At 40.2% G+C, this 68,031-nt stretch overlaps 4 protein-coding genes across 6 annotated transcripts; 3 read left to right on the top strand and 1 right to left on the bottom strand.

The window, feature by feature from the left end:
- The first annotated feature begins 29,782 nt into the window (after window positions 1-29,782).
- LOC117532713 (nucleolin) lies at window positions 29,783-33,077 on the top strand. Of its 3 annotated transcripts, none has more exons than XM_034196149.1 (7): window positions 29,783-29,899; window positions 30,477-30,577; window positions 31,839-31,867; window positions 31,962-32,037; window positions 32,140-32,274; window positions 32,353-32,453; window positions 32,555-33,077. In XM_034196149.1, the coding sequence occupies exons 1-7, from the start codon at window positions 29,892-29,894 to the stop codon at window positions 32,915-32,917; spliced, it is 813 nt and encodes a 270-aa protein (XP_034052040.1). In that variant the 5' UTR covers window positions 29,783-29,891; the 3' UTR covers window positions 32,918-33,077. The 3 variants fall into 3 exon arrangements, with proteins under 3 accessions (XP_034052040.1, XP_034052041.1, XP_034052042.1); XM_034196150.1 differs by having other exon boundaries at window positions 29,804-29,903; XM_034196151.1 differs by having other exon boundaries at window positions 29,887-29,903; window positions 31,793-31,867.
- A 3,430-nt stretch (window positions 33,078-36,507) lies between these two features.
- Window positions 36,508-39,773, bottom strand: sf3a2 (splicing factor 3a, subunit 2). The gene is made up of 8 exons (XM_034195986.1): window positions 39,650-39,773; window positions 38,596-38,885; window positions 38,432-38,478; window positions 38,199-38,308; window positions 38,030-38,079; window positions 37,228-37,368; window positions 37,081-37,149; window positions 36,508-36,985 (listed from the first exon to the last, which is right to left on the bottom strand). Exons 2-8 carry the CDS (start codon window positions 38,791-38,793, stop codon window positions 36,725-36,727), a joined length of 876 nt encoding a protein of 291 aa, XP_034051877.1. The 5' UTR covers window positions 38,794-38,885; window positions 39,650-39,773; the 3' UTR covers window positions 36,508-36,724.
- An 832-nt stretch (window positions 39,774-40,605) lies between these two features.
- plekhj1 (pleckstrin homology domain containing, family J member 1) lies at window positions 40,606-44,760 on the top strand. Its single transcript, XM_034195987.1, has 6 exons — window positions 40,606-40,997; window positions 41,168-41,235; window positions 41,321-41,387; window positions 42,082-42,172; window positions 42,665-42,728; window positions 43,486-44,760. Exons 1-6 carry the CDS (start codon window positions 40,904-40,906, stop codon window positions 43,576-43,578), a joined length of 477 nt encoding a protein of 158 aa, XP_034051878.1. The 5' UTR covers window positions 40,606-40,903; the 3' UTR covers window positions 43,579-44,760.
- A 458-nt stretch (window positions 44,761-45,218) lies between these two features.
- LOC117532621 (fizzy-related protein homolog) lies at window positions 45,219-58,684 on the top strand. The gene is made up of 14 exons (XM_034195985.1): window positions 45,219-45,401; window positions 46,601-46,674; window positions 49,510-49,638; window positions 49,826-49,889; window positions 51,044-51,174; window positions 51,257-51,342; window positions 51,429-51,612; window positions 54,206-54,271; window positions 55,374-55,476; window positions 55,612-55,796; window positions 55,906-56,139; window positions 56,534-56,638; window positions 57,023-57,115; window positions 57,224-58,684. Exons 2-14 carry the CDS (start codon window positions 46,606-46,608, stop codon window positions 57,263-57,265), a joined length of 1,491 nt encoding a protein of 496 aa, XP_034051876.1. The 5' UTR covers window positions 45,219-45,401; window positions 46,601-46,605; the 3' UTR covers window positions 57,266-58,684.
- The last annotated feature ends 9,347 nt before the right edge of the window (window positions 58,685-68,031 follow it).

Below are 68,031 nucleotides of genomic sequence, written 5' to 3'. Positions count from 1 at the left end.
CACAATAAGTAGACAAATGGACATTCACACTCACATTCCACAGGTACAGTCATACTATGATTATAAACAAAGGATGGCAATGCCTATCTCTGGGTCCACCTCTTTTGTCCATACTTAAATATCATTGCAAATACTGGATGGATTGCCATGGCATTTGGGGCAGACACTAATGTCTCCACCATAACCATGTCCAATACTTAAATGTAAACCCCAATAGTTGTTAAACACTAACATTATGCCTGGTTATTATCAGCATGTTTGCATTGTCACTGTGAGCATGTTAGCATACAGATGTTAGCCTTAAAGCATCACTGTTTCTAAGTACAGCTTCAGCTTATAGCATAAATGTGCAGTCTTGTTCATGGATTTCAATAACTTTATATATAAATAATCATGGTTTACTGTAACAATAAATGTACTCAAAATGTGTTTAGTTGCATAAAATAAAACCTACACAAAGATAGGATAAAACAGCTCTTTAATTAGCTGCCAAAAATGTAATCAGAGAAGAACTTATCGGAAAAGTTCATTTTAACTTATCCTGTGTCATTAGAATAGAATTATTACACAATTGCGGTTGTCACTAATTTCACAATAGGTTTGAATATACTATGCGGGGGCCCAGTGCATTGCTTCTTTTGTGTCTGGTGCTGAATTGTTTTTATGGCCATATTGTCATACTGGAAAGACAATGGAGCGCTGGTAAAATAGTCGTCCTCTTGTTTTATAAGATGTAGTCTTTATTTCATGATACTAACTTAATGTAAAAGCCTTGTCCACACTGAACATTTTAAACTTCATTTTTCTTTTCTTAAAAAGGCACACATGCACAATCGTTCATGCAAATATTTATCTTCATAGCTTCCATTTTTCCATTCGTCATAATGTCTCCAATAGACGGGAACAGAGCCTGGAGATGAGGCCTTGTGCACGCTGACTAGAGATGAAATGAAAGAAAGATGAGTCAATTAATGGGAAGCAACAAAAATAATGTCTTTCGACGTGTGGAACGAAGTGTGAGGATCACATATTGTCACTGCAGATGCGCAAATACAAGAACACAATAATTGTGGACCTGCTTCTCTACTGTGTGTGTGATAGTTTGTACCTTGTATCTAATGATCTCTGAAAATTGTTTCTGACATGTGTTGGGCCAGGGGACACAGCACTGAATCATATTGGTTGCTCCTCATATTAGATTCTCTTGTTTTATTTTCTTCACGTGACAAAGGCTGCTCTCACTTTTCTGTTAATGTGTAGTTTCATTTTCTCACAGCATCGATCTGCTTTGGACTGCAGATGTGGCGAAGAAAGAAGAAGAAAGAGAAGGAGAGAAAGAATAAGAGAGTGGTAAAGCTGTTGAGGCATTATCTGCTTTTAAGAGGGTGCTGTTGTTCAGAAGCAGCCGGCTGGAGAGCCCTGCCTGCTGTACCTAATCGGAACCGAGAGTGTGACGCCCTGATTAAAAACCCAATAAAGGCGTGAGCTACACACACACACACACACACACACACACACACACACACACACACACACACACACACACACACACACATACACACACACACACACACACACACACACACACACACACACACACAGCAACAGCTCTCTCCAAAAATCTTTCTTTGGTTCATTCTCTCACTTATATGGAAGCACATTACTTTGGATGTGAACTGAACAAGACACTTGTTTATGACAATGAGATTTAGGAGAAGTAAATTGTGTTTTTCTAGGTGAATAACGAATTTTCTGCAACGTATCAGGAGCCATTACCAACTGTGTAAAATCCATGTAAAATCCAATCTTCGACTGTGAAGGGTAACACAGGCACACATTAAAATAGGATGTGGCTAATTGGTATGATCAGAGAAAAGATAATGCTTACAATAATAGACACTTGATCAAGGTTCAGGAACAAAATAAGGAACAACAAACATAGATTTTGGGGAAAATATCTGTCTGTACTATTTATTAAACCTTTAAAAGTAAAAATAAATTAACCTGCTCCATGTTGTCCAATCTAGTTGCTAACACGCTAGCCAGACATGAACCATCTATTCAGAACTATTTATGAACTTGTGAAAAAAAGTTATTTGTGACTCATCTTTAATTCTGCAGTTGATATCACCAAAAACAAAGCCTGGAGGTTGAGAGCAGTGTAAAGATGAAGGAGAATTCATTTTCAAGCCCAGTAAGCCTTCCCTGGAAGAATAAAGGTTTAACAAATGCCAACACACATGACATACTGATGGCTGCGGATATAACTATCTATATATATATAACCCGTTAGTGAAAGATAAGGTGGTTATTAATCGTTCACCTTCCCCACTCTGCTACCTCTCTCTGCCTTTCTCAGTTTCAGCCCCCCCCCCCCCCCCCCCCCCCCCCCCCCCCCCCCCCCCCCCCCCCCCCCCCCGCTAACCTTTCATTCACCGCCCTCCTCCCAGCTTTGCAGCTTTCAACCCTGAAGTCACAGGCAGTGAGTGGTTATGTATGCATAAATATAGAAGGGGAAGAGGGAGAATTTTAATTAATTTCCATGTCTATATCTTCCTCCATCCACCTGCTCTATAGTCCTAGCAGAATGTAACCTGGAGTCAAGCCCAAGCCTCCATGACGGGAGAATTGCAATTATTTCTTCAACATCCTTATCACACCTCATAACCACGTTCATCCACCCGAGTTCTCTCTCATAAAGCATTCGTCCAGAAGTTGAGGGCTGAGAACAGATACTATTTTCCAACAGCGCTTAAAGTAAATACCTTCACACCTCAGGGTTACAAGTATGCCAACATTCTCAATCTACTATACCTCACAGCTCTGATGGTTTGGGCATTGAAATACGTGTTGTTGCAGATTAAACAAATTGAGACCTTTTGAAATTGCAGGCTACACTGCCTCCCTACACTAAAGTCCATTTCCGAAGGTATGTGACACAGAGAACAGTGTCTCTGCCATCTGGCAGGAAACTCAAGGTCTCACTAGCCAGGGAAATTATGGGTACAACAACTCATTTGTGCCCTTTGCTGTGGCCGTCCCAAACAGTGAAATAGTATTATAACCCCCCTCCAACAGTCCATGAGCACTGCGGCTGTTGAAAATGTATTTGTGTGTTTTAGTTGCCCTTAACTGTCTGTTTATAAACTGTGTTCATAGAAGGCCATAGGTGAATGTGGATTTCATATGATCTACAGTAATGTTTTTCTTTTATAATATTTGTATTTTAGGGCAAAATAAGGATACACAAATGTTATGAAAAAAAGGCAAGAATAAATATGTAGTTTTGTGCATTTAAAATTATTTAAAAAAATGTAATATCAAGGGACAATCTCAGCTGTTTTTTAATCAGCTTCGTGGTTGTTTGTATGTGCAAATAAATACATAATGTTAAACCTACCTCCATGTGACTTGCAGTTCCCCAAGCATCCAGCAAAAATATGCAGCATGACAATAATGAAATGGAGTTTCTGGCATAATGGAAAGATGCTTAATATTGATTATTTCCATGTATCAAGCCAGTTAAAAAATGACAAAGTTTCACTTCCTGTCCTGTTTTAACATACGTTTCTAGTATCCCTAGCAATTGCGTCTTTATTGTACAAATGTGCACGATTTGGAGTCATCATAGATCAACAATAATGCTTGTTTCTATATAGTGTTTGACCTCAATCTCAAACAGTTGATTTTCATACAGTTGATACATGAGTGGAATCCAGCAGCTGTTTGAAAGGACGGAAAGATACTTGACAGTTAAAACAGGCAAAATAACTGACCTTCAAAAACTTCCTCAAGGGTGTTAGATATAATGTATTTTCTTTACTCAACTCTGCCTCCCACACAGTGCATTGATTATTTCTGCTTTACACCTCCACTGCTTCCCTGCATTAACTCTAAACATCAACTTCCACATGAACTGAATGTTAATAGGCTGTGTTCTATGCAACATGGTCACATTCCTCCACTGAAATCAGTGGAAGATATTTCCTTCATTAATTGACTTCCTCTTTCCTTCTGCCCCACTTCCTGTCCTTGTGCCGCCTTTCACCTCCCAGGATGTCCGATCTGCATGAGAAGAGAAAAGACAGTGCATTAATCACCACTGCATCCAACCCTCCTGACAGTCACAACACACACACACACACACACACACACACACACACCACACACACACACACACAACACACACACACACACACACACACACACATACACACACACACACCACACACACACACACACACACACACACACACACCACACACACACACACACACACACACACACATGAAAGATAGTAAACCTCACAACTAACCCCAGAGCTCTCCGATCCTTTAGAGGAGCGGTTCAGTTCCACGCTGTCTAAGCACTCGGGGCGTCTCACAGGGTTTAGAGCAGGAAGGCTTAGAGCCAGGTTGGAAGAGGCCAGGAAGAAGGGCACAGAGAGACAGAGCACGTAAAAAGGAAAAGATCCAGAAAAGAGGAAATAATAAGATTGGGAGCTAGCAGCAGAGGAAGAGATTAACCGGTGTTGTAGTTGATATACTGTATATATATTGAGTTATGGTATATATATCTTGGTACGCTCAGTATGAACTTTACTTCAGTCACGTACACCATTGTGTAGTTTTCCGACATCTGAAATTCTATTATATATCTATATTTTCATTTTTGGGGATGTTTGGGGGTTTAATGACCACCAAGGGAAATGAGGTGACATTCCAGAAAGCACGTCCCCCTCATGTCTAAAGGACATGGACATGGTAACATAACAGGTAATCATGTTATGTTATGTAATGTCTCTGACTATATGTATGTACTAGGCTGTATGTATTTCTATGCTTTGCGACAGTAAAGATCATCAACATCTTTTGTTTTGAGGCTTTTTCTTAAGATTTCCAGAAATGTAGACAAGTATATTATCACGATTTAGGGGCCACTACAGCATGAAAGAGTGAGGTCTAAAAGAGAATATATAGAGCTTCAAGTAGAGGAGGATTGACAAGTGAGTGGGTAAAAGTGAGGGGAAAATGGAGAATTAGAGTGTATTTCAAACACGATGATGGAGAGGCCAGAAAATGAAAGGATTGTGCAAAGAGGATAAGGGAGGGAGAGGGAAGGTGGGAGACTGTTGCAGCTTTTGATAGTTACCTCTATTCACCTCAGACTGAAACATGTATCCTTCGCTATAGGCAAGACAACACACCCACGTGCATGCTCTCTCTCTTCCTCTTACACACACTAAAGACACACTCGCATCAGGTAGAATGGTGATCCCTGGAGCCTTGATTTCAACATTGAGCACCTGCGACCACACTTTGTCTTTCTCTCTCTCTTCACCATCGCTGAATGGCTGGAGTAAAATCAGACCTTTAACAAAGAGATTATTCCAGCACACTGCAGTTTATTACACCAGAACCACGCTCTGCTGCAGATGCAACCTGTGAAGAGCTTGGCAAAGACACAGCGCAGACTCTCACCGTTTGACTCATGGTTGTATTCCCTTTGGTAATGCTTTTACATGAATATTTTAGAGTAGAAGATATTCCGAGATGGGTCCCTCAGACAGGTCTGTGTCTGTTAGCATAGGGCTTGAAAACCTGTCCGTAATAGAGACAGGTAACAGCTGGCACACGCATTTAACTGCACTATGTACTCACTGATGTGATGTAATGCATTATAGTTGCCATGTACTTTAAGTAGCCTGCTCCAGCCTTGCAGGATACAGCATGGTTTACGGCTCCATATCATGTATGGTAAAAATAAAACTCAACGCCTTAAACAGGCTTTCCAGCAATTTAATATTGCACATCTGTAAACTCATGAGAGATAGACCAATTCAAATGAAAGCATCAGAGGCCTACATAACCTGACTTTAGGGTCTTTATTCATGTTAAGCTTCAAAGACATTGGATCCTACAGTTATCATAACGCAACTCAATATCATCTTTTGTCAGACCCTCCCCACCAAGTCTATAAGTTCTGCGTCTATAATTAGTAATGCAGCCTTTCTATTTTAAATCTGAATATGAACCTGAATTCACAAGATAAGCAAAGCAGACTTCATAAGACCGCTTTAACACGATGGTTAACATCCCGGTAACTTATGCCACTATGATTAGGTTTACATGCACACTTATATTCTTCTCTTAAAGGGGACCTATCATGCAAAATGCACTTTTTGATATCTTTTAACATAAATATTTGTCCCCGGTGTGTCAGGGAACTCACAAAGTGTCAGAAAACAAAACCCTCTCTCTTTTCCTCCGTACCCAAATCTCTAAAAACGTGGGTACAACGGAGCTGATCCAGATTTGCGTCCGATATGACGCAATATCGGAAATGTGAAACCACGGCAAATCAGAAACGTTGCTATCACTCAGAAACAATGCCTGACTGTTTTGGACGTAATATGGTCTTTGTTTACATTAGCAAGCATCGCTAACACTCAGAGCTAACCTGTACTGGAGAGAGTATGTGTAAAAAAGCAGGAAATAAAAAATGGAACTCACTTTGTTGTATATGTCGTTTAATCACGGCAGCATTTAGCTCTATCTCCGGTAGAATTCTGAGCAGGCATTAGCTCCCCATCCTCTTTTTTTTCTTTTCAAGCTAAGGACCCCAAACCTGCAGTTCTCTAACAGGCCTGAAATAGAGGGATACGAGGGATGTTTAAAATGCATGATCTGTTTGGTATTTTGAGCAAAACACATCATAGACATGTTTTTATATATTTTTATATATCTGAGACCCATAATATATGCCTAAAAATAGCATAATAGGAGACCTTTAAGGCCTTTACTCTCAGAGTTTTTTCTTCCAGCAGTTAACCCTCAAACAAAAAAATGAACTCATATTTTCTGTAACAAGGTTTTTCTTTCTGGATTTTAGCACCGCAAATAAACAACCAATCATGTTTTGTAGAATGGAGTTGCGCCTATGTTTATGAGGATTATAAAACAACAGTGAGGCTCTGCAGTCCAAACCACGACAGCAACATTTATAACTCCACATTTTTTCTATACTTTTGCAATAAAAGCCACAGACGTATAATATTTGCCGGTGAGCATTTGCATATTTCGACCATTTAATCTTCACGCGTGTTGCCCATATTGTTCTAGTTTTAGAAGCCTTCTTTGTACACTTGTACAATACATCTCAATTGGTAGTTTTACTGCAGTCTGCTAGAAACAGCTTGTTGCCTGTTGACAGCTAGCTCTTTGCGTTGTATAGCCCACATTTGTGGTTCGGAAGGAGAATACATCTATTTGAAAACATTATGGAGGACTTGGATATCAACAGGTATTTGAATTAATTAGCTGTAGCCTCAGGACATTCCCCATGAGAGAGAGGGTTAGGGTTAACGTTAATCGGAGTATATCCTGCTGCAGGCAGTACTCGAGTTGAGGGGGGATGAGGGGGGATGGCATCCCCCCTGAAATAAAAACGGTCAAAATCATCCCCCTTCTAAAACTGCCATTCCCCCTTTCCATCCCTTGTGTAATTTTATCAATGAACGTGGCACTGGTATTACTGCTATTTCAACATTAATTTTGCGCATTTTGAGTAAAATACTGTGGGCGAGGGAGCACGCACACACGCAATGACATTTTTACCAAGTCACTGACGCTATACTATGCGAGTGCCCTAGAGGGCGCCAGAGCGCCGTGATGCGCCTATTTGATCGATGCCAGAAGCGCAGGTAACGGTCATCACAATGGCCAAGCGACCAGGAGGACAACGCGATCTGAGGGACTTCATATTTAAAAATACTAAAAATAACATTTCAGGTAAGTTAAGAGTCAGTAATCTTAGTCATTACTCACTACTTTAGTCACCAAAGGTGGAATCTATGGACATAAGCAGCAATAACAACTTAGTTTGGAGTTTAGCTACGTTTTTCTCTCGTGTTAGCTAGCTGGTAAGACTCAAAACTGTTGATGAAATGATACCACCAGCACCAGAAGAGCTGAAACCCCTCCTTCAAGCAGTGAACACTCTGGTCATCTCCACAGCTCAGTGTGAACGTGGGTTTAGTCAGATGAACATTTGAACCACAACTAGAAGCTCCCTAGAGGTAAAAAGCATGTCAGCCTTGCTTTTCATCAAGTGTGTTGGCCCTTCACTGAACAAGTTCAGACCAGAGGTATATGTCAAGACTTGGCTTCAAAGCCATTGCTTAGCTAACAATCCGAAAGCAAGAGCCAGAAAAATTGAGACCAAAAAGCATGATTATGAAAATCTTTGGAAACTTCTATGAGATGGGGGAGAGTGGAGTAGGCAGCCATTGACAACATTGGTCCTATTTTGTATTATCTGTATAATCTTTTAATATATTTTCATATTTTGTAAACAATTTCAATTTGCACTTAATGCCCTGTTAAAAAAAGTAACATTGGGAATGTTAACATAAAATATTTGTATTTGAAATGCAATAAAATGATGACGGATCAATATTTTTCTAATTTGTTTCTTCAAATGTTTCATGAAGTGTTTAATTTACATAATGATTTAATTAATTACGATAAAAATGTAACCCTTTAGATACCAGTTTTGATCGTATACCAGTAACTGCTTTTTTGATACACTATAATTCAATATTCTAAAAACAAATTTGACTTTATTATTAGTATAATCAGTTGATCCATCTGAATAATAAATGAGGGACTGTTAACCTACAAGATCTGTACCATAGACTTCCATTATAACCACATTTTTGTATCCCCTCCCCCCCTTTAAATTAAAGTGAAAAAAAGATTTTGCACTAATTGTCCTCTGCATTTGACCCTAAATGTTAGTGGTGCCATGGCAGCCCGGGGACCGACTCTAATTCTGAGGTGCCTTGGTCAAGAGCAATGAAAGGAGTATCTGAACATCCATAACATGCATGTTGTTTTAGGAGTATAATAATTATCTTTATGCTGGTTGGTCTCCCACCCTCTGCGGGTTATCAGCACAAATTATGTCCCCATATGATCAAATCCACCATCCCACCTGATTTTTTTTTACAACTTGAGTACTGGCTGCAGGTAAATGTGAATATTGAATACTCATTTTCTATAGATATGTCAACTGTTTAGCAGAAACTGAACATGTTGTGCAGGTAAACGTGTTTTACAAGCAGGTTTTGTAATGCAGCATTGTCCTCTGAGATGCTTACATTTCTTCTTCCCTGATGTGTTCGCATCAGTGAGTATTCACATTCAAGTGTTTGTAATGCTTGTGTCTCTCCAGGAAATGGCAACTGACAATGACAAAACAGGTGTGTTATCCTTTTAGATTCCATGATGATTGTGTGTATTCAGTGTGTGTCTGTGTACGGGGTTCGCAAGTCTTGTATAGTGCGTGCAGCGATGCATGGCCCACTCGTCATCCGTGCAGGACATCTGATAATAAGCCAATCACCGGGGCTGATGGAGAGGAGTGAGTGATGAGAACTCTATCTTCCAGCGGTGAATGAGACTGCGGGGGATAGATGGTGTGCTCGGATGCAGGCAGGGCTGCTTTCTGTCTGGTATGATCACCAAATACCTGAGACCAGGGCCACGGCAACACAGCAAGCCACAGTGGATACAAGTATCTTTGTTATAGAGAGACATCCATAGTGAGTTATTGTCTCAGCAAAGTCTTTCCAAAGCAACTGCTCTAAAAAACGGAGTTTGTTTTATAATGAATCAAATATGCAAGGTTGATTCTGGCACAAGTCTGGGCTCTGTTTACTTTCATAGTGGACACCAATTATTTAGTGATATATTAACACATTTGCAAGCACTTGGGCAAACCTCATGGCATTTCATGCATGCAGAAGAGAAAACGGTGATACACGAGGCTCAGTTTTGCATTAATCACTGCATTGTAACTGCACTGAGAAAATAAATGGTAATCTTATTGTATTTGGGCACCTGGTGTGGGACTCCTACGCACAGCTCAAATGGAAACGGTCTTGGACTAATATTGCAAGGCACACATTGATCGGCCTCTTATCTCCAGCTACAGGTCCACCGAAACAGAAACACACACAGAAATGCAGGAATCCATTCATTGTACAGTACACAGGCAGCCTGCCACATGGCTCCCTGCTGTATTGATCCTTTATTGATTGTTATTTTTTGCTGCAGTTTTATGTTGAACTAGGCCGTATATATCTGGCTCCCTGTGCCCAATGGATATAGATAAAAGCACAACACCATGAGCGCTGAAAAAAGACATTATTACACCAAATAATGATCACGAAGATTTCTAGATGATTTGTGACAACACTGCAGGGACACAATCATGCAAATGTCTCAGTGGGGATAAATCAAAGGAAGCGGCAGCAATTCCTTTTCATCTCTGTAACCATTCATTCATGCAAAAAATATACTTAGCTGGACAGGGGGTTAGAATCTGGCTGAAAGCATATTTTTTACCCGAATGTCCAAAAGGAATGGCTGGTTTCTGTGTTTTCCCCCGGAGAGAATACTCATCTTTGCAAGCAAAGAAGCAAAGGCATGAACAATGTGCCCGCACACTTAACAGACAGGCAATACGAAGCCTGCCATCAGGTGCCAGCAAACATTCAGTGGCCATAACAATCACATTATGTGAGCCTGCACAGGAAATCAGAGTGCCTGCAGTGGCGAGATAAACGAAAAGCAAGGCTTGCCCTTTTGTCTGTGTGTGTGTGTGTGTGCGTGTGTGTGTGGTGTGTGTGTGTGGTGTGTGTGTGTGTGTGTGTGTGTGTGTGTGTGTGTGTGTGTGTGTGTGTGTGTGTGTGTGTGTGTGTGTGTGTGTGTGTGTGTGTGTGTGTGTGTGTGTGTGTGTGTGTGTGTGTGTGTGTGTGTGTGTGTGTGAATATGCGAATATGCGAATATGCGTTCCACCTTCCAGGACAAAACAAGCCTGAAGCAGAGCAGGGCACAGTTCAGTTCAATAATCACATACTTACTGCCATCTTTCCCCCCCATAGTTCTTCTATCTTCTGCTTTTCCTCTGGCCGCCTCATTTCACAGCCCATAAATTACAAACAGAGACCAATGATAAAAAAGAGGAAATAAAACATCCTATCAGGGCACGCACTGAATTATCTATTTAGTATTTTCGTTAGCCTTAATGTGAGCTGTGTTGCTTTACAACTAAATACCAGGACTTGTTTTGGATTACATATATTTCTTGTTTTCTATAAGGTTAATACACAAATAAATATATTACAGTGTTGGTGAAAAAAAATCCTACAATTTCAACTTTTGGGATTTTTGTAACAATTCCCAAACGCTCATATGTAGTCTCTCCCTCCCTGCTGCCATGAAACTATGGATTTTTTCAGCCATCATTTGCAGAGGAGTTCCATTAGTAAGGGATCTCTTCACTACCAATACACACAGGAGGAATGACAGTAATAACTTGTTCAATGCTCAATTGCATGTGAGGATTGCAATACGATATGCTAAGCTCTTTTGTTTATTTTGGGAAGGGTGTACCAATTTTTGTTAATAGTATCTCTTGTGTAAAGACTTTAAAGAATTGGAATTGAAATCCTTTTGCTAGAGTCTGTTGTTGCAGTTTGCAGTGTTGACACACTACTGACAAAAGGTCCATAACAAGTTCTGCAACTCTTTTTGTTTTTGTAGTTCTTGTAGCCTACATCAGTCATGTGTGTAACCTACTACAGTAATGTAACAAGGAAGTTGATTGTGATGGGTTTGAAACCACCAATTCAGCATTTAAATGTTAATTAAAGGTACAGTGTGTAGTGATGGGAATTACGGCTCTTTGAAGGGAGCCGGATCTTATGGCTCCGTTCCTTTCCGAGAGCCGTTCAAAAGAGCCGTTCAAAAGAGCCGGTTCAAAAGGGGGCGGGGTTACTAACTACTAATCGGATCGTTCGCGAACGTAACATCACTAGTGTGGAGTTAGTGGCATCTATAGCAGTAAGTCTGCAGATTGAAACCATCCGAATACCCCGTGCTTGCCCTTCTCTCTCTTAGCATGTTGGAGAATACGGTGCCTTTGGGTGAAGTAAAAAAGGTGCAACATGGAGGACACACTGTGAAGAGGACCTGCTTTCTGTCGATAAAAAGAGTCACATTTTCAGCTAAGGAAAACACAAGGATTCTTAGTTTCAGGTGATAACACTAATGAAACATTATTTATGAATATTATCTTCCATTTCTGCTAATGAATTCCCCTAAATTCTCCACACCGGGCCTTTAAACTCAGACAAAGGTCTCGGGGGTCCTGTTAGTCGCTCCTTGAGTATCAGCAGACACGTCCTTATCTTCCATTTACTTCCAATTTATGTCATCTCTGCATCCCCTTTAATCATGGGGACAATTTCTGGCAGTCTTATAAATCTTTCACTGAGTATAGGCCTATCATAAAACATAAAAAACGATGTATTGCTTTGAACTTTTGGGTCCACTTTGAAAATAATGTTCCTCATGTGTCAAGTGAGAGTCAGAGCAAATTAGTGTGTGGGAGAGAGATGCACAAAGATGGAGATAGAGAAAGTGCCTTTGCCAGCATGTTATCTTTTGCTGCTTTGATCTCTCTTGCTAGCATCCACTTTTGCCTGCGGTCAAGTGTGCATCTGTCATTGCTCCCCATGAAACAAGGAGAAAGACAGAACAGGGGTTCCTGTTGAGTGAGGGCTGTGATGGGTCCTCAAGTCCCCGCTGTCACTGCACACCACACAGCTTATGTAAGAAGAAGGCGACGGAGGAGGGAGCGAGATAGAGCTGCGGAAAACAATGAGCAGAGAAAAGAAGGGGAAGGGAAAAATGTCAGGCAGGCAGTGAAAGAAATAGAGGGAGATATAGAAAGAGAGGAGAGCTGTCATCATAAAGAGTCTGACTCATTCCTACTGTTCTGGATATAGCTCTGAGCTGAGAGGCATGTACTACAGCTCGAGAACAATTACATTTCTTCAAACACAGATTAGACTCATAATATGTGAGAAAACGGGTCAGTCTCTACAAAACTACACAGAGAATGAACTCAATTTTCACTTTAACTGCCACCAAATTATGTTAAGTTGTATAAGTCCTCAGGAAAAAAATTAAAAAATACATTCTTGAGTCCAGATATGACATTTTGTAACATTTTTTCATAAAAAGTGCAAGTTATAATGTAAACTAAGGCACGCACATGTGAAGATTATAAAATAGATGTGTTATTTTAAACATGTCTCAGTTTAATCCCCTTTCATGTATAATGCCATGTCCTTCTTTGTTGTTAAACTAATGACTGTACGTTTTTGTGGAAACAAGTATTAGACCAGCTGAAAAAATGGACCACAATATTGTAACTAGCCTAGATTTGGGGGTGAAATGCTGCCCCCTATGGGTTTGGAGAATGCGGTAAGGCATAACATGCAGAACACATGCAACAGTAAGATATTTAGGTTTTTATAGAATTCAGGACAGTTTTATATATGAATACCTCAAAGCTCCAACATTGGTCGGATATATGATTCCTTTTCACTCTCCCATTGTGTCTGTAGTTATCCGCAGAGGCAGTTAAGGGCCTCTACTTGGCAGGTTCTCCCTCTGTAAGTGCCTGCAGAAAGGACTGGCTGTGAAAGCTGCAGTCAAATAGCTGTAATTATCTACAATCAGTTGACAACCAGGGGCCGGCTGAAAGGCTGCTCGCACACAAACACGTCGGAGGGAGAGAGGCATTGAGGGGGCGCAGAGGGTAAAATATCTCTTGAAAAGAAAAGAAAATGGTAGCAATGTTGGTTTCAAAATCAGACGGCAAGGCTGTGAAAAACGCGTTATAATTGAGATCACAAATGAAGCTCTAGCAGATGTGAATACTAATCAGGGTAGAAGACGACAACAGGACTGAATGATGTGTCTAAAGCCTTCTGTCTCCTACAAAACCCCATGTTTATATTAGAAAACACCATCTGTATCAGAAGTGGTTGTTGAAAGGAATAACACAACATGTTACACAACATACTTTTCACATTGACTTAAATACGTCTTTACCAACAGTAATGCAATCCTCGTTTAGTAAAACATATAATTAAAGTTCCCCTATTATACTGTTGTTCATCAATATATTATAGGTCTCAGATATATACAAAACATGTCCCTGAAGTGTTTGGATTGAAATACCAAACAGATCATTGAAGCATCCCATAATCCCCTCTGTTTCAGCCCTGTTTCAAAAGTGCTGATTCTCTGTCTGTTACTTTAGATGCAGTGTTGGGTGTAACGCGTTACAAAAGTAACAGAGTTACAGTAGTGTATTAGCCTACTTGTTGCTGTAACGAAGTAATGTGACGCATTACTAATGGGATTTGGTTAATATACTACCCGTTACAATTCTCAGTAACGCAGTTACAACACATTTTAACCCGGAATTAAATGGTGTTTTGTTTTTTAAGAATTCACTAATATCGCGAGACATTCCGACACCATTCCTGTTATTGTTTACTTCCTCTCTGCCTTCTTCTGGTGATGTATCGCTCCGTCTTTTAACCTCTTTTCCTTTCTCTTTCTTGATCCTATGAGGATCCGTAGTTTGTTATATGGCCGTGTAATAATCATTATAGTCCTTGACAGTGGTCTGTACTACTGTAATAATAACGTGTCACATGTTACAATCAGAATCGAGTAATACAAGTTGTTAGTAGCCTTAATGGACACAGTTGTTATGCTATACACATTGCCCTTCACTGGATGTATAATGAGCTGCACTAAACTACATTTTAGCATTTAAAATACCTAGCCATTCTTTTGCGGTTATTTTGGTAAAGTAACTCAAAAGTAATATAAAAGTATAACTCGTCACATTTCAGAGACAGTAATATTTGAATGTAACCTATTACTTAAAAAAGTATTAAGTTATATGTACGTATTACATTTTGGAAGTACACTGAACAAAAATATAAATGCAACACTTTTGTTTTGGGCAGAGAAGAGGCTGATGGATGAGTAAGAGGAGGGTTTGGGATGATTTCGTGCAGCCATCATATAAGAGCAAAGTAGAGGCAACTTTTGAATGAAGGAGCTTTAATTCTGGACAGAGATAATTCACTTTTGTTGGATGTCTAACTAAAAGTGTCTGTCTACTGAATGTCAGAGAGAACAACAAAGCAGTAAACAATAAAAAGAGAGGCTTGGGATAATCAGCCCTTTATGTTTTTTCATATTCAATACACACATCAAACCATGTACAGTGGGGCAACAAAGTATTTAGTCAGCCACCAATTGTGCAAGTTCTCCCACTTAAAAAGATGAGAGAGGCCTGTCATTTTCATCCTAGGTACACTTCAACTATGAGAGACAGAATGGGGGGAAAGAATCCAGGAAATCACATTGTAGGATATTTAATGAATTAATTGGTAAATTCCTCGGCAAAATAAGTATTTGGTCACCTACAAACAAACAAGATTTCTGGCTCTCACAGACCTGTAACTTCTTCTTTAAGAGCCTCCTCTGTCCTCCACTTGTTAACTGCATTAATGGCACTTGTTTGAACTCGTTATCAGTATAAAAGACACTTGTCCACAACCTCAAACAGTCACACTCCAAACTCCACTATGGCCAAGACCAAAGAGCTGTCAAAGGACACCAGAAACAAAACTGTAGACCTGCACCAGGCTGGGAAGACTGAATCTGCAATAGGTAAGCAGCTTGGTGTGAAGAAATCAACTGTGGGAGCAATTATTAGAAAATGGAAGACATACAAGACCACTGATAATCTCCCTCGATCTGGGGCTCCACGCAAGATCTCACCCCGTGGGGTCAAAATGATCACAAGAACGGTGTGCAAAAATCCCAGAACCACATGGGGGGACCTAGTCAATGACCTGCAGAGAGCTGGGACCAAAGTAACAAAGGCTACCATCAGTAACACACTACGCCGCCAGGGACTCAAATCCTGCAGTGCCAGACGTGTCCCCCTGCTTAAGCCAGTACATGTCCAAGCCCGTCTGAAGTTTGCTAGAGAGCATTTAGATGATCCAGAAGAGGATTGGGAGAATGTCATATGGTCAGATGAAACCAAAATAGAACTTTTTGGTAAAAACTCAACTAGACGTGTTTGGAGGAAAAAGAATGCTGAGTTGCATCCAAAGAACACCATACCTACTGTGAAACATGGGGGTGGAAACATCATGCTTTGGGGCTGTTTTTCTGCAAAGGGACCAGGACGACTGATCCGTGTAAAGGAAAGAATGAATGGGAGATCGTGAGATTTTGAGTGACAACCTCCTTCCATTAGCAAGGGCATTGAAGATGAAACGTGGCTGGGTCTTTCTGCATGACAATGATCCCAAACACACCGCCCGGGCAACGAAGGAGTGGCTTCATATGAAGCATTTTAAGGTCCTGGAGTGGCCTAGCCAGTCTCCAGATCTCAACCCCATAGAAAATCTTTGGAGAGAGTTGAAAGTCCGTGTTGCCCAGCGACAGCCCCAAAACATCACTGCTCTAGAGGAGATCTGCATGGAGGAATGGGCCAAAATACCAGCAGCAGTGTGTGAAAACCTTGTGAAGACTTGTGAGAACGTTTGACCTCTGTCATTGCCAACAAAGGGTATATAACAAAGTATTGAGATGAACTTTTGTTATTGACCAAATACTTATTTTCCACCATAATTTGCAAATACATTCTTTAAAAATCAGACAATGTGATTTTCTGGATTTTTTTTCTCATTTTGTCTCTCATAGTTGAGGTATACCTAGGATGAAAATTACAGGCCTCTCGTCTTTTTAAGTGGGAGAACTTGCACAATTGGTGGCTGACTAAATACTTTGTTACCCCACTGTAACTGACAGTATTGATGTTAGTGGAGAGGGAATCAGAGTGCAAATTGCTTCTTTGTACATTAAATAGTCTCCCAAAACAGAAATACGTCCTCCTCTCTTTCTTCTGTAGTCTCTCTCTATCTTCCTGTCTCACTCTGGGCGCAAATTAAAGCTTTATCTGAAAGTGATTAGCAGTTTCACAAATTCAGAATGATTTTAAGACACTGGAATGGGTTATTGATTATACAAGACTGCATGTAAAACTAACAAGCAAAAACATGCATCAGGCTCAAAAAGTGCACATTGTGCGGCCTCACGTGGTCATCACCGAGCAGCAGCAATATATCACACTCTTTCTCTGCGCATGGGGTTTCACATTACCCGTCTCCCATAGGCACACATGCTTCTGCCGGAGCATTAGGGCCGTGACAGAAGCTGTGAAGCATTGGCCTGGAACCACGGCTCTGAAGCACGCTGAAAGGCTGAACTGCCTCAGATGAATAGATGGTAATTAATACACATAGCACCCAGGAGACCGCAGTACAATCTCGGGGCAAATTACCCTATCAATAAAAAGACCCACAGACACAATGAGAGACAGAGAGGAAGGGAGGGAGAGGGGTATACAATTGTACAAATTAGGGCCGAGCAACTCAGGTGTTTGACTGAAAGTGAGGTGGTTAAATCTGTAATAAAGAGACACTCAGTCATACAGCCCCAGAAAAACAAACATAATAGTAGTGTTAAAGGTGAAAATTGGGGGGACAAGTTATGAAGGAGAAGACAAGATGGAAGAAAGGATAATATGTGGCGGGCTAAAAATATAATACCTTGGCATCAGTCTCCCTGCAGCAGGGAGATGAAAAGTTGAGCTTAATGCTCACAATCAAACACTATCAATATAGGATTTCCCTCGCGCTTTAAGAAATCCAATATCTCTTGCCAATTACTCTTTTCTCCTCTTTGCTTCTCATCTTCCCTCGATCTCCTAGCGCTCTTCCCATAATGACGAAACAAGGCTTCAAGATTTTTGGAGAAAAAGATCAATGGGGGGAAATGCATTGCCTGCACATGATGAAAATCTTTCGCCTAATAAGATCATCCTATCCCTTCTGCAAGAGTCATCCACCAAACAATGTCCCAGCCTTCCTCTGGGTCAGTGTCTCACTCCTTTCTCTCAGACAGATCTCCTCCGACGTTACACCTCTGCTTCCCCCTGCAGCGATGGGGAAATGAGGGACAGTTTATCACATTGTTTGGACATCTGAACATGTATCTGCCTGAGGGCACGGTCGGGATTACAGCAGAGCGCTCCCCCAGTGAACCCAGCAGGACCCGCACTCAAGAGCCGGTCAGTTACATGTTGTGGTCTCTGAAAGATCAAAGGCTGAGCGAAGCCATCTGAAGAGATGCAGAGAAACACACAAGTCCCACAGTGACTCAGAGAGAACATGAAAGCTTTGGTATGAGATTTAAAGTGAAAGGCGAGGAGCACAGAGACATAAGACTGAATCCTTGTGGATCCTGTGTCATTCCTCTTCAAATACAGGTTTTACACTGTCAGCACATCTGAGAGGGAGGATGTTTAACACAGGCAGATATCTGAGCTGGAAGGCGTGCAGGTCGTGCTGTGAGGATGTCTGGTAGACGAGGGGGGGCGAGATCAGTCCCACTGACTTACTGTCATGGTGGCAGCTGCTTGTTTAGGCCATAACATGTTGCAGGAAGACTTGAACCTGATGAATTGATTTGACTAAATGCATTTGAATCCAGAAGGATTTCATTATTGGCAGACTTCTTTAAGATGTATCTTTCTTTTAATTGAGAATGAAATATGAGATCCATTTATGCTTGATTATTTTTACATTTTTTGTCTCCTGTGTGTTTTTTTGTCTCTAACTATGTATTGTTTTGTTTTTGCTGCTGCCTGTTGTGAAAAGAGAGTGTCTTTATCCTAATGGACTCTCTTGGCTAGTTGAATAAAATAAATATAAATGTATGAAATGGTATTTTATATTGTATCACGTTGCATCTAAGGACAAGGAGAGCCAATTAAAAAGCCAGAATAAAAAGGAGAAATAAAAAATATACAAGGGATATTCTACACATAAATTATAAAGTCTTTGGAAAGTGTCCTGCTGGGTCAGCAACATCTTCGGTGTGTGTAGGGTATCACAGCACTCACACACAATAATTTATCGTTACTAAACCTAACCAAATTACTATGCTGCAACACTGTAATGTAAATAAACTGTATTCCATATCCCTCATTTGAACATACAACCTATGCTTTTGCTCCATGTGAATCATCTGAATTACAAGTGCTGACGCTGCACCAAAGAGGGTTGTTAAATAGAGCACAGCACTCCAGTACGAGCTGAGTGGAACAGATTGGTTGTTTCATTAAAGATTTCTGGAAAGATCCAGCTAGGATAAATCATTTTCTACTTCTGTTGTGCAGCTTTAGCAGCCTCATCTCGCCTCCATCTCCACCAGTGTTCGTTTATCCACCTTGCTAATCCACTTCTAGTTCCTTTTTAGCTTATCAACACTGTTTACAATAAAATGTGAAAAATCCAGAGCTTTCAAGTCAAGTGTCATATTTAAAATTCTTTAGGACAAGTCTTGCAAGTCAAGCTATAAGTCGCTGAATACTCACCATTAACATGACACAGCTTTTAATAATGTCCTTCAAAGCTGCATTAAAGGGGAACTATCATGCAAAATGCACTTTTTTATGTCTTTTATACTTAAATATGTGTCCCTGTATGTATCAACTATCAGGGTTTTACAAAGACAGTTTCTTTGAAATAACTGCAAAGCATAATAATAATAATTCTAATATGTATTCCCATAAGTCTTTCAAGCCTGTGAAAATGAAAAGGACAACATAGTTAATGTTGTTTCATGCCCATATTCCTCAGTGTACGAGGGCATGGAGCGGCTCCCACTGGATGCAGGACGGTCAGTTTGTCCTCTGAGCAAAGTCCTCTGTATAAAAGAACAAAAAAGGGACACAAAGCTTCACCCAGTTCTCTCTAGTGATTGAATTTGGAACGTAGATGTCCGCCAGCCATGTTTGCTCACCTTATTGGGCACAATTTGTACACATGGGGTTTGTGTTGCCCTTGAAACTTTGTTTAATAATTTGACCCAAACTTGGCAGAGTTTTCTTTTTAACTGGAAACGTGCTGAGAATAAAATAGAAGGATGACTTATCAACTTTAAGAAGGAAATCTGTCAATCTGACGGCTCGATTTAATTTGATTCATCCGAATAAAATACATTTTTCTGTACTGTTCCCTCTGATGGTGCAATCTAGTGATGAAGCTGTATCAATGGGACTGCAGTTTCAGCACTGACAAATCAGTGGGGTGAGCACATGAGGCCATTATATTATTCATAGTGTTTCATGTACAGGAATACAAGGACACATCATAGAGCCTACACATGCAGTACATTCATTTTGTGTCTTAGACCAACACAACAAGCAGGTACAAATCAGCCAATGGATTGTGTTGTAAATTCCCCAGCCTTTTTTGGTCTTGTGGGAGGCGGGGCTTAGCCTCCACCTACCAGGCCACACCTGATCCCACTTAAGGCCTGTATACATTACAGCCCTGCTCAGTCTGTCCCGTGTTATGGAAGCAAACAAGAGACAGAAGTATTTGAATTTTATTAGACACCGAATTTATAGCATTGAAAATAATTACTTTGAAAATCATGAATCTGAATTTTTTTTGCTCCGAATTTATCTATGTGAAATAAAAATGTAAAAATTCAAGTTAAAAAAATTCGAATGTTCAAATTCAGATCCCAAAAATTCAAGTGAAAAAAATTCGACGTCAAATATTTCGGTGTTTAAAATTCGATGTAAAAAAATTCGGTGTGTAAAATTCGACGTCAAAAATTGCGATGCAGCCTCATCCGGGCTACTCAGACAGGATAAGCAATCGAGCCCTAATGCAATCAAACCGACTTCTGGCCTATCAGAGCCAAGCGGCAAACCCCGGGACAGTGCGGTGAAGCCCAATGCTGCAAACTATAGGCGATGGATGCAGATGGGAGCAATTCCCGTAGACCCTTTGTTAAAATGTCCAACTTAACATCAGAAAATGAACATGTTTCTAGCCTGGATCTACAAAAACATATTCTGTATATAGTTAGATTCCCCCTTCATGACAACGGGGCTGCTGCTCCTAGCTCCTCTCTGCTAGCTCCGTTAGCTCCGTGATGCTACAGCGGCTCAGCTCATGAGGAGAACACTACTTGAACTCGGCCATGTTTGTTGTGTTGGTTCCTGGTGGACTATTCGTCCTGCAAATATAGGATTTATCTGCCGTTGAAACAGACCGTCCATGAATGCAGTTTCTTCGGTAAGTCAACCCTGCGTACTTTATGTTATGTTACTGGTGTTTTTATTAAGCTAACGTTAATGAATGTTTAGAGTTGGGGTAGTATTTGAGCAATCGTAGCTCCATCTGTGCTAACGATGCTATGCGTAGCATCCAAGAGTGTAAAAGTGGGATGCTACTGTCTACCAAAAGGCTTCTGTGCGAGGTTTCTCAAATAAGGTCATCCTTGTACGTTAGATAGTTAGTTTGCTATTTAGGTTACTGTATGCATTGTTAAGGTTCATTTAAATTCGCTATGCTCTACTATAGCATACAATAGACTAGCTAACGTCAACGTATTGTTGAAGAGAGGCTTAGTGTATATTAAATCAACCTCACAATGAAATATGTGTATCTTTAAAATATGAACGTCACATTTCAAGATAATAACGCTCCCTTAGATATTGTAATATGGTTTGTTGAACTGGAGTTATTTATTGCAGCTAACCGCCTATCCGACGAACATTGTTGTTTTTAATATTATTACCAATGCCTCTTTTAATTGTATTATCCTCACACTTGAGAAACAGCCTCATCGTGGCTGTAGAACAGAACATGTAACTTAATTCCTGCATTTAAGGACGATGAATAGCGTAGTCAATGCTTTAGTGACAAGCAAATTATTTGTTTAAATATTATATATGACGTTATCTGTGACTTCAGTGGAAATTAAGCTTATCCATTGCATTGCATTTGTTCAATAGGTTTGTGTCTTACCCTTACGTGTGTGATACATATGAATATGGCATTTGAAAACAAATTAATTTGACTGACTCATGAAAAACTCATCCAAAGTAACAGTAAAATAAAAAGGACCTACACAATAATACTCAATCAAACTGATACAGTATAAGGACTGTGATATCCAGCAATTTCTGAAGTATAACAATAAGATTATGACCTGTTTTTAAAAGAAGATAAAAAGTTGTTTGCATGGAAAGAAGTCTGTAACCCACGCATGTAACTTTACATCTGTTTGTTCAAAGTCTCCTTAAGGTGACAGACAGGCTGGACCAGAGGAGGAGAGACAGACCTGGACCAGAGGAGGAGAGACAGACCTGGACCAGAGGAGGAGAGACAGACCTGGACCAGAGGAGGAGAGACAGACCTGGACCAGAGGAGGAGAGACAGATCTGGAGTCCTAGCAGCAGAGAACTTCAGCACGGATTCCAAGGTACACCTTTTTCATGCTTTACAAAGAATGCATAAAGTAATGACTCTAATACACTGATAGACATGCCATTAAACATGACTGAATACTAGATCACCCACACATCAGTGATGTTGAGTGGACTTTCTTAGCAAAAGGTTACATTTAACCAAGCAACATCACATAGTGAGAGCTGCGACCCTTTGTCTTTCAGTGAGACAACCGGACAGAGCAAGCTTCTACAGTTGCACTAAGTTTTGATAACAGTTAAATATTATTTTAATAATACATTTATTTCAATGTTGATGAATTTAGAACGGTTTATTCATAATCTGATTATCTTTGCAGTACACTGTTGGATTTAAAAAACACATTCAAATAAAAAATCATTATATTTATGAACAAACAAACACACCTCTTTCTTAAATAACACACTTGCTCAGCAATAATATGTTTTTTGATATTTCTGTTAGGAAAGGACATGCCTGAGAGACAGGACTGCTTCACCATGTTCTCTTTCTCTGAGGGTCCAGAAGAACATCCAAGAGGGAAAGGAGAAGCTGATGTGATGAGATATAAGAGCAGTACAGGACATTCACTAAGAGACACTTGTATTGTAACACAAAGACCTGCACACTGAATAGTTTTGTAGTCTAACAGGAACTTCATTTGTGTTGTTTTGTGTTTTACGTTGCACCTCAGAGACAGTGTGATTGTCAGGCCTATAAAGTTTGGCAAAAAAAAAGTCAGCTGATCAAATGCATTTGCACTTTGAGCTTCACATCACTTGTGCCTTGTGCCGCCGAGTTTGGAACGTCATAAATAAATGGTACCAATCTTCATTCAGATGTGAATGTGTAATTTAACATTTTCAGTAAGGATAACGGACAAAAGGAGTGCAAATACAATTTATTGAAATGTGAACTAAAAGTTATCAAGCATGAACCATCACCATTTTTAAAAAAAATAAAAACGAAATAATATACATAAGTTACACTCAATGTTAATCTGTTAATTGACAGGCTAGGCCTGTGCAGGTGGTAACAGCTATGCCCAGCATGGGCTAAGTTCTGTAGGTGCAGCTGGTGTAAGTCCTCCTCCATCAGGTCTGCAGGGTCTTTCCCTGCGAGGAGGACTCCTCGCAGGGAAAGACCCTCAGCCCTCTCCGGTCAAAGCAACAGACAGGACGTTCATAAAGCTGAGGTCTCCCCCAAAGTCTCTAATCATCCATCCTGTGAATATGAGAGGGGAACAAATAGTGTAATAGATGCTTTGGACAATAAGAAATATAAAGTTAACTGTTGAGTTGCTCAGTTTTTTAGATTGACAGGGTTTAATAACACAAACAAAAGGAGAGAAATAAAGATTGGTCTTTCAATACATTGTGTTGATTTTGTCTTTTGAATTGTTTGTCTAAAGTCAAGTAGCTAGAACTGTTACTTATAGTTTGAATGATACAGTCTGGTTATAATGTGTGGAGGAGGCATCACAGGTAAGAGCACCATTTGTTGTGTTCCATCCACAACACATTGATGTGTGTATTTATTTATCTACTATTTCTTGAATCATTACTGTCAGTCCAAAACAAGAGATTTTGTTTTGGTAACATTTTTAAAAAAAAAACATTATCTCTTTTCCACTACACTATCTTGAATACTTTAGTTTTTACGTCACTACATTTATCCAACAGCTTTAACATTGTAAAGGTGTCACTTCGGACTCTGGGTAATTATGACAGCATGTCCTACTCAGAGCCCTCGAGTCTCTAGGGCTCTGGTCCTACTATTTTGAGAGTTTGAACAAACCAGACCTTCATCTATTAATGTAGAAAATAGTCAGCACATTACACCATTATGAAAGTAATAATTAGTTAGCTCATTGTTCAAATGAGCTCCAACTACAACAGTTAAGTCAACTCGTGCATCGGTAATAACAATAAATCAAATGATATAATATAATAGAATAACTTGTGTCTACTTTAAATACTCTAACAACACTTGTTGCTAATTATACTAGCATACTTTTACTAAAGTAACATTAACATGTTTAAATGCAGGGCTTTTGTAAGAGAGTATTTCGTATAGTGTAGCATGGTCTACTTGACTTATCTAACCGAAGTGATCGTTACGTTACTTTGCAAACCGTCCCCCCCCCCCCCCCCCCCCCCACACACACACACACACACACACACAAAAGGACACGGTAACGTTGTGATTCACTTCAATTAATGATAACTACGGAGCTTGCTAACAGCAAGGCTACTTCACTCATTTAGCTAATGTAAGATACAAATGCTGTCGAGCCCTCACTGCTTGTAAGATAAAGAGCACAAACTGACTACTTACCCGAGCGCCGAGCCCCGCTGTTCTCCGTCATTTTTCTCCCGGGTTGTTGTGATCACATGACTGACAAAGCCGTGCTCTGATAGGCCAAGTCAGTTTGATTGCATTAGGGCTCGATTGCTTATCCTGTCTGAGTAGCCCGGATGATGCTGCATCGCAATTTTTGACATCGAATTTTATACACCGAATTTTTTGACATCGAATTTTTTGACGTCGAATTTTTGGGATCTGAATTTGAACATTCGAATTTTTTTCACTTGAATTTTTACATTTTTATTTCACATAGGTAAATTCGGAGCAAAAACATTCAGATACATGATTTTAAAAGTAATTATTTTCAATGCTATAAATTCGGTGTCTAATACAATTCGAATACTTCTGTCTCTTGTTTGCTTCCATACCACGTCTGTAGCAGCAAGCTGATTTCCATGTGCTCTCTTCTCGAGTTGAATATGATGCATTATTTGAGTAAATTATGATTTATATTTATTTGGTGATTATGTTTATTGATAGCTTGTTTAGGCTTATCTGGCTAAAGCAATATTTGTATTTGTTTGTTACAGAGTATTGTAGCTCTTCCTGATTTCTTGTGTTTATATCCTAGCCTTATCATCATCATAACCATCATCACCACCACCATCATCTACATCAACTCTCAACTGCATGTGAAGAGAATAAATGGTTAAACTGCTATCACCGTGGGTCCTCATATACTTTGACTGGTATGCCAATGCAGAGGCACTTCAGGCAACTCTCCCTAAAATTATAAGTCTAGTTTTTACATGGACATGTAAACATGGACACTAAAGAAGAGAACCTGCCCAAACGAGTCAAGTTCCGACTGTCCGTGGCGACAGACATGCTCTTCGGGCGTCCTCTTGCAAGCTGCGGGTTTGGCAAGTAGTCTTTAGTGAAGTGTCCAACAATGATCTTCGCCATACACTGCCTGGGGAAAAGAGGTATCCTGCCGCCCCATGAGGAACACATTTGGGGTCACAGCGGGGATGGACTCTGGAGGCAGGCCAAGGCGGTGGAACTCTGGAGGACGGGCAGGAAGACGGCGGGACCCCTCTGGAGGACGGCCTGGAGGATGGTCGGACCACGTCGAAGAATGGCCTGTAGGACGGCCTGTAGGACGGCCTGTAGGACGGTGAGGCCGCTTTGAAGGACGGCAGGACCTATTAGAAGTGTGTGTGTGTGTATCCTACCCCCTGACTGGATCTTCTGTTCCTTTTAGTTTTCTTTTTCCTATCCGTGGTTTAATGATCAGGAGGAAAGCTAGTTGACGTTAGCTGCACCCACCCGTCCGTTGCTGCACCCACCCTCTGGAACTCACTACCCCAATCCATCAGAGATTCTTCCTCCCTCACAGCATTCAAAACATCACTCAAAACCCACCTGTTCAACACTGTATTCAACCACTGACCCCCCCCCCCCCCCCCCCCTTATTTTCAGTTTTGTTATCTCTTTTTGTATTTTTCTTTGTTTTGTTTTTTGTTTTGTTTTTTATTCTCTGTCAAAGCCTCTTTGAGTTTCTTAAAAAGTGCTATACAAGTCTAATGTATTATTATATTATTAGCTGTTAGGACCCATAGTGCCCAATGCTCTTTAGGTAAAAAAGAGTATTGGACAAAAAAGGAAATTGTAACGTTGTCATGGTGTGTTACATGTAGTCATGTAAAATGCAATTTTTGGTATGAATACAAAAAAAATCTGAGAAATATAAAAAAAGATACTGAAGGGTGAATTATTATTATTTCAAAAAATAGCCCTAACTGTTTAATAAAACCTAATTTATACACACTACGAGATGGAATACTTTATTGTGTAGTCTACCTATAAGATGTGTGAGGGATTAATTTTGTCTTTACTCCCAAGTGTCAAAGAATAATTCTCCTTACTCCTAAGATATTTGACCTTTCGGTCTGTTGACGTTTACGACGAAGCCGAAGTCTGTTATCTGTCTTAAGGAATGGGAAGTTTCACCTATTACTGACATTATGAGTTTTATGACCGGTCAACTCTCGGTCACAAGAGCCATAAAGTCAAGTAAGTAATTCAGTACCTCCAGGTGGTCACTACACCTTCCCCCAATATGTGAGTTGACTGAGTGAAGCGAATTAAAGGTCTGCCAAGATGAGAAGGGATTCAGAATTGACATGGCAACCCACCGGTGCAGTCAGAACTTTCTGCTGCTGTGATTTGTGATATGAATTCTCCGGCCGATGCGTGTAATAAACTGCCAGTGTTTGACATCAGAACTCCTGCTCGTCCCGTGTCTCTCTGAGTCCTCACTCTCCATTGCTACAGAAGTTTCCCTTACAAGATGCATATATTTTAACAAGTGTATTTTGCAATGTTGGTTGGCATTGTGTATAGTAACTAATACGAATGTATGTATCCTGGGGGGTGCTGTAGCTCAGTGGATAGTGTGCTGGACTTCGAATCAGGGGATAGCAAGTTCGAGCTAGTGCTAGCTCGAACTGTGAAGTGTCCCTGGGCAAGACACTTCACCCCAAATTGCTCCTGTTGGGATTGTCCACAGTACTGAATGTATGTAAGTAGCTTTGGATAAAAGTGTCTAACAAATGACATGTAATGTAATGCAATGTATCCATTAATTAAGCCTGGTTGCAAGACGCAACATCTTGCAAGAAACAGCGTCTCAGGGCTTCTTAACATTTAACAACCTATTAATGTGTCATACCCACTTAACGGGAAGAAACTCAGCTAACAGACGATATTAACCATTTTTACCTAAACGAAACACAAGTCTAACACCAAGCGTCTAAATCAGCACTTAGCGAAAACAGGCTAACGAGCTAACGACTACTTAAGCACATAACTGGCAAAGCGATCTTTTCTACTTCATGCTATCTGAAAAAACGATATATCATATGAAAGCTGAGATTCCACAGATGCCATATGTATAAGACCAAAACTCACTGAACTAGCAGCCAGGAAAGGGCAAGAAAACAACTTCCGGTTTCAAATCCATAACAATAAATACGTCTTTCCTTTTGCAGCATAAAAACGCTGCTGAAGGTTAATCCAATGTCTTTGTGTCACTTTGAAAATGATTACTGATAATCCATCATTACATTTAGTGTAATAAACGTGGTATAATGCCGCCGGAGCGTGTCAGAGTCATTCTAACTGACCAATGGTAATGTTTACATGGATTTATGAACTGCCCCTCGATTCTATTGGCTCTAGATGTTACAAAGAGGTGTCAATCACCCAATTTGACCAATGGGTTCCAGAGATACAGCCCTACGTAATGCATAGGCCTGACTGGCAGCTCACGCACAATTACGCATGTGGCCAAAAAGGGGATAGAGGACGTCAGGCTGAACTTTCCAAAAAGGTCAAAAACAGTTGCATTTGGATGGAATGAATACCTATAGTGATATTTCAATGAAATAAAATGAGTTTTACAGTGTGGTACCTGAGAAAGGTCAAATGGCACTGATGGTAACCAAATGTACCCAAAGGTGAGTACGCCTGGACCTACCTGTGCCAAAAATATTAGCACTAATTTAGCATCTATCTTGACACAGGGTACTTATGATATATTGTGGTTTGGATCCCTAAAGGTTTTGGGCTCCTATCCCATCATTCAAGGGTGGTTTTCACTACAAATAATGTGGTTTCTTTAGGTGGAGATTAAAATTTACATTTGTTTTACTATTTTCCATCTGAATGTACTCTGACACAGCAACATCTAAATTGATTCTGACACTTCTACAGCCAACTCACAGGTGTATCATTGCTTTGATAAAAAACATTATTCAAATGCCCCTTTTAGAAGTGAAGAGTCATTCATTCTGGGCATGTAATTTTCTAGCCTGAGGCCTGAAGGGCTTAACAGGTTAAGAGTAAGGCACAACAGTGCTTTAAATAAACTGCTAATTTGCTCACATAAGCTTGTCTGAACTAAATATCATTGAAATCTCACCCATGTGTGTCCAAAGGGTTCGGACACACATTTTGGGTTCGGACACCCATTTTGATAAAGTTAACCACGTCCGAAAGAGATTGGTCGAGTCAGTTCTGAGACATTAGCTCTGGGTACCATTTGAGACCCTGACCTTCTCTTGGTAAGTCCACCCATGGCAAAAGGTTGGAGAGCTTTTGTCCCCTTTAAAGGGTTTACTGACGATGGGTATAGCAATGTGTGACTAGCTGGAATTGGGCAAAGTCCCAGCAAAAGCATGAGTCATCAACATCACCACAAGTCTGTTTACCAACACTTCCTCTCTCCTACTGAAAGGTGGCCTGCAACCACCTCACCCCAATATAAACCAATCATCTTTACATCTGTTTACATGGCTGGTTGACACACACACACACACACACACACACACACACACACACACACACACACACACACACACACACACACACATGGTTGAAATAAAGATGCACTCAGGCAACATTAGGATTATAATTTGATTGACAAAATGGTAATATGTGTCTTAAGCGTTTGATGCGGCTGACGGTCAGTTAGTAGAAAGGCAGTCAGGTCTTCTGCTAATCTACATGACGGCCAGTCAGCCTGACAGACTACAGACTTCATTTATGGAGCAAACCAGTCTGAAGCTCCATTTTACAAGTACAGTGGCGCTCTCTGCTGGTAAGATATAAAAGAGTGTCCATATTATGTCCACATTTTCAGACAAGAAAGTGGGAATACATTTTTAAATAAAAGCTTTATCTTTCACAATTATTGGGTTTTTCTTGTTTCACTTTGGGACTTTTTTTAAATGTATCTTTTGATATGTGTTCTATATTGCCTTTGTATGAATGTCCTGTCCGTCTCTGTGTATTAAATTGCTGTTTTGGTTTTAAACTGGTTTCTCTCAAGAATGAGACCCTGTGTCTCAGTGAGATTACTTGTCTAAATAAGGGTCCAAACTAATTTATAGAGACATTGCCCAGTTGCTCCTGTCTGTTGAATCAGTACCAAATAGGCTTACAGTTTTGTAAGATTGTCTCGTTTTTTTCTAAAACTTGGGCTAGGTGTGGCCCTATTCTTACCCTCTGAGATTTCTCTTGGGATTGGGCAGCTGACTCGCACATGTTTATGTCAACCCTCCCTCGATCAACGCCTCTGACTGACACTCAATTCTTTTTTTGTTTTTTCATTCCCAGACACCTGTGCTCAGCTGTCAGACCGTTCAGAGTGTGACTCTGCTGCCATTTCTGCCGAGGAACAACAAGCTCTGTGACAAAGGCTCCCTGAAGCTGCCTGGAGGGACCCCAAATGTCGAGGCAGGTAGGTCCTTATTTCTTTCAGGTTCAAAGGTTGGGCTTCATCACGAGAGAGACTAGCCAGGGGGAAAATTGTAACATCAGCCCTTTTCTCTTTGTGTATTTCTATGCACTGTGTATCCATCTGTCTCTCCAGTGGCTTTGCTTCATCTATTTATAGGGCTGCTAGGACATTAGCTCAATGTCCATGTAGAAATGTCATGTAAGACATAAGAGCTTCACAGCATTCATTTATAAATGTGAAGGTCAAGAAACGGCTTACATTTTTTCATAAACTAAGGAAGTTGACCTTTTAGCTGTGTCATTTTGTGCAGCCAATGTGAAATGCTTGAGACTGTGGATATAACTTTTACAAAGTGAAGAATAGTGATAAGAACAGCTGTAACGACATTTTGACCCATTGAATCACACTGTTGTGGGATGGTAACAATGTACCAACAATCCATATATTGAAGTGGCAGCCAAGTTCGAACAAAAAGCTTTGTGTAATTAATATGTACATTTGTATATCTGCTGAATAATTAGAAAACAAATCACTTTTGAGCCGCCGTCATCTTCTGCCCTCTCGTTCCCTCAGGCGAGGGATGGAAGAAAGCTATGAGACATTTGAAGAGGAGTTAGGGCCATCAACAGCAGATCCTCCTCCACAGAAGCCTGTTCGACAGATCCGCAGACCAGGTGGCCACACACACACACGCACGCACACACACACACGCGCACGCGCACACACACGCACACACACACACACACCATATCTGTAATGCCTGCACATAAAAGCCATCATCCATTGTGCATATATTGTTCGACTCTATAAATACTTGGAGCTAGGAGCAGCAGAACAGGGAGCCGCTGAAATATGACTCCTGGTCAGAGGCTACAGTGATAATGCAGCCATGCTAAATGGATGGTGGGTGTAATCAGATTCAATCTCTCCAAACACACACACAAAGTCCTCCTTGTGAGGAAGAGCTCTTAAATGTCTGAAAGGATGGGAGAATGTATTTTTATTTGGCAGCACTTTGGTCCAGACGGAAATAATTATTTAGTCTTTTGAGGTCCCCAGGGGAAGAATCGTAATGATTTTATGTAGGGCCAATTTAATTTGCCCAATACTTTAATTTTCCAATACGTAGGTTGATGATACAATATCTGCAAAACTTCTGTATATTTCTTCACCTTCACTTTCTTTGTTTTTAGTGCTAATTTGATAAATAATTAAACCTTTAACCAACACGTTGGTCAAACAAAGTAAAACACTCTTTATAGGGACAATAATCATTTAGATTCCTATCAAATAAATACTTAAAACTGCACTCCTTAAAAGTATTATATATGTCGATGAACCAATAAATATGCATTCACATGGCATGTGAAATATCAGCATCAATAAATAAGTTATAACCATACAAATAAATACAAAAATGCCAAACGAAAAACAAAAGGCAAACACATTATCATTGTATACATACAGTGTCCCAAGTAACAGTAATCAGCAAACCTCAATGCAATCAAGACTGCATACTTTAAATTAACAAGGTCCCTATAAATAGATAATACAAGTCCTAAGTGGTAATTACAGTCAAACATACACATATTTAGCTGCTTAGGATCAGCCTAATACAACATAACATAACATTATTTTAATATAGTCATTGTAAGTGTTGGTAGGTTGGTGTAAGCATGAAGCTCAATGCACACCTCCCATCTCTTAGTTTTCTTAACCTGTCATGTCCGTCTGTAATAAAATATAACGTTGGCAGAGTAGAGTTGCATTTTATGTAAATAAGACATCAGTGAAATCAAACACGTCAGCCAAGCAGAATATATGTACATGCATCAAATTCATGTGAATGAATACAATCCAGTTTGAGTTAATGCTTGTTTATTGTTCAGGATTTATGATATCCCCCATCAGTAAATCTTCATCTGTCTGTTGTAGAAATGTACGCTCCGAGGAAAATCAGAGAGGTGAGATAGAAAACAACCAACGTGGATCCTTTTTCACTGTGTTCACATCCCTATACATATTTTCTTCTAAGCTATACATGTTGTTTTCTGACAGGAAATGGCTCCATTTCCACAACAACCAAGATCAGAACCCAAGATTTTACCGAGGGAACCCAGCGTCCCCAGAACAAGTGAGTCATTTCCATCTAACTCCTTAACCTCCATCAGATTTCAGTGTTTTCTTTGCTCGATTTCAATAACATCACCCAATCCTTTTCCTTCATTTCCTTCAGCATCTTTGCACAAACCCTTGTCCGTCCAAAACGTGACTCATATTGAAGCCCCCTGGGAGAATGTCACCCTCAACCGCTGTCTGTTTGTGGTCATTTCCATCCTGGTGTTCACCTCCGGCTTTCATAGGCTTCATGGCAAGTAAACTGGAAGTAGCACCACAGTTACAACATGACATGCCTGTTGTGACTGAGTGGTCTCTTTTGAAAAAACAGAAACTCTGCGTGGTAAGAGGACAGCAGAGGAGGAAGAGGAAGAAGTTGGTGTGATAGTGAGACGTTCAGGCTCATTACGACATAGAGGACAGCCACCCGAGGTAAAGACAGGATTCACCTATGTGACAAGTTTATCATCCAATCTCAAAATAAACAGCTGTCCCTATATTGTGTCAACCACTTGCGTTTCCCTCCCCTCTAGCCGGAGACAACTCTTTGGGAAGTCATGTTTTGGTGGCTGCCAGACCTAGACGATGAAGAGGATGAGGAGGAAGATGAAGACGATGATGGACTTGTCAAAAAAGGAAAGTCAAAGAAAGGAGCAGGTCTTAGAAACAAGCCACTGCCAGACAAAAAACTCATGAAGCCAAAAGAAGGGAAATTAAAGGACAGGAGAGCTAAGAAAGCCAGGGTCGAAGAAATCAAAGACATGAAGACAATAGATAAAAAGGAGGAACCTGAAAAAACAGCAGATGAGGAAGATGAGGAGGAAGAAAATGAGGAGGTAAAGCCTGAGAAGACTAAAAAGCTGCAGGAAAAGAAGAAAAAGACTCAAAAGGGATGAGTTCAATGTTTCTACTGTTCCAATTTCCTCTTTTAAATACAGTTGCAAGAAAAAGTATGTGAACCTTTTGGAATGACCTGGATTTCTGCATAAGTTGGTCATAAAATGTGTTCTGATCTTCATTTAAGTCACAACAATAGACAAACACAGTCTGCTTAAACTAATACCACAAACAATTATATGTTTTCATGTTTTTATTGAACACACCATGTAAACATTCACAGTGCAGGGTGGAAAAAGTATGTGAACCCCTAGGCCAGGCATCCTCAAACTACGGACTCCGATCCGGATCCGGACCGAACCACCACTGTCTCCGGACTCTGAGCAAATTATACTTTTCATATGTATTATCTCTCTGTATTATATGTGAGACATCGCCACAACGTATTCGCAACGAGTCAAAATTCTCCGCTATGTCCACTGCAAACAGCGCTCTGCATGTCTGACTGTTCCACTGTGTTCCACCTGTGTGTGTCAACGCTTTGGTCCAATCACATTCAGCATCCAGTCAGCGTTTTTTCCCCCCAAACAATCTGCGAATCAGAGGCACAGTAGGGCGGGTCTTCGCGGACTGCGGGTGGGAAAAATGTGTGTGTCTCTTTCAACCTGTCTAAGTCAGAGCGAGAATTAAAAAAAACAAAATTCAGAGCGAGAGTTAACAGCTCATCTAGTTCCATCTGTACTGTAGCTAGTAGCCTAGTTTCACCTACCGGGGTGGCAACTGACACCCTAAAAATAGGCCTTGCCACCCCAGCTGCCACCCCAGTTGGCAGCTTTGTTTTGAAAGAAAAGTTGTGGCTCATCGGACATTTATGAGAGAAAGTCTCTAATGTCCTAGTGCAAGTGAATGCAGCACAAGATGCACGTCATGCACGTCCCCCGGTCCTGGCGCGAGCGTCGACATACGATTGGCGGCGATTTCATTTTGAACTGGACGGCGCAAAACGAGAAGCATTCGGACCCAAGCACTGAAGGAATGAGGTATTTGTGGTCTACAATGACAGAGAAGAGACTGTCAGTTTGGCTGTACTCAGCATTGAATCAAAACGCACTAAAGCTGTTGATCTTAATACGTTTGTGAGGCGTTTTGCTGAACAAAATGGTAATCGCCGCATTCAGCTGTAATAGACATGTCAACTTGATGCTCTGCTCACGGATGAGCATACACAACTATTAAAGGTGGGGTAGGTACGTTTCAGAAACCGGCTCGAGTGCACTACAATTTGAAAATACACAGCCGAAAATAATTCCTTACAGAGCACCTCCTCCAACACACATGAACGCGCACATGACGTCTGCAGACTGGTGAAAGTGGCCGCCTGGCGAGTCATTGAAGTACTGCTGCAATGCACGCCCAATGAGGGCACGAGATACATTTGTGCGTGCACGAGATGGAAGGCTGACAGACAGGGCGGCAATCCAATCCGTTTAGCCGGGCCGGCTAAACGGATTGGTTGTACTTTTTACAGTATTACGGCTTTCACAGATGACATTTTTTTATGGATTTTTTGTCAAAACTTCAGATATTCATTGCTATCGGGATGTTAAGAGCATTCCATGGAATATAACAAAAAGTGTATCTCGAGCCGGTTTCTCAAACTTACCTACCCCACCTTTAAGATGATGACCTTACGTGTGTAAATATATTTTTTTCTTTGAGGGGGTCTGCCCCCAAAAAACAGTTTTAAGTCCTGAGAAAGTCAAATAAGACAGTGTGGAAAACTTCACTGCCCAGCCAAAAAAAAGTAACCACTTTGATGTAACTAGGCCAGTAGGTAAGGACTTTCCACTGGATAATAACTGCAGTATAAAATAATGCATGACTGAAGTGATGGAGACCATGTTGAAGGCAAACAAAAAGAGGAAATAACAGGTCAAATCAAGCAAATCCCCCTCTCAGATTCCACAGCAACCAGAAGAACATAAATACTGGCTGGTGATTTGATTCATCAGCTTTGTGATGGAATAAAAAATGCACAGTGCATTTCCTTAGCTGTGGGTGAGTCCACTGACACCACTGACAATGCTCAGTTGCTGGTGTTTGTGAGTTGTTATGATGAGGCAAAGGGGGAGTTTGTTGAAGATGTGTTGGGCCTGACGAACCTCAGTGGACACACAAGGGGGCAAGACATTTATAACGCAATCATGGGAATGCTGAATGAAAGAGCGTGCAGCTGCCTTTACTCATAACTGTGCAGCTCTGACACTGCGACTCTGAGGGGTCAAGCACAGAAACAATAACAATGAAAACTGCTGCATACAGATTATTTTTGTTTTTGCAACCTCGTGTTAAGAATCTTGTTGCAATTGTTTAAAAGTTTGAATGACCGTAATAAACGGACCTTTGTCTTATTGAAACATTTATTTTGGACCTTTAAGATTTGTATTTGAGTACCCCTGCCCTAGGCTAAAGACTTCTTCAAGAGCTAATTGGAGTCAGGAGTCAGCCAACCTGGAGTCCAATCAATGAGACGAGATTGGAGGTGTTGGTTAAAGCTGCCCTGCCCTATAAAAAATACACACCAGTTTTGAATTAGCTATTCTTAAGAAGCATTGCCAGATGTGAACCATGCCTCGCACAAAAGAGCTCTCAGAAGACCTACGATTAAGAATTGTTGACTTGCATAAAGCTGGAAAGGGTTACAAAAGTATCTCTAAAAGCCTTGATGTTCATCAGTCCACGGTAAGACAAATTGTCTATAAATGGAGAAAGTTCAGCACTGTTGCTACTCTCCCTAGGAGTGGCCGTCCTGTAAAGATGACTGCAAGAGCACAGCGCAGAATGCTCAATGAGGTGAAGAAGAATCCTAGAGTGTCAGCTAGAGACTTAAAGAAATCTCTGGCACATGCTAACATCTCTGTTGACGAATCCACGATACGTAAAACACTGAACAAGAATGGAGTTCATGGGAGGACACCACGGAGGAAGCCACTGCTGTCCAGAAAAAACATTGCTGCACGTTAGAAGTTTGCAAAAGAGCACCTGGATGTTCCACAGCACTACTGGCAAAATATTCTGTGGACAGATGAAACCAAAGTTGAGTTGTTTGGAAGGAACACACAACGCTATGTGTGGAGAATCCAAAGGGTTCACATACTTTTTCTTGCAACTGTATGCTTCTACTTAGACTCAAAAGTATTGCTTCCAGATAAATGACCTCAATGTCAATATGGTAGATTTTGGCTCCTTTGATGGACAGATATGATTTTGTGTACTGACAGTTTTGTTTTATTCAAAATTCTGACTGCTTTATTTAAACCTGTGATCATTTGGAGGCCTTTAGAGGAGAAAGATCTACATGTTTATTAGATTGCTTATCAATCGCACTAGCTCAGTTTACTGTCAATACAATTAAAATAAAAGTTGACCCACAAGGCTTGTTATTTCATCAAGAGCTGCTTCAAAAATATTTTTTCCCCGTAAAATCAAGCCTCTTTCCTTATCAGCCTCTTCATGCCTTAATATTTCTGCACTGTTTCTATTTTCATGTGCTATAATCCATTCGCACAATCCCGGGACACGTCAATTAACCTTAGTGTGTTTGTGTGTTAGCGTTATGTCTTTGTAAAAACACAGATTCCAATGCAAATGTTTTTTCACCAAAGAATTTAATTACAAAAAACAGAATGTTAAAAGATGAGCTATTCCCAATCATAGCTCCACGTCCAGAAAGTAAGCATTTATACAAAACAGTGGGGTCATACGGGCTGCCCTACACATTTACATAAATCAAACTAATGTATAAAAATCGACTAGATGTAGACTTTAAACGTCATTGAAAGCAATCACGATCAGCTGGTAGGGAATCAATTATTAGACATGAGGCTCTCAGGAGGAGGCGGCCTCATTGGCATGGGGGGCATGGGCATCTGATGGGGCATATGGGGGTTACCGGGGGCACCAGGTGGGAGAGGGGGCATCCCTCCTGGTGGGGGAGGGGGCATATTATCATTTGGCTGGCGATGTCCACTCATGAGAGGAGGAGGACGCTTCACACCAACAGGAGGTGGGGGTCCGCTGGACTGGGAAATAGCTTTCTCCATTTTGAAGTGGAACTGTAGGAAGAACTGGGAGGAAAAATAACACAGACAGGTTAAACACATATTTTCTCATTCCTGAAATAAAACATAGTGGTAATAAATGTTAAACGGCTTCTAAGTACCTGTTTAGTTTCTCTGTTCCAGTGGGTCCAGAAGCGGTTTTCTGCTTTATCAATTTCTCTACTCGGGACCTGAAAAAGCAAAGATGGTGATGTTATGTCTAAGAAAAAAAGACTACAGAGGAAAATTAAAGTGCGGTTAAAACTCACCTTAAAGGCAATGGTCTCGTACGGTTCAGCAGCCAGAAGCAGATACTGCCAACGGCGATCAGGGGGCTCGATGCGCTGCTCGTAAGCAGACATAAAACGATGCCTGGGTCCAATTCCTTCAGCGATCTCTGGGTAGTCAATCTGATGAACAGAGGAGTAAAAAACAGGTAACTTACAGACTTGTTTTTGAAAGTAAATAATCAGCCAGTGAAAAAAATGTGTTTGAACACAGGGCGATGGCTTAATTTGGTCAACAGGACCAAATGTGTCTGCTCGTCTGTTTTTAGGTTTGAACCAGACTATGTACGATAACAGGCCAAATACATCCACAATATCTGTCCTACTGTACCAGAGAGTTCTTTCAGATTAAGAAAATGTTCGTTTAAAAGAAGTACAGTATATAGCCAGCCTTGGGAGAGAGAATCAAAAACCTAGAAAATACCTATTTACGACTATTTCATCAGAAGTAGGATGTAAGCCAATGCATTTCCTGTAACTTTCTTATAAGCCAACTTTTGTTTTTCCAGTCAAGTCATTTTGATGTGAGGCTGCAGCAGTAGGAAGTGTTTGGTTTGCATTAAGGACTTGATGTAACAATGTTTCCAGGTAAGTAGCCACAGACTAGACTTGGTAAAAGAGGAAATAAATAAATATTGCAATATCAGGCTAATTAATATAGTATAGTATATATAATTAATAATTAATATAGGCTAATTCACCAATGTGTAACCGCATTAGGTGACAAATAATAACTTAATATTATTAACTCATTTTTTTTGAATTCCCTCCAAAAGACACTAACCTGGAAAAGTAGGGACTGCTGTCCGGTCTCCGAGTCCCTCTGTTTGGTTACTATAAAGAAAAGAAAGGCATTGATTGCATAATAAAATGCAATACATTTGCAGGTAAACCCTGGTCAGTACAAGACAAAATAATCACTGCACTGACTCATAACAACTCAGCTCGCTTACCTTTGTATCCCGGTCGACCAATTTTGACAAACTTCTTGACCTCAACTTTCACTTTGGCTGGAGCTGGCTGGGCAGGAGCTTCTTTTGCCTCTTTGGCTGCTCTCCGCGCCCTGAAACAAAGAAAATATATAATTTTTTAACTGTAGAAAAATGATGTGCTGAACCTCAGTGGGTTGTTGCGGTACAATTAATTGGTCACCAAAAACACTAAACAAATGGCGTGTTGCACTTACAAGTTGGTCTGATGTTTCTTTCCTTGTGTGTGAGCCAAGTAGCTGCCCTGTAAAGTAGAGAAGAGCGATTCGTCAAACAGGATGCTCCGATAACAGGAAATGTATTATTAAGTTAGGATAACTTCTAGCACCATACAGGAAAGTATCATTGTCTGCCTCCTCACCTCATTGTTATGAAGAGTCAAGCAAAGTTTGCACTCGTATGACCCTAAATGATTTTTCATAAAGTAGGGGTCTTTATTGATGTCAATAGTCTCCAGGGCCAGCTGGCGTAACCGCTCTCGCCTGTCCCGGTTACTTTCAGAGGAGGAGGCCACCCCACCGCTCCCCGTCTTCCCACCAGCTCGATGCTGGAAATCCATCTTTGCAAGGTGATGGGCTCAATCACTCAGAAACCCACAGGTGTTGCCCAGCTGACACTGGACAGGCACTCAGAGAAGATGTTGCTGATTATCTGAAGAAAGATAAAGCAAACAATGTCAGAGAAAATGTAAATATAGAATAATGTTAACTGTTATTACCGTACCATGTGTTACTGGATTGTGGTGTAAAACAGTGCCATGTATGGAGTTATCACTTAGGAGTAAGCAATACAAGACTACTGACTTGACTATTATATATACTGTATTAAGTGCATTGCTCTAGTCTAGATACTAGTTCAGGTCTCCTTTGCATGTACACGGCCTTTAGGAGTACTGCAGTAAGTCCCCCCTCAATTTCAAGAGGAATGTTAAAAACAAATACTTCCGGAACGGTTACCAAGACTTTCTAGAACTAGTTTGGCACACATTTCATGTAGTTAAAAAACAATACAATGACTGGCTGCGCTACTTTATGCTAACTTCCCTTGTAAGTGATCGGTCTTACTAATGGGCAACAACACACTTATTTAGACAAATATTCGTTATTGACCAGATAAAATACATAGCAGAAAAGAGGGGATTTTTTTGTATCAAGCTAGAAAACAAATGACAAAAACTACAAACTGTAGTTAGCTGCAGTTTGTTAGAATATGGTAGCGCTCGCACGGCAATGCTAAGCTAACAGCTATTCATTGAGAGATTTCAACACATTTGAACATATGATCGAAGCCCCCACACACACCTAAAAAGGAGCTATCTCTGTATATGTATTTATAGATTGATAAATTACATGTAAAACTAAAGAATACACAAGTAAAGGATAGTGTAAACAGTTTACTTTGTTCAAAACACTCACCGACAGCACAACGTAATGATCATGCCCCTGTAGATCAGCAGTGCGCATGCTCAGGTGGTTTCCTCTTCACCGGTTGGAAAACAGCTTCAGGTGCATTACTGCCCCCTGCTGTTCTGGAGTATTCCTACATGTGGCACATTTCAGAATCATCTTTATATCTGCAAAGTAACTATAGCTGGCAAATAAAACGTGTTGAAGTCAAACTTAAATGTGCTTTCTCTCTGAAATGTATTGGATTAGCACACACTCAAATACAAGTACCTCAAACTTGTTATTGAGTACAGTACTGGTGTAAATGTACTGAGACATCTTTCACCAGAGTAAAGTACATCCCATATACTACCATGTCACCAGTGGTGTAAAGTAACTAAGTACACTTAATTGAGTATTGTACTCAAGTACAATTTTTAGGGACTTCTATTTTGCTTGAGCAACTAAATTATGTGCTACTTTGTACTTCTACCCCACTTCAATTTAAAGGTAAAAAGTGTACTTTTACTATTCTTCATGTATACCTTTAGTTACTTTGCAGATTTAGATTAATGGTGTTAAATATACTCAACATTTAGAAAATACTTGAGTCACACCTGGAGTAAATCACAAGCTACCTTGCACTATAAAGTAATTAACATTAGCTGCACATTTACCAGCTTTGATAAACACATTAATACATAAATAATTACAATCAAACTTAATATGATTCTGTAAATTGTCCGATCTGCAAATGAGTAGGCCTTATTTTACTTTTGGTACTTTAAGTATATTTTGATGTTTCTGTATGTTTACTTGAGTATTATTTTGAATGCAGGACTTTCACTTACTATACTCGTTAAAGTATTCCTACTATCCGGAAATTCTACTTTAAAAGTTATGAGTACTTCTTACTTCTTCCACATCTGCATGTCACTACAAGTTGTAACTTACATGGCTTGTAAACGCACTGTTTACCTAGTTCGTTCCTCACCGACTTCCGTACTATTACCAGTGAGGCGTTTCTGGCTGCCACCGAGTGTCCGGTGTGAAACATGGAGGAGAAGTCCGACTCTTGACCACAGCAATGACAAAACACACACATTCACATTTCGAGGACAGAAGATTGGGAGGCAGCGACATTTAACCGACGCCTCAGACAACGCTGCCTCGACTTATTTGGTATTTTATCTCGCTCCCTTGCTGGGCTGTCGGTGGGCATGGCTCGGTCGTAGCTAAAGTCTCCTCTTCTTTAACCGGTGTTTTACTGCGTCAGTGGCCGTGATGCGTTTCAACGAGAAGGAGCTGGTGTCTCTGAGCCGACAGCCCTCAGAGATGGCAGCCGAGCTGGGGATGCGAGGACCCAAGAAAGGAGACGGTAACACGGTTTATTACACACCGATTCAGCTCCTTTCAAACCTACTTCCGTTGTATTTAATCTGCACAGCAGGCTGTTCATGTTAGCATAATGGACTGAAAACATTAAGATCAGCAACCAGCAATGGTCGTGTCATTCATCAGCTGTCAATCCTTTTTTTTGTAATACAGTTGTAAAGAAGAGGCTGGTGAAACTCGTCGTGAACTTCCTCTTCTACTTTCGGACTGATGAGGAAGAGGTCAGTAGCACACTGCATTCAACATGCATCACATGTCTTACCTGCTCTACCTAGTGACTAATGTGAAACCATTATTTGTTGTCAGCCAATTGGAGCTTTGCTGCTGGAGCAGTGTCGGGTGGAAAGGGAGGACAGCCAGAGCTTCTCTATTGGTGAGTTTCCCCTTCTACATTCACATGATTCGCCTTTCCTTTAACTTTCTCGCTTTGTTGACTTTCAAATCCAGTCTAATACCTAGGTTTTAGAAATGGATAAACACTTTTCTTCAAAGCACATAAACATGTTGTTGCAAAAAAGATTTTACTAAGATTTTACTTTAGAAATAAGTATTTTTTTCATTTTTTAGTGTTACTGAAATTAACGTTGTCTACCCTCTTAACCTGTCATTGATTATGGTCAGGTTTTGTACATTTGTGCCTAACTGCTCATCGTCATAATTAATGTGTAAAATACGGCTCTACATTTCATTACAAAATGTGGATCTCTTACTCGTTTTTATATTCAAAAGTGAATTGGCCTGATTCTTAATATATTAGTTTGTATGTAAAATGTTCAATCTTTCTTGCTGTAAAACATTTGGCCAGGTCTCTATTGTTTAAGACATTTTATCTCAGTCGCAAACCTGGTGTAATAAAGTCTAAATTAAAATTAAAAAGTCGGTGGAAATGAGCAGGCCGGCTTTTTATTCCGTATTAACACTGCTTTGTAGATGTCACTGATCAGGAATAAAGACATGTATCAACCATAGACTGTATCAATGTCCATTCCTTAAGACTTAATACTTTGTTGCAGTTTGTGTATTTGTATTATCTATTTGTGACTCGTTTTATGTGTTTCTCTTTGTAGCATTTTTGGATGAAGCAGAGAGAAAATATCTTTTTGAGTGTGACTCAGAAGAGCAGTGTGGGGAGTGGGTCGACTCCATTGTGAAGGCCAGGTGGGTCTGACTCCTTCTCCTCTTATTACAGACACAACAGACCACAACACCATGAAATACACATGTTGGTCGGCCTGGCAGCGACTGACAGAAAATGAATATATTACATTTTTGATTGAAGTAAAATATGAATATGTTTTGGGGGGTTTAAGGCATTACCTTAGTGACTTGTCAATTGTCAGCGTTTTGAATTTAGATTTTTTTTTTTTAAGACAGAATCATGTTTTAAGGAAAAAAATATGAAATCCAAATGATGATGATGATAACTACAACACTATGGTGACATGAATTAACATTGTAGCTACAGTTTTCTCTACATCTGAAAATGAAAAAAATGTCAGCTTGGCGGACCGCAATGTGCAGTGTGATGCTATTTGAACGCCTTTAGTCATACACACACACTTGGGTTAAATGTGTTTTACTAGGAATAGGATCATGCTCCCTAACAGGGGAAGATTTTGCCTAATACATTTGTCATCTCATCTCTTACAGTTACGAGTTCATGAGGAAGAACCTGATATTCTATCGAACTGAAATCCACAGGCTAACTGGCAAGGTAAGAGCCGTCTCAGCAGCATCTTGAAGCGTTAAATGCCACACAGATGGCACTTATATCCAACAGTGTTGTAGTAGAAAAGATTTAAGTATGAAGTGTATTTGCGCAATACTTGCCTTAAACAACAATAATTTAAATCCCGGCTGCATTTAAAATGTGAAAAATGTGTGTGTGAAAATGTTTTACAAATGAGCTTTTGCTGATTTTTTTTTTTGTTATGATAAAATTAATTAAAATGTACATCTCTGTATTTATTGTTACATTTTGTCTGAAAAAGTTAGAAGAGCAATGTTAAAGCCTGATGATTCCTTACACCAAAAATACTAACCCCAGTCACCTTCAAACAGTGAGGCGTACTGTACATACGGCTCGTTGATTAACCATTAAGATATTTGTATCGTGACTGAAAGTCGTATCAGGGCATCGGAAAAATGTAATACTTTAGAAAAAAACTAAAAAGCAATATGACTTTTTAGAAACAAGTTATGTGTCAATCAGGATGATCTGGAGACATTGAAAATAGTTTATAGCAATTTTGTCCTAAAAACGTGGTAGTTTCGCTTCGCAAATGTAGTTTGTTGGTGCTGTTAAGACTGAGCCACTAAATAAAGTCAACTGAACTACACTGTATCCTGTTGGAGGCTTACACTAACAATTACAAGAAATCTCTAAACGATTTTTTTTTACTGTCTTACTCTTAACCTTTATATATATATATACAGTCTATGGACTTAACTCGTATTCTCCTTTCTCACAGGATCCCTTGGAGCAGTACGGTATATCAGATGAAACTCGCTTCCAGGTCAACAATGGACTGCAACTCACGCCTAGAGATACCTGTTCCCTGTAAACCATCGACCTGTCCAGATGTACTTTATTTTAAATTTCAGTCTGCCCTTCCATTCCAACTTTTACTACTCACTAGCTTGAAGAACATGGTATTACCATAAGCTCAGATGCTTTTTAGATCTTCACTGCAATGAATGTTTTTAGTAGTGCCCCAGACTTACAGCAACGTCCTTATGTGCAGATGTTATAGCAGAATATCTGAGGCCATGTAAAGTAATGAAGTGATAATGCTGATTATTTCTTTTATATCAATCATTACAGGTAGCGGGGCTGCAGAGAACTTGACACTGTCTTATCTACGGTTTATGGGATTTTACATGCATATTTTCTGTATCATTTTTAGGATTTTCCTTGGTTTATTTGTTAGCTATAAAAAAAACATATTTTATACTGTGTTTTCTACTAGACATACTTTCAGATTGTGATTTTGAGTGTCTAATTTTACATGTGCTGTACATTTCTTTCAGGAGTGTTCCGATGAGCACCGCTGGGATTTAAAATAATTTAACCAGACTTTTTGAATAATGTTAATCAACCTAATATATGCTGTTTGAAGAACCTTATGATTATAAGATACAGTGCCCAATTGAGAAAACCTTCTGCAGTATTTCCTGAGTAATTTCAGCTGCAAGGGCCTTTGAGTTGAGCCAACCATTTGACTATTTTTTTTATCAGATAAATGTTTTAGCTATCCCTAATTGTATTTATCTTCTAGCCTTTTTAGACTACCAGTATTTAGTTTAAAAAACTATACTTTTGCACATATTACTTTACTGGGTGTTGAGGGTTTTTTTATAATAAGAATTTCAAAAAGTTACTTGAACCTACTGAACTTATTCTTTGGCACTTTGAATCAAATTCCTTTAGATATGCTGTTGGGCCAGACTACGTGATTTTTCAACATCACAACAACTTTGTCATTGGAGCTACATCAAAGTTTCAGCTAATGATGAGGTGACGTTTGTCTCTCGTCCAAATGTAACTATCTTGCAAATTGTATAAAAAATGGTCAGGAGTCTACCCTTAAAGAGGATAATGTCATTGAATGTGTCTTTATTTTAAACCTTTGCACATTGAATGTGTTAAGTCTATTTTTACTTCCTGTTCAATTATTTTTGTTTCACTTGCATCTCTCTTTTTGTTTTTAAACTAATAAATCCATTTGAAATATACTATGAATCAATACAGTGTCGCTGTTAACTAGAAACAATTTGTCAACACCAAAATGTAATAAAAGTGTATTTAATCATGGTCAATCTAACAATAGTATTCAGCAGGTGTCCATAAAGTGAAAATGACAAGTCTCCTTCAAGACACACATACAGTACCAACACTGTTGAAAATGTAATGAAAAGCACAGGCGTTTATCATGAATGTATCACTGCTGGTTTGACAAGACGTGCATATTGTTAAATCAATAAATAGTTAACATGTAGGCCTATTGCTTGCACTTAAAAGGCAATGGATACAAAGACAATGGACTATGCAAATATATGTTTAGAGCCATGAAGAAATGACTGATAAGGAGCTTTATTATAAATGTATCTTCTGTTTTTATTGTTTCTCTTCTGCTGAAGATGTGGGAATTAATGTGACACGTTTCCTTAGCAACGCAAATGTGTGATTCAAAAAATAGCTACGTCACATTTTTTCCCGTGATGCTTAGCGAGGCCAAATTGAACGCTCGGCAAAAGAAAACAATTGTATTTTGCAGGCTCTGTTTTAAAGAGTTAAACACATAAAAACAATACATTTCAACTGGATTTAACACCGCTAAGAAAAACAACTCAACGGCGGGTAACGGGAAGCGTTCATCGGGGCTCGGTAGGTTACAAAAGTGGACTGTGAACGAACAATGTTGCTAATGCATTAGCCGGACAGCTAGCTTAGCGTTTTAACGTTACTTCAGCCAGCTGGGCTAGCATTAGCATAGGTCTGTATGTTTGATCGTTTCATTTATATTGTTTAAATAATTTTAGGGTCATGATTACAGATCAGCGTTAACTGCCGTGACTGTGTTTTTTGCGAGTCGAAACCAGGAATCAAATACTTCAGTGTTGAAGGTTTTACAGCTAACTAATGTTATATGTTGCTAACGTTAGTGTTCACAAAGATAATGCAAGTGTTATGAGCAGAAGACTGAACCCACCCGCAGCTGTTCACATGCACTGTTACTATAATATGTCTTTAGCTAGTTTAAGAATATTCTAAATGAAGGCACTGGAGGTTAACAATATATTTTATTAATCGTGTCGATGTATGTTCCATGCCATATCATTATCTCAAGGAATACTCACTCTAGGCTGTTACATGTGTTTTTACAGTATAATCAAGTTAAATGTAATGTCAACTGAATAATTATTGTTGTTTTTACATATAACCCAATGTAATACTTGACAACAAAGCAGGGACTTCTTTGATTTGTGTGAAACATTTAGCCACATTATTGAAGGACATGGTTCCTCAGAAAAACCTTCCCTGGTCGATTAGTAAATGTATATGAAACTTTCATTGTGTCATGTCAAAACATATAAAGTTACACTACAGATTTGCAATGTATCTACTTATCAATTATTCGATCTACAGTTAATCTTTTTAGATTTTGATAATCAATTCAAATGAGATTTTATTGTCAAGGATTTCACCATGAACTGTTTGTTCGGAATTAACTTAACAAGCAAAATGCCAAACATTAGCTGGTTCCATCGTCCAATATAATTAACCTTTGCTGCTTTTCTGTTTTTAAAATGTAACATCTTATACTATTGGTGGGCAAGTCATCACCATGTTCAATTGAAAATTACAATAAGAGTGTTTCACGATTTTCTAAAACGAGTCAAAAACGAAATATCTAAAATTGCTCAACAGTCATTTGTGAGTTAAAGAGACTTATCTGTCAGTGCCAGAAGAACTGAGAAGTAGTAAGGAAGTTACGAGCCACAGTAACTGATCTGTCATCTGACATGTGCATTCAGGAAACTGTTGTATGAATGTATTGCTGATCAGTCTTATCCTCTTCTCAGGCATCATGGACCAGGACTATGAGTGCAGGCTGCTCAGGCAGATCAACATTCAGAATGAGAACGCAAGCCCCATAGTAAGTTAACAATACACACTTGTACATAAGGAGCTGTGTTTCCTCTTGAAAAATGTTTTCCTAAAAAACAAACACAAAGCATCTAATTTAGCCAAGGCTTAGAGTCTTGACTAGTATCACTAGCAGTGTTTCAAGTGACAGTAGATATAGATTAGTTGCAATTTGGTGATATACAGTGGGGCAAAAATGTATTTAGTCAGCCACCAATTGTGCAAGTTCTCCCACTTAAAAAGATGAGAGAGGCCTGTAATGTTCATCCTAGGTACACTTCAACTATGAGAGACAGAATGGGGGGAAAGAATCCAGGAAATCACATTGTAGGATTTTTAATGAATTAATTGGTAAATTCCTCGGCAAAATAAGTATTTGGTCACCTACAAACAAACAAGATTTCTGGCTCTCACAGACCTGTAACTTCTTCTTTAAGAGCCTCCTCTGTCCTCCACTTGTTAACTGTATTAATGGCACTTGTTTGAACTCGTTATCAGTATAAAAGACACCTGTCCACAACCTCAAACAGTCACACTCCAAACTCCACTATGGCCAAGACCAAAGAGCTGTCAAAGGACACCAGAAACAAAACTGTAGACCTGCACCAGGCTGGGAAGACTGAATCTGCAATAGGTAAGCAGCTTGGTGTGAAGAAATCAACTGTGGGAGCAATTATTAGAAAATGGAAGACATACAAGACCACTAATAATCTCTCTCGATCTGGGGCTCCACGCAAGATCTCACCCCGTGGGGTCAAAATGATCACAAGAACGGTGAGCAAAAATCCCAGAACCACACGGGGGGACCTAGTCAATGACCTGCAGAGAGCTGGGACCAAAGTAACAAAGGCTACCATCAGTAACACACTACGCCGCCAGGGACTCAAATCCTGCAGTGCCAGACGTGTCCCCCTGCTTAAGCCAGTACATGTCCAGGCCCGTCTGAAGTTTGCTAGAGAGCATTTAGATGATCCAGAAGAGGATTGGGAGAATGTCATATGGTCAGATGAAACCAAAATAGAACTTTTTGGTAAAAACTCAACTAGACGTGTTTGGAGGAGAAAGAATGCTGAGTTGCATCCAAAGAACACCATACCTACTGTGAAACATGGGGGTGGAAACATCATGCTTTGGGGCTGTTTTTCTGCAAAGGGACCAGGACGACTGATCCGTGTAAAGGAAAGAATGAATGGGGCCATGTATCGTGAGATTTTGAGTGACAACCTCCTTCCATCAGCCAGGGCATTGAAGATGAAACGTGGCTGGGTCTTTCAGCATGACAATGATCCCAAACACACCGCCCGGGCAACGAAGGAGTGGCTTCGTAAGAAGCATTTCAAGGTCCTGGAGTGGCCTAGCCAGTCTCCAGATCTCAACCCCATAGAAAATCTTTGGAGGGAGTTAAAAGTCCGTGTTGCCCAGCGACAGCCCCAAAACATCACTGCTCTAGAGGAGATCTGCATGGAGGAATGGGCCAAAATACCAGCAACAGTGTGTGAAAACCTTGTGAAGACTTACAGAAAACGTTTGACCTCTGTCATTGCCAACAAAGGGTATATAACAAAGTATTGAGATGAACTTTTGTTATTGACCAAATACTTATTTTCCACCATAATTTTCAAATAAATTCTTTAAAAATCAGACAATGTGATTTTCTGGATTTTTTTTTTTTTTTTCTTCTCATTTTGTCTCTCATAGTTGAGGTATACCTAGGATGAAAATTACAGGCCTCATCTTTTTAAGTGGGAGAACTTGCACAATTGGTGGCTGACTAAATACTTTTTTGCCCCACTGTGTGTATATATATATATATATATATATATATATATATATATATATATATATATATATATATATATTAGGGGTGCACCGAATGGGAAATTCTTGGCCGAAACCGATACCGAAAATAGGAAACAGTTGGCCAAAGGCCGAAAATGATTAATAGAAATATATAATGTATACATTTTTTACCAATGTTGTTCAGCTACCTGATTATGGAAATAGACATGATTATGGCAAAACTTAACTTAACTTAAATAATAATCACGATTATGGGTCCATAAAACATTTATTCAGCACTTTTGAATGCATACAGTACATTTATATATGTCATGTATTATTGCTAAAAAACATTATATCGCAGTCTTAGTGTCGCCAACTCGTTTCTAATATGCAAAGACAACAAATGCGTCTATGATGTATTTTCGATCAGACGAGATCTCTCTCCCCCGTCTGTGTGCGAGGGGGCGGGGCAGTTTACACACACGCAGCTGCTACATGCAGCGGAGCACACTGCGGAGATGGCGGAGAGAACGCGCTCCGAGGTGTGGTTAAACTTTACCCGTCTCGATGTGGAGAATACTTGTTACCATAAGTGCAATAAGAGTTTAGCATGTAAGCACGAGCAATTTGTCTAAACATTTAGCAAAAGGGGGCGCGGGGCTCCGTTGGCGGGGCGCAGCGCCCCTCCAAGTAAATGATAGGGGAAACACTGACTAGTGTGATTAGATCAGTATCTTTACTATAGGTAGTCCTGCCCAGAGAGGGTTATTAACCAGCAAAAGACTTAAGATGAGGGCGGAGAGGTTGTTACCCTCCATGTGTCGGAAGAATAAACTGTTTAACAGGCCAGTCTCTTTCTTTTGACGATGTCACGAGTGTTGAGTGAAAACAAGACCTCCCCGGCCAAATGACTGGGTTTTGTGAATGATGCCTGTTAACACCTCAGACAAATGCCCCATCTACCACCTCAATGATCTGCCTGCTTTGTTGCAAAGTGTTCCCAAAGGCCTGTGTTGTTTGGCCTCCAGTCAGAAAATGATTTCTCCTCTCCCATCTTGTGTAGAAAGCAGTAGGAGCAGTGCGAGCTCTGACACCCACCAGCTCCCCCCTGTCCTCCCCCAGCAAGCATGGCGATCGCTTCATTCCCTCCCGGGCTGGAGCCAACTGGAGTGTCAACTTCCACCGCATCAATGTGAGTCTGCTGACATACAACCAGGACTCACTGTCTTTTCTACCAAAAGAACAGTGGCTCTTAACAGAACACACAACAAAGAACAAGTGTTGATTGTAGCTTTTAAGAAAACACATTTTCTGTAACGTTTTACTATTGATTGTCTTGGCTTTGAGGGATTTTTTATCTATTCCAATTTCTGATGTAGGAAATTGAAAAGTCGCACAATCAAAACAGAAAAACCAAAGACGGCACAACAGACAGCAACAAAGGTAATCACTCCACCTTTATATCCAGAAACAAGTCATGGGACATATTTATATAATAACAGATTATGTTACACTTGCAGTATTTTATTTGTAATTATTTACTACTTTTGATAATAGCTCCTCATCATGAAATATTCTGCTTTTCTTTGTTCACACTTTACATAGACTTAACAACTGACCTAAACTAGTAGTAGTAGTACATTTTTTTTAAATGAGTAGATGCTGCTGAGACAGGTCTTACCTTGCCAGTTAGCCTGTGGATTTCAGTTCGATAGAATATCAGGTTCTTCCTCATGAACTCGTAACTGCAAGAGATGAGACAATTATTAGGCAAAATCCTCCCCTGTTAGGAAGCATTATCATTTTCCTAGTAAAAAACATGTATAAAGTTTTAGATTTTATGTATGCACCACAACATCAAGTCAAATTCCTCGTACGTACGTGTGAACCTACCTGGCAATAAACCCGTTTCTGTATAATAATAATAATAATAATAATTATAATGCAATAGATTTAAAGTACAATATAATGTTTGTTGACTGTTTTACAAAACAAGTTTGACCCTTTTATGGTGTATTTTTGTGTGTGTATTGATTCACTGCCACAGCCACTTAATACAAATGATAAGGGCCTTAAACTAACATTCATTGTTTTGTACAACATCCCAAAACCCAAGTATATTAAATGTACTATAATAGTATAAGAAGAATTAGAAATCCTATAAAAACATTGATTTTGTTTTTGCCATTGTTACTTACAAACATTATTCTAACTACTACTTGATCATCAAAATTGCTACAGATTAATTATCAGTCAATTGTTCTGTGCTCTGAAAAAAACTGCATTTCAGTATAGTTTGTTCTACAAAGAAAATATTTGATACCGCTTTTCACAAACAGTGTACATCTGGTGTGAGTCCAACCCTTTTTCAGCCTATTCCTTCAGGTATCTCTGTCTGCTCCAGTCAAATGATGATTTGACCTTCTCTTGTTTACTAAGCCTCGACGGGCTCATGGAAACTGGAAATAAGGGGGAAACAAAGTTTGTGAAGAATTCTCCCTGATCTATAGAGATGTTGCAGAGGGAGCACAGTGTTTGAACTTAATCATTCCGACAGCCAGGTTTGATTTCCCCTCTGTCTCCTCCTCTGCCTTCAGCGGACGGTCTCGCTTACTCGGCTCTGCTGAAGAACGAGCTGCTAGGAGCGGGCATCGAGAAAGTCCAGGACCCCCAGTCAGAAGACCGCCGTCTGCAGCCATCTACACCTGCCAAGAGAAGCCTTTTTAGTGTAAACATAGTTATTATCGCTCTAACCTATAATTCTGTTAAAGTTTTTCCTGCATCAGTAATCATCTGTCTGTTTTTTTTAGTATTCTGTAAGTGCTAAGAGGGCTCTGCCAGAAGAGGATGGAAACACAGTCTCTCCATATTCTCTATCACCTGTCAGTAGCAACAGGTAACGTCACTTTGTCCTTCCACAAATATAATTTTTCAAAAATCTTCGAATGTAGCCTCATATAACTTACGTGATTGTGTTTGCAGCCAGAAACTGCTGCGTTCGCCAAGGAAGCCTACGCGAAAAATATCCAAAATTCCTTTCAAAGTCCTGGATGCTCCAGAGCTTCAGGACGACTTCTACCTCAACCTAGTGGACTGGTCCTCTCTGAATGTGCTCAGTGTTGGGCTGGGAACCTGTGTGTACCTGTGGAGTGCCTGCACCAGCCAGGTGTGTGTGATCTGATTACTCCAGCTTTGAGCAAAGCAATGGCGATTATCATGGAAATGTCTTTACTCTTTTTCTGTGTAGCTACTGGTTTCCTGGTCCGGGAGTTTATCCTCCAGGGTTTTGCTTTTTGACTCTAGCGTGTGTACCTTAGCTTGAAATCTCGCTACGTCGTCCTCTGCGTTTGCTATCCGTAACTCTGCCTGCGAGAGTCACTCAGCACAGCCACTTATCTCCTTCCTCATAGCCGCCATAATTGCAGCAAATCTTGAAAAAAACTATTTTCATGGAGCTCAAAGCAGACAGTATTGCCCCGCTCATACTCACTGTCAGTCTCGGTTGCTTAGACACTTTGCTCTTCTCTTTGCTCAATTGACCGGTTTTCGGCATCCCAACATCCACATACTCTACCGTTTTATGTTGCACATTATTTGTAACTTGTTGTTTTAACAGGGTTTGTACGGGTGCTGGAAATCCTTGAAAATGCTTGAAATTGTACGAGGTGTTTTCAAGGTTTGAAAAGTGCTTGAATTTTGGGAATGGTGCTTCAATCTGGGATAAAGTGCTTGAAATTGTAAATGCTTTACTTCACTTTTTAGATTAAAAGAAAATAAAGAAGTCGGAGCGCGCTTAATTGCTTCGCTTTTACATAAAACAGCTCTGCTCCGGCCTTCCCGCGCTATGCGCGTGACCTGCAAGTGTTTTTGTTACGTGTGACCTGGGCATTCTGATGAGAGTGATAGATGACTGTGTGCCAGAAGGTTGCAGTTTCAACGAGCGTTGGCTAGCAGAAGACAAATACAAGCCATGGCTAAGACGAGGGTCAAGCCCACGAGTAGCCTCCTGCAAAGTTTGCAAAAATAACGATGCGAGAGTCTGCGCTGACGAGCCACATGAAAGGTACGCCGTAGTAGAGCATTTTAGATTAGGCTAGCGTTGCATGTTACGTTTGTTTAAGCTAACGTTAGCTAGCTGAATAGCGAACTCGATGAGGGATAATAATAATTACAGGGGACAATCATTTCAGAGGAGCGTACCTATGTTATGTCAGTCGCCATCCTGTGGTGTTCAGAGGATGAAGCACTCACGGCATTTTGTGTTATAGTCACTGTAAGGGAAACTTCTGCAACAATGGAGAGTCATGACTCAGGGAGACACGAGGAGAGTTGGAGCTTTGATGTCAAACACTGGTGTTTATTACAAGTATCGGCCGGAGAAATTCACATCACAAATCACACAGCCAGAGATTCTGACTGCACTGGTGGGTTGCCATGTCAAATCTGACCAGCCTCTCTCTCGAATAGCCCTTTTAACTAGTTTACAGAGAGTTAATCTACATATTGGGGGATGGTGCGTAAACACCTGGGAACACTGGAGATATCTTCAACATCTGTAAATACTGAATCACTTGTCTGTGGTGCTTAGAAGCCAGCGTTCTCACAGTCCTAAAACCCTCTGTGACCGATAGGTCAGGCCATAAAACTGGTAATGTCAACAATAGCTGAGACTTCCCATTCCTTAAGACGGATAACAGACTCAGGGTTGGTCGTAAACGTCAACACACAGAAAAGGTTAGACTCCTAGGAGTAAGACAAAATTAATCCCTAACAGTCACGAAATATAATCTATTGATTCGACACAGAGTGATTTTAAAAGTATTTCTACTGGTAGTATATTTCGTGCCTAAACCAAATGTGACTTGCTCTATTGAAATCAGTCACATTGACCCGAAGACACATTTTCGTTTGTATTACTGGTCTGGGGGAAGCTCGCGAGTGTGTTTGTGTATTTTTGCGTTTGTGTACCGGGGAAACAAGTAAAAGTAGAAAAGTGTTATCATCAAAATATAGTTGAATAAAAGTAGTCATTGTGCAGATTGGTCCAACTCAGAATAATATATATGATATGTTTTATAATGATTGATCATCAAAGTGTTCTCAAAGCTGGTAAAGGTGCAGCTAGTCTGAATGACTTTGTATACTGCAGGGTAGCTTGTGGATTTACTCCAGGTGGAACTAAAGTCTGATTTAACACTTGATTAGATTTCACATCATTCATCAAGATCTGTAAAGTAACTAAAGGTATTAAATACATGTAGTGGAGGAAAAGTACACCATGTACCTCAGACTTATGTTTACTGCCAACCTAAAAGTACCTCAAAATAGTAATCAATAATGTATTGAAAAGTTATTTGGCTGATTGTTTTATATTGGCTCAGCCAGGTTATATGGGATGCCCAGTCTACGTACAGGTCACTCATTTTGAAATATTAAACTTAGTTTTCTTTTCTTTAATTTGTCATCCTCATGTAGAATGCTATTACGAAACACACATGTGGTTGTTTATAGCATAAAAAACATCTGATTTAATGTGAGGTAGGGAAATAATCATTTGGGTATAAGTATGTGACGGTATATAATAATTATGTAATTTACAACAGCTGTAAGATGCTTGAAAAGCTTGAAAAGCTTGAATTTGACTTTGGAAAAGGTGTAAGAACCCAGTGTTTATCACAGGTTTACTTAGTCTTATGATGTACCCGAACTGCCTCTTGGCATAATGTTAATCTATATTTTTTTCCTCCCTGTCTTTTTAGGTGACACGTCTATGTGACCTTTCTGTGGAAGGAGATTCTGTAACATCAGTGGGCTGGTCGGAAAGGGTGAGTTTCTCCAACATCTACATAAACAAAACCTACATCTGTAATAATAGTAGAAACTGCTCACCAAAACTCAATTTGAATGTTCACTGGTCAATCACAGAGTTACTCAGGTTAGGGTTTTTTAGACCTGCACTTTGTTTGCTTTGTTCCCACTGAGTCATTTTATAACTTTTGTATATTTTGCCCATCAGTTATTTTATGTTGACACAGCAAAATTCAAGGGCAGTGCAAAAGGTGTACACAAATGCCATGCTAGCTGTTCTCTCGTTGGTCTGAAATGTTACTGGGAAGATTTGACTCCAACTTTCTCCTCTCTTTTATTATTTCCACTTTTATCATGGAGCACAGGCAGCATGTAACGCTAGTTATTTTCATTCCAGCGAACAACATATCCAGCTTCAGTGAGCATTTGTACTCTGTGACTGCTGAACAATGTCCTAAATCATCTTATTAGTAGACGTGATGCCTCAGAGATTAGCTCTGACACCACAAAACACTTGCTCTTCTGATAGAAAGGGCATCGGTTAACCTCAATTAGATCATCTTTGCTGGTCAAGTTGTTTCTAATGGAAGGGTCGATTGGGTTTTGACTGCTAACAAACCACTCCACAGTTTAGGTGGAAGCAAGCTGAGACTGCCGTCCCACTTGAGTGCAATGGCTATGTCCAGACAAATTGAATTAGAGGGTACAACGCTTTCTTATACCCTCAGATCGAGCTGACAGAGTTCCATCATGAAAAAGGGATGTTATTAGACAGTTCAGTGAAGATGCAAATTGTCTTTTGGTGTGCCTGTTTTTTGTGTGTGTGGCCTAGCATTACTATACTTGTGGGAACCTAAATCTGTTTACACAAGTCACATGTGGGGACTCGGCGCCCTTTTGGGGACAAATTGGAGGTCCCCATATGGGGAATGATTAATTTTAGGGTGAAGACTTGGTTAGGTTTAGGATTAGGATTAGGGTTAGGCATGTGTTGGTTATGGTTAAGGTTAGGATACGTCTCCAGGAAATGCATGTAAGTCAATGTAATGACCCCTGAAGTGATGTATACATGGTATGTGTGTGTGTGTGTGTTATTCAAAGTGTGCTCTCTATTTTTAGGGCAACCTGGTGGCGGTGGGGACTCATAAAGGCTATGTACAGATCTGGGATGCGGCAGCAGGGAAGAAGCTCTCCGTACTAGAAGGACACACAGCCAGAGTGGGTGAGTTGACTAGCTGGAGTGATGTAGGAGGAAAGTGCTGTAAAATATAACAACCTTCGTACTTTTCACAATTTTTTTTAAATCCTCTTACATTCGGTGAATCATCTTCCCTTCAATTCATTCTTTGTTTGTCAGGTGCGTTGGCATGGAATGCAGATCAGCTGTCGTCAGGGAGCCGAGACCGGGTAATCCTGCAGCGGGACATCAGAGCCCCCCCTCTCCAGTCAGAGCGCCGTCTCCAAGGACACAGACAGGAAGTGTGTGGGCTCAAGTGGAGCACAGATCACCAGCTGCTAGCCTCGGGGGGAAATGACAACAAGGTATGTAGACGGAGAATCTCACCTGTTTGTGATCCACACATCAGTATCAGGTGACTCTTTTTCTTCAAACATCTAATCTCCCCTCTTCATTTCGTCCGGCTCGCTGTAGTTACTGGTGTGGAACCACTCCAGTGTCCTCCCGGTGCAGCAGTACACGGAGCACTTGGCTGCGGTGAAGGCCATCGCCTGGTCCCCCCACCAGCACGGCCTGCTGGCCTCCGGGGGGGGCACCGCCGACCGATGCATCCGCTTCTGGAACACTCTGACCGGCCAGCCCTTACAGTGCACCGACACCGGCTCGCAGGTCTGCAACCTGGCCTGGTCCAAGCACACCAACGAGCTGGTTAGTCACCTGGAGCTGTGTTAGACAGGCAGGCAGATAGATACTGTAGCGCTATACCAAATGTTATTTATTAGAATTGTATGTCTCTTGTCGAATTATCATAATGCCATGACCTCTAAAAGATATGTCATGATGCATACATGTAATTATGATGTTGTTGGATTACAAATTCTAACCTAATCTTTGGCTGAATTTGTGCAGAAATTTGATGTATAAACATAATAAAGAAAAAAATGCAGATATATTATAGATGAAGCTTTGAAGATTTGGTTTAGCTAGGGTTGCATATCGTTGACTTTTTTACGATACCGATACCACTGAACAATACCGATACTCAACCGATACATATATATATATGAATGAATATGTATTAAAGTACGTTTCTTCCCTGCAGGTCAGCACACATGGTTATTCCCAGAACCAGATCCTGGTGTGGAAGTATCCCTCTCTAACTCAAGTGGCCAAACTAACTGGACATTCCTACAGAGTACTCTACCTGGTTAGTATATTTACTGTGTGCATTTATAATGTCTTTTTTGAGAACATTATCCTATGTTCTGTCCAACTGAAGCCAAAAACAAGTGTAAAATTAAATAATAAATAAATAAAAGATAGACAGGAGGGGACCAAAATATGTGTACTACCTAAAACTATTAATACAAAGAGACATTTTCTAATGAAGTTTTGTGATTCCCCTTTGTTTACAAGTGCAAATCTAGGAGAAGAATGAACAATGACCATAACATGCCTGGATGTTTTTGCTAATGTGAAAGGATTCCCACAAGAATGGAGCTAAACACAAAACAAATACCACTGATTACCATGATTTATTATTGTTTTATGATGCTGTCTCTTCAGTGTGTAATAATGAGTTTATGTGCAGGCCATGTCTCCTGACGGGGAGGCCATAGTGACGGGAGCTGGAGATGAAACACTTCGCTTCTGGAACGTCTTTAGCAAGATGAGATCCACTAAGGTATTTATTTTCTCACTTTACGTTGGGGTAACATCCTCCCATCTCTATTTGAGTCTTTTCCCATTGGTCTTTGTCTCACCTCCTTCCTCTATCTCCTCCCTCTTTTAGGAATCTGTGTCGGTGCTGAACCTCTTCACCAGGATCCGGTAGTAAGCAAAAGCGGAGAAGGGATTTTATGTTTGCATGTACGGAGCTGTAAACGGGCCCCTTCTTTGAGCATTCTCCTCGGTGGTCTACAGACGGCCCCCCCTCGACTGCCCTTTGTTAATTAGCCAGGTTGTAGCTGGGAGGAGAAGATGGAGAGATGCACAGCGTGAGTGTGGAGGGCAGAGGAGACGCGTTCGTACAGTGTTCCACTTCCTCCTGAATGATAAAGCCACTTCCTCCTCCATCAGACCAGTGATCCCTGATGACGAGGGGGACTTCGGGGGGGGTTTCTCTCCCCATGTGATTGTTTGTTTACAGACTGACGTTGTGCTTACCTGCCAAATATTGAGTTTGTCCTTTTTAATTTGAGTTTGTCCTTTTGACTGTCTTATTTATTTTATTCTCTGTTTTTATTTTAAAGTTTTAAATATTACCCATATTATGCTAGTTTGTTTGTTTCTAGGCTGGCAGATTTGTTCTGATCTTTGCAGTGTGTTTGGCTTTCTTCATGTTTGCAGAAAAATCCAAGCTTGTCTTTTTTTTATTTTACTGCGGCAATAATGTTTAATGTAGACGGTAACCGATTACAAATTCCTGTCTGGAAAACTTAATGGTCAACAAGGATTGAACAACTGGGTCTGATCTTCTTTTTTAAAATCTTACACCAAGTTAATTTAGTCTAATTATACTTAGCAGTATTGGCTCATTGTTTCTCTCGTGAGAAATCTCAAAGTGGTCTAAGGTGCATCTTAGAAAAAATTACTATTTGGTAACACTGTAAATAAGAACAGTTGCCTCTACAACTAATTCACATGACAATTTGAGGATTTTAATTTGACTTGTGCGGAAGTGTTTTACCCATCTGGTTTTTTAGGGTCTTAAATGGAAAATCAGGCATGGGAAGTTCAAATGAAAACACATCGGCTCATCAGTGTAGTTTATTAAAAAAAAAGCACACAGCTTAACATTTGGGACTGCTGCTACTTTGCACTGCGTCTAAAATATTCAAGCTTGGGGCAATTCTCTTTTGCTACTTGAGACCATTTCTGTGTCGAGCAATTCAACGGGTTTTTGTTTTTTTATCTGAAAAAATAGATTTCATATCATTGCAACATTTTCTCCCAATTTTAAATTGTATTTTTTTTCTCCGTTTGAATGTTTGAGTCAACAAGTGTGCCACATTTAAACAAATGCTATTTATTTGTGTTGTGAAAAAAGGTTATTGTACAGAAATGGCATGTTTGTTTACTAATGTTACCCGGGAGAAGTTGATGGGCAGTTTAACTGCTAGGAAATTTGTTTTTATGCCACTTCAAAATCAAGACAATGCTGCCAACTTGAATTACAGAAAGAATGTTAAAAAATAAATATTTCTGTACTGAGAGATAATCAACAATTAAAAGATCATATCTTATATCTTAATTGCTGTTGTTGTTGTTTTCTCCAATACCATGAGGGCAGACTATTAAGTCTTCTGAAGTTAAAGAAGCGGTTCCATTGTTATCACGCTTTCTAGCCCAGGCGTGTTCCAGATCAATGAATTGATTCTACCAACAAGTGTTAGGTGTGCAGCAAGGGCCTGATAACGCGAGCTCCAAAACACATGAATGAGCTAAACTGGGTGACTTCATTACCATGCAAGTTATTTGAATTATTTTTCTGTTAATTGCAACAACTCAATTAAACTCACTAGAACTGATGGTCTTTATGCAGCTAAATATAGTCCTTAACATATTCATTGTTTATTACTAGTAACATATTTAACAACAACTTCAGTGCCTAGCCTTTTCATAAAGAAAAATAAATACATTTGTGACATGTTTTTTAATCTTTATTAGAACAAATGGACTCTGGGCTAAATGCCACACAGAGAAATCACAGGCAGACTCACTCGCAGACTAAAGTCAATTAAAATGGTGTTGGCATTTTTTGGCATTGTTGACAAACAGAAAAAGGATTATTTGAATTATGCCATATTTCCTCTGTATTTCAAGAGCGTTAAAAAAAGCATTCTTCTGTGAGGCGATGAGATCTGGAGATTTCAAAAGCCATACCGCATAGTTCACCATTACCAGATTGCGCAGATTAATCTGTCTTCAATTATTGTGGTTTTCCTTCATTGTGTCTCCTTTCAGATTGCTTCTCAGGTATCTACATTGTCCAAGTGAACACCAGAGGGAGCCATCCTTGGAGCAGACGCTGCTCTGCTGCTACCACACCCAAACAACCAACCTAAACCACCTTGAGGGTGAGGATCAGGTCTAAAATCCTGACAGTAATGTTGACTCTTTTTAACAAGCTATGAGGAATGTATCCGGTTTCATTTTAGACTAAATTATACACACAGATGTAACAACAAGTTTTTAGAACGAGTGCTTTCAAATTAAAAAAACACCCTGTGGCCTTACCTAGTTCCCTAAAAGTCTGCATTTTGTTTTGTCATATCCAGCCCACACAAACATGTTTTTCACCCAGAGCATGAAAACTAATGAATGTTCACTGCTTCCCAAAGCTCCTACACCTCTGCTTGTGCCCGGGGTCCATCCAAACTCACTTTACACACATTTAGGCAGCACATGGATTTCTTTCAGTGTAAAAAACAGCTGAAGGGTGTAAGAGACGGGGGATCTTAAATGATTCGGCTCCTGTGGTTTTGCTATAATTTAAATTTTTGATAGAAATCAGAAAATATTACTGAACATTGGCTAACTACTAACAAGCTGGACTGAAAACACAACTGGTAATTCAGTGACTTCAAAGAAGGAAGGTTTTTTTTGTAAAATATTTTTGTATGAAAATCAGGTGCTGTAGGTGACTCAGCTTCTTTCGTCAACACCAGAGAGCCGGAGCCTTTGTCCCCATAGACTCCATTATAATGTCATCTAAATAACGTGCATAGTCCATTATAGTGATCAGATAAATCATCTGAATGGAAGACATTCAACACAGTCTTCCAGCTCATCTGTGGCTCTCGTGGGCAGATGTTAACATTAAGCCCTGAAAGCAGAGGGGAGGACAGAGAGGGGGATTGCTAATATGCATAATCCTACCTCCTGATGTTTCCATCAAGAGGCACAGAGTGCGATGTTCGTTATACAACTAAAGCCCGACAACACAGAGAGCAGATCTTCCCCCAGGTTCCTCCCTAAGCCAGACTCTTGAGTTGTATTGATAACCGGCCTACAGAGGTATCAAAGGAACAAGGCTTTTGTGACAACTAATGGCTGCAGCCACCCAGGCTTCTTTTTGGTAATTTTGTCAGAGCACAGAGAGGGTCACGTGCCTTATTCACAAACACACTAGTCTCTCACTAAAGCAGCAGCTTTGCATTAATAAACTGGGGGATCGATAGGATGTTCATCCACAGCCTGTCAAGCTGTCAAAAAGCAGGTGTCAGAGAAGATGCTTTGACATAAATAGGTGGAAAAGAGCACAACAGAACAACATGAAGGTTCAGTTGAGCCTGATTGTCTTGAGGCTTTTGAAAATGTTGGTAAAATGTCACACAGGGCCCTAAAGGCAGCAGGAAACATCCCTGTCAAGGTGTCCTTGTTATTTCCTTAGCAAATGAAATTGAAAATGATAGTTAGACCGTCCTCAAATTGAGCCCTGCTGTGATGACTGATTTATACAAAATAAGTGGTTTCCAGTTTTAGCAAATAAAATGCTCAGTACAGCTCTGAAAATATGAAGGGTTTCTTGCTTTTCTCTGCATGTCACTTTAAATTGAATATCGACAACACAATTTCAAAACATCCAGTGGCTTTGGTTACTTGTGAAGATAATTTGAAAATAATTTTGGATATTCTTTAGACAAAGTTAAATAAAAAACAGTTGTTAGATGGAACCGTACAATTCAGACTAAAATGTTAACATGAGTCTCACACGCAATTATGATCAGGATGTGTTGCATTGGTTTTCAAATCATTCTGTATTCATTGTGACAGTTTTTTTATTTTCTTGTAACAGTGATATTGTTAGGAAAATCATTACTAAACATGTTCAAAATTCATTTTTTTATACCGAAGCACAAAAGGACCATACTGCTAAGCTTCACATTCATTGCTGTACTGGAAACAAATCCCATCATATTATACTAATGATACTAAAACCAAACTCTTACATTTATAACAGTTATATATTTCTTGCAATCCCTTTCTTGCATCCTACCAGCCTACAATTAACTGCCAAGAAGGTCACCAAAGTAAGCAGCAGTGTGATTTGGACTATTCAGTCATTTTTACATTACATTGCATTTAGCTGACGCTTTTATCCAAAGCGACTTACAATAAGTGCATTCGACCAACAAAATACAAACTTGAAGAAAACAGAATCATATAAGTACATCAGGTTTCATAGAGCAAAAACATTTCAAGTGCTACTCAACTGGCTTTAGGTAAGCCAGTCCTTTATTAGTATATAAGTGCTTTGTTAATAGTTCTATCGCTCGAAGTGGAGTCGAAAGAGATGAGTTTTCAGTCTGCGCCGGAAGGTGTGTAAGCTATCTGCTGTCCTGATGTCAATGGGGAGCTCATTCCACCATTTTGGAGCCAGGATAGCAAACCCACGTGTTTTTGCTGATGGGAACTTGGGTCCCCTTCGCAGCGAGGGTGCAGCGAGCCGTTTGGCTGATGCAGAGCGGAGTGCACGTGCTGGGGTGTACGGTTTAACCATGTCCTGGATGTACGAAGGGCCAGATCCACTCGCAGCATGGTACGCAAGTACCATTGTCTTGAAGTGGATTCTAGCAGTTACCGGAAGCCAGTGAAGGGAGCGGAGGAGCGGCGTGGTGTGGGAGAATTTAGGAAGGTTGAAGACCAGGCGAGCCGCTGCATTCTGGATGAGCTGCAGAGGTCGGATGGCACATGCAGGTAGACCAGCCAGGAGGGAGTTGCAGTAGTCTAGGCGTGAGATGACGAGAGCCTGGACCAGAACCTGCGTCGCTTTCTGGGTCAGCTGGGGACGCATCCTCCTGATGTTGTAGAGCGTGTATCTGCAGCAGCGGGTTGTAGCAGCTATGTTTGCAGTGAAGGACAGGTTGTTATCTAGGGTCACACCCAGATTCCTTGCAGTCTGAGTCGGGGAAACAACAGAGGTGCCGATGTTGATTGTTAGGTCAAGAGTGGGACAATCTTTTCCCGGAAGGAAAAGCAGTTCAGTCTTGTCAAGGTTGAGCTTGAGGTGGTGAGCAGACATCCACTGAGAGATGTCCGCTAGACAAGCAGAGATGCGTGCGACGACCTGGGTCTCTGAGCGGGGAAAGGACAGAATTAATTGGGTGTCGTCAGCGTAGCAGTGGTATGAAAAACCATGCGGGCTAATGACAGATCCGAGCGAGTTTGTGTACAAGGAGAAGAGGAGGGGACCAAGAACAGAGCCCTAAGGGACCCCGGTAGTTAATTGACAAGGGTCGGACTCGGACCCTCTCCAAGTAACCCTGTAGGTGCGGTCTTTGAGGTATGAGGTGAGGAGGGAAAGTGCAGAGCCTGAAACTCCAAGTTCTTGGAGAGTGCGAAGGAGGATCTGATGATTCACCGTGTTGAATGCAGCAGACAGGTCCAAAAGGATGATGACAGAGGAGAGGGAGGCTGCTTTCGCAGTATGCAGTTCCTCAGTGACAGCATTTAAAGACAATTCACGACAGGAACTGCTTATAATAATAATCATCCCCCAACACTCTCTGTTTTGACCTCTTTGAGAAACACAGTCATTTGGTCTACAACTGACAGATCAGTTTGTGATAGCTGACCCCTTCCCACATTTTCACCATTCAGCTACAAAAGAAAAAAGTTGATACAAGACTTTCAGGAGGTCCTCTTACCTGCGAAACAACCTTCATATTGCTCCCTTTCTGAAATGTGGACGAGTACCAGAACCAGGACAAGTGTGTTGTTATTGTCAATTAGACTCTGTACTGATTTGTGAGGTCCCTGGCAGTGTATCAGTCATTTTCCATAATTTGTTTGCATTATTTAGGTTGAAAAAAATAGAATACAATTTTTTTTAAATTGTATTTAGGAGTACTAATGGTAGTAAGCGTATTAACCTGTGTTACAATTATAAGTGGGTCCTCGGATTTTATGGTTTCATGCAGGGTTCGAGTTATGTGGGAGCCAATGGGAGCTGAGCTCCCATAAGGAGGGGTCTGAGCTCCCACGGACGCAGTGAAATCATACATCTGTGGGGGTCGCTAATACATTACCAACAACCATTATTTTAATCACAAATAATGCATGTGTCAATGTAAGTATTATTTACGTTAACGAGGTAAATAGGCTAAAAGAAAAACATGTTTTCCAAAAGAACAACTTATCTCTTGAATGACAATATGCCTGCACTGCACCTCCAAGGTGCGCAATACATTATTGCGCAATCTATGCCTGTGAGCGTGCTGCGCGAGCCGAGATGATGTGTGTGTGCGTAGTTGAACCTTTTCATATTTAAGTTTGTAGCAAGTAAAGGGCTGCTGGCAGGCCCGGACTGGCCATCGGGAGGACCCATAGGTTTCCCCATTGCCTGGCGAACATTTTTTTTTTAATGTAGGCTATTGTGAACGCAACGTTGCGCAAATGTGGGTTTGCCTCACACAGGGGGACAGTCTGTCTACATGATGTGGCCTATGTTTGATATGGGTGTTTCCATAGATCTAGTCTCTTTATTTCCCCCTCAAAATGCACCAGATTAATGCATTTAACTCAAAAATTTGAGTTATGCCCCCGGACCCCCCTTGAAGATTTGAGGTCCACCCCCAAAATATGTTCACATGGATAGGTTCCCAAATACATGTGCACATTTTTTAAAATAGTAACCCCTGTCCATATGTTTATTATTGGTGTGTGTTTGAGTTTGAGTGTTTCAAAGACCCCCATAGAGCTCAGTTTATAACTCGAACTCTGGTTTCATGTCTACGAAATGTTTAAAAAACCCATTATTATGGGCTCAGAACAGTCTCATAATACACTCATGTGCACAGAAGGATTCAAACTTGTATTTCTGGATCCATACTTGTGTTTTTCAATGCACACACAAATGTATTCCGTTTCATATTCATGTAAATAAAATCAAAATACAGAAAAAAGTTTTACATATGTATTTTTGATCCTCACATATTTGTTTTCCGTTTAAATCCTCTGAACCTGCAAACACAAACCGCTTTCTGTGCACGGATCGCTTTGCATTCGTGTGTGGGTTTTTTGAGACTCCCCTGACGGTCAGCCGATTTGTACTTGTAATTGTTTCTATCTATAGCCAATCAGATGTCTCCTTCATTCTAAGCCAATCACATGAGCGCCCGAGAGGCGAAGTCCCTCCCCTTCCGAAAGCCTCCATGGGACCCCGGAAGCGGAAAATTATACATTGAAGTCAATGGAGAGAGAAAGGTTATCTTTTGATCCCGTTTGAATTGTGCCACGAATTACACATATGATGTTTGTCAATTTAATAGAACATTTTGCAAGTCAAAAAAATAAAAATGTGTCGTAAAACTGTGAAGTTACACATTTTTTCGTGTGAAACCGCTCAGTGAACTACAGGTCTCTGGTCTCGCACAATACGCGTCACCAACATAAAGATGGCCGTCACGTTAGCACATTTCACCTGTTTCTTTCAGAATGAGAATAAAATTATTTTACGAGGTGAAAATCACTACAAGTCTGGGCAAGTTGAGAGCTGTACCTATATGAAAGGGGAGTTAGTCGGTTCTGCAAGAGCCAGCATGCGGGACCGGCTTTACAAGGTTTCGGTGAGTAATATGAGTGCAATGTTTAACGTTAATGTCAGCTAGCTAACATTAGCTAACAAGGTACACTAACGTGTTTTTGTTTTAGCAACTAGTTTTCTCCTTAAGAACTTCGTGGTCTCTGTGTATGCTGTGGATAACATTAGTGTTCACAAGAACAAGGTACACTCCCGTGTTTTGTTTTAGTTGCTCTTCAGATTGAAGCGGCCAGTTTTATATCGATTATACTGTATGTGTGATCTCCTTTTTCTCGTTGTGTCATTTGACTTTATTTGCTGTGTGTAGATTCAAGGATTTTGGTTATCTAGGCACAGCTGTGTGTGACTCCCTCTGGTACACTGGTATGTGTTTTCCTAATGTAGAGAGCATTGATTAATTAATAAACTACACACTGAGTCTAGATCCTGACCAAATCCTTTTTTATTGTTGATCAAATGTTTTTCAAAAATGTATTCATACACATTTAGAAAAATACAATGTACAATCACAACCAATACAACACAAATTACAAACAATACAGAAAAAACAAACAATAACAACAGACAAGAGGACAAAACTATGGAAAAATAAACCCTCCCACCCCCAGATCCGGACCATCCTTGTATTATTGCTCATTCAATCTATTATAGCATGCTAACAAATGGTACTTACTTTATTTTTACAGATCTGCATGGGAGACGATGGCGCGATGCAGAGCGCTGTCTGTGATTGTGCACAGGAGATGTACAAATGCAGCCACGCTGCAGCATTGGCAATATTGCCATGTGGCAGATCAGCTCCACAGATGTTGAGTGCCAGTGGAGGAAGCCTGGCACTTCCAAAGTAGTCCAGTCGGTGTCTCAACTTTACCAACAGCGAGAGGAGACATACAACCCACTGGCCAGAGACATCGCCAACTGTCAACTGGGGGGTTGTAAACGAGGCCGAAGGGGTGAAGGCTTTTGTGCAGGCCTATCAAGTGACAGTGTTCGAATCGAGTCTGGTCTCTTTGTGAGTGAGTCGGGTGTTTTGGGAGCATCACCCGATGGACTTGTGCAGCCATCTGCCCTGCTGGAGGTGAAGTGTCCACACAGCCAGAGGAACATGACCATCGCGGAGGCAGTCCAGTTACCATCCTTCTGTCTCCGTGAGGAGGGTGGGTCATATATTCTCAAGGAGAATCACCCATACTGGCACCAGGTCCAAGGGCAGCTGCACATCACAGACCGGAGTCTCTGCTACTTTGTTGTGTGGACCACGAAGGAGGCGATCATCATCCCCATCCCCAAAGACCCTGCATGGCATGGAAATCTCCTCCTCCTGGAACAATTCTACACCCAGCATATGCTCCCTGTGTTGGCCAGTAGAGAGGAGGACATTTCAATAAACATACTCTTAACACCCTCGGACTCTGCGTTGTGTTTCCTATGTGTGATGGGGTGTTATGCAGAGGGGAGGAAAACAGGACACAGCAGATTGGGATTGTGGTGGAGATGCTGAGCAGTTATTTAATTGTTGCATGTAATTATTATTATACTGCGTGCTTCTGAGTTATTCCATCTTTTGCTGTAACATGGATCTGTATGTAACTCTATATTTACTTGTTATCTACCACACTTCCTTCTACATCATACACCATCATTATACATGATGGTGTATATAGGATATATATATTTGTATACATATCTGTAAATTGTATAATTTTATTTAAACATCTTTTTGATCTCTCAAACTGAGTAAGATTGACAATAAAGTTGACTTTGAAAAATAGATATATTCTTTATGAAAATAGTTGACTGTTGTCAAATGAATCCAAATGAAACGTTGGACTGAACTACAACTACGCCTTTAAATCTCTACGGACTGTTTTTCAGTGGGATGGCAAGTTCCTATCTTTAAACATTTATTAGTTTTTTCTCAGAACAGATTTGATTTTCTGAAGTTAATTTAACTTTGCCGACCATGTAAGGTCATCATTAAAAGGTACAATCAATTTGTTTATGGTTGACTAAAATAATGAAAAACATTCATTTGGATAATTTACTGACAGAATAAGAAACTCAATGATGCTCTACTCACCTGTTCCCTTTTCATAAAGTGAAACAGTTGAAACGATAGATTTTAGTAAACTTAAAAACAACCTTCTCCAAAAGCTATCAAGGAATATACCGAATACTTGTTTTAGAACTTTATTACATATTTTTATATAAATAGTTTGAATGATCCATAATTGACAGAAGCTTGTGTTTACACTGACCTGTTACTCATATATTAATGTCTTTGTAACTTCAGTAAACCACCACCTCACTCATTTCACTTTCATTCATCACGGTTCAGTAAACTAAGTGATACATGAACCAGTTTAATCATTATAATAACGTAGGATTGCAACTCTTTGAAAATGTATGTGGCTCTTAAAAGAGCCGTGTGTTTGGGTGTGCTGGTCTCAGGTCAGTCTAAGCCCTCTCTTCGCGGATGCGGCGGGCCAGCTGGATGTCCTTGGGCATGATGGTGACCCTCTTTGCTTGGTTCATCTTACTGGGGGGCAGCTACATGGATGTCGGTGCAGTCCACAATCATTGTGCAGTTGAAGGCAGAATGAATTTATTATTGACTCCGAATGAAGCACAACTTCATGTCATACAATACAATGACTTTATTTGTAATTGTGTAAAAAAATATGAGCATTGATTAGCAAGCAGGACCTGCAGGAACAGAGAATGGTGATGGATGGAGCTGGGAAGAGAGAAGAATAAAGAAAACAGATCAACTTTATTATCGGATATTAAAAATTATATTTCAAAACAAGTTGCCGCTCCTACAGTTTTCTAGTATGTAAAGATGATTTCACTTGACCTATGCAAAATATCACACTCAATACATGTGTGTCTCTGGGGGGTGCATTGTGCCTTTGATGTATATAAATAATATACCATAACCAAATACTATTACGTACAGTGGAAATCAGGTTGCCAGAGCAGGTCAGTGTGCATGTTCCTCAACGTCTCAGCAGTTACAGGTGAGGTAAAGAAAATAAAAGAGAAAAAGGTCA

This window comes from Gymnodraco acuticeps, unplaced genomic scaffold (assembly GCF_902827175.1).
Source record: "Gymnodraco acuticeps unplaced genomic scaffold, fGymAcu1.1, whole genome shotgun sequence".
In the NCBI taxonomy this organism is placed as follows: domain Eukaryota; kingdom Metazoa; phylum Chordata; class Actinopteri; order Perciformes; family Bathydraconidae; genus Gymnodraco; species Gymnodraco acuticeps.
The sequence above is the reverse complement of the archived record's forward strand: the minus strand, read 5'-3'. Positions and strand labels throughout refer to the sequence as shown.

What these genes read in the sequence shown, in the direction of transcription:
- plekhj1 (XM_034195987.1), top strand. Translation starts at nt 40,904, where the DNA reads ATGCGTTTCAACGAGAAGGAGCTGGTGTCTCTGAGCCGACAGCCCTCA. An exon ending in GACTCCATTGTGAAGGCCAG is followed by an intron (nt 42,173 to 42,664) that starts GTGGGTCTGACT and finishes CATCTCTTACAG; the next exon opens with TTACGAGTTCATGAGGAAGA. An exon ending in TCCACAGGCTAACTGGCAAG is followed by an intron (nt 42,729 to 43,485) that starts GTAAGAGCCGTC and finishes CCTTTCTCACAG; the next exon opens with GATCCCTTGGAGCAGTACGG.
- LOC117532621 (XM_034195985.1), top strand. Translation starts at nt 46,606, where the DNA reads ATGGACCAGGACTATGAGTGCAGGCTGCTCAGGCAGATCAACATTCAG. An exon ending in CAGTGGGCTGGTCGGAAAGG is followed by an intron (nt 54,272 to 55,373) that starts GTGAGTTTCTCC and finishes CTCTATTTTTAG; the next exon opens with GGCAACCTGGTGGCGGTGGG. An exon ending in CCAAGCACACCAACGAGCTG is followed by an intron (nt 56,140 to 56,533) that starts GTTAGTCACCTG and finishes TCTTCCCTGCAG; the next exon opens with GTCAGCACACATGGTTATTC.
- sf3a2 (XM_034195986.1), bottom strand. Translation starts at nt 38,793, where the DNA reads ATGGATTTCCAGCATCGAGCTGGTGGGAAGACGGGGAGCGGTGGGGTG. An exon ending in TGACTCTTCATAACAATGAG is followed by an intron (nt 38,479 to 38,595) that starts GTGAGGAGGCAG and finishes TCTACTTTACAG; the next exon opens with GGCAGCTACTTGGCTCACAC. An exon ending in AGCAGTCCCTACTTTTCCAG is followed by an intron (nt 37,369 to 38,029) that starts GTTAGTGTCTTT and finishes TCTGTTCATCAG; the next exon opens with ATTGACTACCCAGAGATCGC.
- LOC117532713 (XM_034196149.1), top strand. An exon ending in CTCCGAGGAAAATCAGAGAG is followed by an intron (nt 31,868 to 31,961) that starts GTGAGATAGAAA and finishes GTTTTCTGACAG; the next exon opens with GAAATGGCTCCATTTCCACA. An exon ending in ACCCAGCGTCCCCAGAACAA is followed by an intron (nt 32,038 to 32,139) that starts GTGAGTCATTTC and finishes CATTTCCTTCAG; the next exon opens with CATCTTTGCACAAACCCTTG.